Source organism: Sphaeramia orbicularis, chromosome 17 (assembly GCF_902148855.1).
Source record: "Sphaeramia orbicularis chromosome 17, fSphaOr1.1, whole genome shotgun sequence".
Taxonomy (NCBI): Eukaryota; Metazoa; Chordata; class Actinopteri; order Kurtiformes; family Apogonidae; genus Sphaeramia; species Sphaeramia orbicularis.
In genome coordinates, this window is record NC_043973.1 from 41,866,094 (window position 1) to 41,921,787 (window position 55,694).

The 55,694-nt window shown below is 38.7% G+C and overlaps 5 protein-coding genes across 7 annotated transcripts; 3 read left to right on the forward strand and 2 right to left on the reverse strand.

Annotated features, from left to right (window-relative positions):
* Window positions 1-9,060: 9,060 nt before the first annotated feature.
* Window positions 9,061-27,783, reverse strand: acin1a (apoptotic chromatin condensation inducer 1a). Its single transcript, XM_030159628.1, has 19 exons — window positions 27,617-27,783; window positions 24,985-25,050; window positions 24,695-24,806; window positions 24,535-24,590; window positions 21,850-23,735; window positions 20,592-21,459; window positions 19,541-19,681; window positions 19,315-19,403; window positions 15,513-15,570; window positions 13,645-13,684; window positions 13,223-13,365; window positions 12,939-13,082; window positions 12,349-12,544; window positions 12,007-12,152; window positions 11,618-11,725; window positions 11,391-11,498; window positions 11,005-11,305; window positions 10,827-10,927; window positions 9,061-10,423 (listed from the first exon to the last, which is right to left on the reverse strand). The coding sequence occupies exons 1-19, from the start codon at window positions 27,752-27,754 to the stop codon at window positions 10,067-10,069; spliced, it is 5,058 nt and encodes a 1,685-aa protein (XP_030015488.1). The 5' UTR covers window positions 27,755-27,783; the 3' UTR covers window positions 9,061-10,066.
* A 3,289-nt stretch (window positions 27,784-31,072) lies between these two features.
* On the forward strand, window positions 31,073-33,133 carry c17h14orf119 (chromosome 17 C14orf119 homolog). Its single transcript, XM_030161378.1, has 2 exons — window positions 31,073-31,700; window positions 32,405-33,133. The coding sequence occupies exons 1-2, from the start codon at window positions 31,332-31,334 to the stop codon at window positions 32,576-32,578; spliced, it is 543 nt and encodes a 180-aa protein (XP_030017238.1). The 5' UTR covers window positions 31,073-31,331; the 3' UTR covers window positions 32,579-33,133.
* Window positions 33,134-35,532: 2,399 nt separating this feature from the next.
* On the forward strand, window positions 35,533-40,275 carry dhrs1 (dehydrogenase/reductase (SDR family) member 1). 3 transcript variants are annotated; one of them, XM_030161279.1, is made up of 9 exons: window positions 35,533-35,710; window positions 36,468-36,616; window positions 36,699-36,842; window positions 36,961-37,040; window positions 37,332-37,464; window positions 37,585-37,728; window positions 37,821-37,890; window positions 39,511-39,591; window positions 39,674-40,275. In XM_030161279.1, the coding sequence occupies exons 2-9, from the start codon at window positions 36,473-36,475 to the stop codon at window positions 39,808-39,810; spliced, it is 933 nt and encodes a 310-aa protein (XP_030017139.1). In that variant the 5' UTR covers window positions 35,533-35,710; window positions 36,468-36,472; the 3' UTR covers window positions 39,811-40,275. The 3 variants fall into 3 exon arrangements, with proteins under 3 accessions (XP_030017139.1, XP_030017141.1, XP_030017140.1); XM_030161281.1 differs by having other exon boundaries at window positions 36,473-36,616; XM_030161280.1 differs by having other exon boundaries at window positions 35,533-35,694.
* A 3,080-nt stretch (window positions 40,276-43,355) lies between these two features.
* Window positions 43,356-49,050, forward strand: homeza (homeobox and leucine zipper encoding a). Its single transcript, XM_030160258.1, has 3 exons — window positions 43,356-43,787; window positions 44,429-44,522; window positions 44,918-49,050. Exon 3 carries the CDS (start codon window positions 44,942-44,944, stop codon window positions 46,865-46,867), a length of 1,926 nt encoding a protein of 641 aa, XP_030016118.1. The 5' UTR covers window positions 43,356-43,787; window positions 44,429-44,522; window positions 44,918-44,941; the 3' UTR covers window positions 46,868-49,050.
* Window positions 49,051-49,214: 164 nt separating this feature from the next.
* Window positions 49,215-55,414, reverse strand: LOC115437687 (RING finger protein 212B-like). The gene is made up of 12 exons (XM_030160996.1): window positions 55,315-55,414; window positions 54,904-54,956; window positions 54,749-54,823; window positions 52,055-52,161; window positions 51,858-51,960; window positions 51,752-51,780; window positions 51,622-51,662; window positions 51,491-51,515; window positions 51,313-51,376; window positions 49,692-49,749; window positions 49,529-49,559; window positions 49,215-49,432 (listed from the first exon to the last, which is right to left on the reverse strand). The coding sequence occupies exons 1-12, from the start codon at window positions 55,412-55,414 to the stop codon at window positions 49,357-49,359; spliced, it is 762 nt and encodes a 253-aa protein (XP_030016856.1). The 3' UTR covers window positions 49,215-49,356.
* Between the last annotated feature and the right edge of the window lie 280 nt (window positions 55,415-55,694).

Consider the following 55,694-nt stretch of genomic DNA (forward strand, 5'->3'; position numbering starts at 1 on the left):
TGTAAAACCGTTGCAGCACAGCAGGAAAACATATCTTAGCTATACAAGAGGAAGGGAATGTGTGTTTTTTTTTACTTCCATACTGATAAAGACCTGATATGAGGGTTGCGTGATGACACACCTCATCCAAAGAGGCAGTATTCTTTTTATTAAGATCTAAAATATGGGTTCAGTGTGTTCAACGCATGTCCTCACAGATGTAGGAATATGCAACTACAATGTCTCTGCATGGTCACATGATCTGAAGCATGTTTCGCTCGATTACAGATGACTTTATTTGTGCATTACTCAGGGAATGTGTGCACTCCCTTCGACTATAAGCCAATAAAAGCCCAAACAGTGGGCTTAGGCGTCTCCCTGCACCCTCTTAATGATTGCACTAATGAACAACAACTGACATACAAGCCTAAAACTGCCTGTAAAGATGATTGACTGAAAGGGAAGGAGTGTGGGTGGGGGTCAGCGACTCTATGATATGTTATGATTACAGCAACAGAGCTTTATGTAATTAAAATGATGAGGTATTTTCCTATTGTGCTGAAAAGATTTAGGGCGCCCATTTGTCTCCACTTAGCTGCAGTGTTTTGAAGAGCTGGGGAGAGAAGAAGTCACGAGGCTTCTTTTTTTTTTTTTTTTCTGAGGGGGGTTTGCAGGCAGAAGGAGGAGTAAGGAGGAGAGTTAAGTCACATTTGGAGGCCAGAGATGGAGCAGAATTCCATGAGCAACATCTGGAATTCCAACTGCATCTTAAAGACCAGACACACAGCGGGACACAGCGGTGAAGGGGGATGGGGGATGGGTTTGGATCTGTTTGATTAGAGTTTCTAAGACCACAACAAAATACTGTACATTTCTGTGTCGGTTTTCATGCACTGAGATCACAGTTTATATACAGGACTAGACACAGGACATATAAAGACATATAAAGGCTTTTCGGTTTAACCCATAAAGACCCAGTTCTACTTTTGTGTCAGTTCCCAAATGAATTTTTCCTCTTTATTTAACCTTTCTTAAGCGATTTATTATAATATTAGCTTCTATATTTTGCATTTTTCACAAATTTTCTATATCTAATTTAGATGGTCATTAAACTCAGAGTAAATTCAAAGATTATTTTATCAAAACAGAGAAAACTGAAGAAAAAGTGAGTTTTTCCAGCAAATCTATCATTAACTGAACATAAAACAAGTGTCTCCATCCACTGTCACTGATCAAACTCCATGGGTTTTACCGGTGAATCAATGTTGTACAAGATGATGGTGTTTCCACGTTCATTTTGGAGCCACCGAATGTCCAAACAGGTCATATCTGATGACCAAGAAAAGACGACAAACTGCGTTTTACACCCATTATTTACACATAGTGATAAAATTAGTGGCTCAAAACGTATTAAACATTCTACACCAGTAGATGGTTTTGGTCACCAATGGTGGTTTGGGTCTTTACGGGTTAAGTAGGAACCTACGTTTGCAAGCGAGAGTTTGTGTCCCATTTTAAGTAAAGCAAAAGAAAAATCATTTCCCTTGGGCAGAGTTCTACAGAAAGTTGCACTTAATAAACTAAACATGGTGACATGACAATAAAATGTATTGTAGCAGCCATTGGCATGTTCTTAAATAATATATCAACTATAAAAAGTAACAAAGTAAGTGTGCTTTAACTGCTGTGGTTTGGATTGTATGAGCCCAAAACAAATCAACAACTCTAAACTAATTCAGTACTATTCTCCTGATTTGATAATAGCTGAGAATCAAAGACTAATAATAGAATAAAGTTCCATGTCTTGTATCATACAGGGTACTTACTCTTTATCCAAATAAAAATTCCAGACTTTTTCAAAACTGCTATTATTTTCCCTAAGACCTTGAGTTTATGTACTTTTATACTTGTGTGCCTATGTTTTTGGTTGAGATTGTACCAGTTGTGTGTTGTAGAAAAGTTCATTTTAATAAATGTATGAATGAATGAATGTATAATTCACAGTAAATTATGTTTTACTGACAGAAACGTTTTCAAAACATATGAAAATCACAAAAGTGCATGGATATCACGCAAACAACCTCTACATGAATCATTCCAGTACCGAACGGTTAGTGAAATCATATTAAGTTTTTTATACTTTCCTCATGTATTTCTTATCTTACGTGCCTTGGAGCATACTCTAAAATTCAACTATGAGAATCTTTTTTCCATACTTTATTAAGACTGTCACACAAAATTCCAGACTTTTCAAGGTCTGGAAAACAGCGTTTCGAAATTCCTTACTTGCACAAGCACCCTTGATCATTAACAGTCACCAGTTCCAATGATGCAAGTCAGTGCAATAAAACAAAAAAAACTGTCCAACACAGACGGTAAAACCTGAGTATTTATTTTACTTTTGTTCGTCACCGAGATGCACAAACAAGTCCGACACTGAATCAGGAGGTCAGTGTTTGTTGTTTTCTCTCCTCTCCAGCTGATTCTGCAGAGCACAAAAAAGAATCGCCTCAGCAGAATTCTTCCCCGCACTCTCTTTTCTCGTCTTGGTGTGTAACCGGAGAGTTTTTCTTCAGTCTGTAAAATGACTCACTTCTTTTGCACAAAGCCCAACAAAAGCACACACCACAATAACCAAGCCTCTTTCCAGCCATTTCCACTCCTCTGGCTCTCACATTTCACCTAGATAAATGAAAAGGTCATTTCTGGACCTATTCTCTACTACTCTGGATCACAAAGAGCATCATTCATTGCCTCCACTTTGCCAAGTAGTTCACATCATATCCACTAATCTCACCACGTCATCTCTCTGCCAACTTTACACTCTACTAACAAACGTCATTAAGAAGCTCTTTTATGCTGCTGTCCTTCTCTTCTCTGGACATTTCCTGTGCCTGTTTCAGCTGGCATGTATTTAGCCCGCAGGCTGATGAATGGAAACTTCCCAATAGGGGAAATCCTGCTCTGGCCTATTGTGTCTCATAATAGCCACCCAGAACATCTTAATCGCAGGACTAACCTCAGAGAGAAGACTGAGTAACTTTCCCATTAAAGGAGAATGAATGATGCAAATGGTCGGCGTTGCTTTCTGCCTGGTAACGAGGATGTGGGGGTATTTCATACGGAAACTGGAAAGTGGCTATATAGGTTACACGTGGTTTTCATTTGCATCAGTTAAGACTCTGCCACATCCTGCACCATCCAGCACTAATACAACAAACAGAACAGGGAGGGTTTGCCATCCTCTGCAGAGTTTCTGACACTTTTGAAGGACTGACTGTACTTCAGGATTCATACATAGTTTTCAAAGTCATATTCAAGCACTTTTAAGGGTGATTCTCAAATTTTTCCAGCACAGCACCTTATTGCTGGAGTAAAATACATATCTACAGGAATACATATACTCATGATTGTTTTTTTCACTTTTTATCACAATGATGTACATTGTATTATGCTATAAACATCTAAAATGATGTTTCATAATAGCAAAAAGTTTAGAAATTAAAGGAGAACACAAAGTTTTATCCAAAAAAAGGGAAGCCACATGGTGTTCTTCAGGCACACTGGTCTAAAATTACCATTAGAGTAAAAACAGTATAAACAGCTCTGAAGTTCTGCAAAAGTTTCCAATCTATTGGATTGTAGAGCTATGAACTGAATTTATTCATGAGTGGTGTTTTGGTTGGACATCTGCATCTGTACAAAACTTTACCAATATTTACTAAAGCTCAAAAAACAGAAGCGCGTAATGTCAGTTTTTCCATTAAATCGAAAATGTGATGATTTGTTTATGACATAAGAAGTCATTCCATAAACATGGCCACAAACGTAGGTATCGTGTTGCTTCATAGATATATTCATTATTATTATATTTTACCCCTCTATCTCGTACTAAATTGAAAAATGATTCAGTTTCCTGGTGTGTCCACACATACTGCACCATGTTTCTTTTAAAGCTCTTCTTCTTCGCTTGTTGTAACATCCGTCAACATCTGTTTTTTTTTTTTTTTGTTTGTTTTTTCCACGTGACTCTAGTTACAGAAAAAGGTCTTTCCATTGCAGTTTTGCATGATATACCATTTGTGCTACGCCTGAAAAACCACCTCTTGCCAGCGCAAAAACTTTTAATTGAAAAATGAGTTTTGGCAAAATTGTCGTTTTTCCATTAGGTAGATTTTCATGAGCAAGTTATATTCACGCAATTTGAGGGTCAATGAAAAAGTGACTTCTGACGACGGTTTGGTGGATGTATGTGACCACTAGAGGGAGTAGTGAGTCACTCTGCCAGTCTCCCATGGTTAGGAAGAAAGTGACCAGATGGGATGAGAACCATTAAGAAACAACTTTTAAAGTCAGAGAATATGACAAAGTGATAAAGCTAGAAGTACTGTTGTCGTTTTCTCCACTGGACACAGCACTAAATGAAAAGAATGGAGTTTGATGCTAAAATGGCAATGTTTCCTCTACACGGGTGATATTGATCGTGAGAGTTCTAAAGATTTAAAGTTATTATGTGATGTTTATTATATTTGAAAGACAACACAAACCGTACAGAAAACAGGTGATTTGTTTCTTGTTATTTGTTTACTGCAGCCGTTTTGTCTAAAAACAGAGCTAAGCTAACAGAGCTAAAATGTCAACTATCAGGTAAAGCAGCTCATGAAGATCAGAAGACTGTTATTTTGTCAAAATAAGCATCTATGAGTTTTTAGCTTGAAGAAGAGTAATACAGATGTGTGTAAACAATGAGCCTTTTACATTATTCAGTGAGTGACGCAGTCTGTGGATACATGGTGTTGATTCGTTGATGGTTTTGCTAATTGTTAATTCTCATTGTGAACAATTTATTGTGAATTTCATCTTCAGAATAAGGGCAAAAACCTATGCATAGAAACACTGTCACTGACTGATAGTTGCATAAATATTTGGATTTACAACTTAAGTAAAAGTATTAGGAGCAAAATGTAATGAAAGTCTGAAAAGCAGAAGTGGTAATTGAGCAGTAAACGTTTTATTACTATATCTGATGCATAAGGATTGATATTGCTACTGCATTAATTTGTATGTTGCGTTTGTTGTACTTTTTAAACTGTTGGATGTTTAATCCACACATCTATGAGATCCTATGTTTGTAGAGTCACTTTACTCTGAACTACAAACCACTTGTGTCTAAAAGCCAACTTTTCATGAGCTCAGGCTTGTTTTCAGCTTTGTAATGAGGCATTTTGTGGCAAATTTAAGAAGATTTTTAAAGAATCTATTTAGCTTAAAGTGAAGATGTTTTTGAAAACCATAAAGAAACATGGAAAGGGATGAAAATCTGCAATGGGAAAAGTAACCAAACTGTTTGAAAGGTACTTGATTGTAGGGAATAAATTTTCAACTGGAGAGAATGTAAATATTAGTCAGTTTTTAATTTTTCCCAGCAGGAAAAAACACGTCTAACATAAAGCATTAACAACGGGTGTTTTCCATTTATGTGTCTCATAAGCTGCACCTGTTAACCAGCATGTACCAAACTATTCCCCAGAAAGTGGCTCATATAACTGGAAAGATAAGCTCCACCCTCTTTGCCAAATATGTTTACTTCCTGTCTACAACACTCCCCCAACATAATAGGTCAAGGCTTCAAAATGGGTGGCGTCACAGTGGCTTCATCCACTATTTACATCGTTTATGGTAAGGACATGTCAAATATTGTACTGTCAATAAGTTTCAGAGGTTGTATCTGTGCTTTTCTTATGTTAAATCAGAAAATACATTGAAATCTACACTGAACTGCTGCAATCTCTCACACAACTTTTATTTGTCCTGTACTCCGCCAGCCAAAGAGGGATCAATACCTAATACTTTTTTTCCGTTATGCCTGCATCTTAATATTCCATTTAGCTGCACATGGAGCTATGCATGGAAAATAACTTTTCCCCATTAGTTTAACATAATTTCTCGAGTGCCCCAGATGTCTCAGTCTCAGTTTTCAGTCTTTTTCATCATGTATTTCAGCAACTTTGGTTCACTGTTTTCTTATCCATGCGTTTTTGTCAGCTCTGCAGCCTCTGCGCTTAACCTGCTATAAGTTTAAAGCTCCACGGCCACTTTTGCTGTACTCAAACCCAATGCCTGAACGTTAAACTGGGTGTGGTGTGGTGGGAGCAGTCTTTAAAAGTCTCAGGGAGGTAGTGTGTGGGTGATAAAAAATACAGGTGCAAGGAAGTCGAACAATCAACATTTTGCCTTCCTTGGCTTACTTCTTACAAATGTCTCATATGGCTTGGTTTCCCACACCACCGTCACAGGAGATGCTGATTCAGGCTCTGCTTCCCAAAGCTGATCCAAGTCCATTTTAACCTGACAGCCACATCCACAAGGAAACCCCACCGCTCCTCTCGGGGGCTCTGTCAGAATAATAGGCACATTTCACCTCAATGTATATAGTATCTATCTGAACCCAAATCACAAGAGAGAAGAAACAAAACTGGACTATATAAATATTCTTCCCACTCACCCTTCCCACATCTCTTTCAGTCTGTTAATGAACTATCACACAATCTCATGCTTGGTTTTTCTCTTTCTCTCAGCGCCTCTTCCATCGCAGAAGGCCACATCTGGTTTCCATAAGCACATACATGTCATCACAAAGAATATGGGGGATGGGGGGGGTTAGAAGAGGAGGGGGAAGGGTGTGTGCATATAGAGTATCAAGGGGAGCTTGAACTTCAAGAGGTGGTTAAGAGTTACTGTCAAGATATTGCCGCCTTTCATCGTATCTCAGGGTTCTTGTCTTGTGTGTTTTCATGGCACAGGTCCGATTCCCTCTAGTCAAGAATGAAAGGAAATCTGTGAGTGTGTGGCAGAGAGAAACCGTGGATAAATAGAATACACACGAAGAAAGAAAAATCCTAAGTCAGACAAGAGCAGGAGGAAAGGCAGTGAGACATGCAGAGATCAGAAAGGCCACATCAGAGATCGCCTTTGAAAGTGGAGCTTAGTGGGCTGCGTTCCTAACAGCGCTGGACACAAAGACCTATGTGGTTCCACTGAGGAGGGGAGGAGGTGGGAGACTGCTTACTGAGCGAAAACATATTGTTTTTACTGCCCACTCATCAGCATAAGACTGGCTTTGCTCAGCTGACTGGCAGGTCAAGGAGACCTCATGAGGCCTGAACCGTTGACCCGAGCCCTACAGCAAGACGCAGGTGGTCCATTGTGGTCCACCAGCCGTCAACTGTGGTTCTGTAAAAGCCCCAAGACTGTAGAGACGTTGTTTTGAGTCATCTCGACATGTGTAGGCACAGTGCTGTACATCTGTTCAGATGGGGATTTACTAGGTCCAAGGATCTTTACCAACTCTGGCATTCCGCTGAGCTGGGTGGGTCCACAGCTGAGCGTCCTTAACTTGGAGAACTCTGCTCCTCCAGGGTTAAAGCTGCAGAAGGAGGGTGGACTCAGGCCTGAAAATGCCAGCTGCATGACCAGAGGTTTGGTCTTTAACAAGGTATTACAAAACAAACTGACATGTCTATTAATTTCCCTAAATTACATACCCCCAAACATCTCATTTATGTTAATCTCTCTAACCACTATGAAAAAGATTATATAACTGAACTAGAAATACACAGCCAAGGTAAAGTCTCTAATAACCCTTAGACAATCTTTGAAAAACAGCATCAAATCTTCTTTCTACTCTTCTTCGCAGCAATTCTTTACAGGTTTTCTTTTGTTTTCTGCACTCACAAATCTAAAAACATTTCGCCGTTTGTTCCATCATTCTGGTACTTTATATTTCACATACACTCCCCTTAACATCTTGTACAGGGCATCATCACTTTGCCCCAAAGTTCAACTCATCTCCAAAGGCTCTGGCTGTTTCACCCTAATCACCATCAATCATCAGGTACCAACTCCCTGCCAGATTAACAATTACACATGAAACAAAAAGTCTCTGATCAGCGCCTAGGCCACTCCACTTTGAAATGTGATTTGAGCACCGCCAGAGAGATGCCAGGGTGAAGGATTCACTGGTCCTCGCAGAGTCCAGACGCAGAGTTGCATCAGGCCAGAAAAATGTTATGCTCAGCGACCATAGGGCTGTAATTACATAGGAGCACTGCTGAGCTCTGCAGGATGAACGTCAAGACCGGGGAGATGGAACAAGGGAACAGAAGAGGGAAGAGGACAAACGCATGATTTACAGCAGACTGAAAGAAGGGATGGGTGACTTACTTACTAACATAGACAGATAATAACAAAGGTGAACACCCTATAAAACCAGCTGATATTTAGATGAATAAAACCCATTTGTGATCACCCTGACATTGAATGGAAGAAAATGTGCATCTTTAAATCAACTGTAGAAGCTGGTAGATGTATACTCCGTAATGAAGTCCTATGTTTTTTTTGCAGTTTAACTCCTCAGCATCAAGTCCTTTGCCTGCTGTCTGATGGCATAGATGAGTCAGTGTGGTGTGACTGACACCTTGTGGATTCACAGTGCAACCACAGTTTAGTTTCTCCTCCCTTGTAGCTTGGTGCCAGCGATAGAGTTTTAGCACTATCCAAAATCGTTCTGGAACTGGAGGTAGAGACAGCTCTGGTTTGGTTGGTTTAAAAGAATCACACTCATCTAGAGCAGCGCCAAGTGGAGGATGAAGCAAGTGCACAATAGTGTTGGGGAGACGGCGTTTCAGCGCATCATTTATAGCAGTGCAAGCAAATCATAATATTGAAATGAGTACTAAAATGTTCTCAAAAGAAAAATGCAGTATATGTTTAAGTAAAACTTTCCATTTTCCGTCTGTACTTGCAGCTTGAAGGTTACAGCTTTTCTTCCAGAGCAAGAGGGACTTTGAAAACAGTAACAGAGAAAAAGATGACTAATAATCGCTCAATGGCAGGATTATTCCAACTAAGTGCATCCTGTGAACCAGACAAACAACAGCTTCAAGTCAACCTCTACCAGTGTTTCCCTGTCACATTTTCCGAAACACTTGAACACACAAAGATTTGTCAGTCGGAAAGAACAGCGGAGAAACTTCTCTACAAACTGAACTGGGAAAACGCAAAAGGAACTTCACAATAATGTAAGATTCAATTTTTTATTATTTGTACATTCACCACTGATAGGCGTACTTAAAGAAGAAAATTAAAAAACAAAAACAAACCTTTGTACTAAAATGATAAAATAATAACGATTAAAAAACAATATTAAAACCATTGGTGAGAGAACTCATAATGCAACCTCCCCTCTTGGGCCTGTATTGACACTACAGGGTAAGAGAACCAGAGGAAGAGGAGGAAAAGGGAAGGAGGAAGAGGAGAATTGATGGTAAGGACATAATCATAAATTGTGTCATGTGTGACATAGACTCCCTCCTGCAGAGAATGATTCATCTCTAAACTGAACAAAGGGAGAGATACACTGCATTGCCTTGGTAGTTACTCAACACCTGTCCAAAAATACTCCAAAGCTGCCTCATTTATAGACTTGGATTTTGATTAATCTTATGTCTGTACAAAATGCCAAACACACCTACTCCAATATTTTCAGATTTCTGCACGCCCCGGAAGGAGGCAGGAGTGTTCTCTTTAGGCAGGACCAGCAAGGACAGCCTGGGACTACATGCAGCAGCTATAGGATTCCTCATCCAGACTGCAGAGCCGTTAACACTGAGGCGACGACAATTGATTGCAAATCATAATCAGCACCTACACTTGAGGGCAACAACAGGGAACATCAGGAGACAATTAAAATTACCCAGGGTGCCATACTGCTATGCCGTCAAGATAAAAACTGAAAAAAAGAGATGCAAACGTATAAGGATAATATATCAAACCTTGAGACATATGCAAACAGAGCACTCTGGGAAACAACACTGCAAAAAAAAAAAAAAAAAAAAAAAAAAAAAAATCATGGTCCCCTGTAAGCATGACAGTGTAGGTGTAGATGTGCTTTAAAAAAACATGACAATTTTAGAGATGGTGCGACATCAGTTGGTCCTCTGTTTAGTCTTTGTTGTAACAAAGTACATGTAGTGAAAAGGCAAATGGAAGGGTGGCCTCTTGGACAGTTCCATCACGCGTTTGGCCGTTAACGCCGCCGTTCTCGTGGGTCACTGCGGCTGCGTGAGCGCCTGCCGCCGCCTGTCCCACTGCCCCCTGGTCTACGGTAGCCATCCCTGCGTTTGTCGTTCTCCCTCTCCCTCTCCCTTTCCCTTTCCCTGTCTCTGTCCCTGTCTCTGCCTCGGTCTCTGTCCCTCTCTCTCTCTCTGTCTCTGTCCTTGTCTTTCTCACCCTCACTCCGGTCTCCTGCAGCGCTGCCACCAACTTTTATCCTCTCCTTGCGTTCCTCTTCCCTTTTTTTCTCCTCCTCCTTTTCTTCTTGCTCCTTCCTCCACTTCTCACGTTCCTTCCTTCTTTCTGCTCTGGCAGATTCCCGCTGAACAAACTAGAAAAAAGAAGACAAAAAAAAGTGTCAGAAAGAAAACACTGCCATACACATACAAAGTATAATTAAGGACAATGTTGACTACATTAGACTGAGGTAGATTTGGAGTTAAAAAAAAAAATCTTGGTGTCACAATTAAGAATAAGAAACTCAACGTCATAATTTAGAGAAATTCCTTTGAGCACATGTTCAATTAAAAGACAACTTGTGATGTAATAGAAATATCAGTTTAAGGTTCTACAAAGTAAATGGGTTAAAATACACAGTCTAAAGAAATGGACAATTGCATCAAAGTATAATTTTTTACCTTAATTAAAACTTTTGACTAATAATCATAAAAAAAATAATCAATCAGACCAATCATCAGCAGATCAATTTAACACGGAACAGTTTTGTATCTCACCTGTTCCTCTGTAAGAGGAAGCCAGTAAATACAAGGAGCTGCTTTAGTTTTTCGAAACAGGTCATCAAGCAGTTTTGCAGGGAGATCCTCCGCTGTTTTCTCTGCAAAAATAAAAACCATTTTAATCAAAATCCTATTTTATCAAACTCCTGCCCTACCTTGACCCTGCACGACTTACCCTTCTTTTCAGTTTTCTTCTCCTTGCTCTTTCCCCTCTCTTTGCGTCGTCTCTCTCTGGATCGCGACCGCCTGGGACCTCCTTCCCTCTCCTCTCCAGGTTTCCCAAACTCTCTGACCTTGTCACGGTCCCACTCCCGCTCTGCTCGAGCCCTTTCCCTGCGCTCCATCTCACGTTCACGCTCCGCCCATTGGTCTCGCTCCGGTAGGAGTGAGGGCAGGCCCGATGTTCGACCACGACCAGGCCCCTGGTCCTCTGCTCCAGGTCTGTCTCCTGAACCCAAGCCTTTATGGAAGTCCAGCTACAAGGCAGAGACAATGCCAGGTTATAAATGGCAAAACATTGTGGAGAGAAGAAACACAGCAGCTGGAGCTGTAAGGTCTTACCTCATCCTGCTGGCAGAAATCTACACTAAGGACTTTAGGGTTGCTCTGAGGCCATTTCACTCCATGAAGGGCTGCCCGAGTAGCGACCGCCTCTTCAGAGCTGGAATACTAAACACAGACACAAGAAGATGACTGCACGACACAGAGAAAATATTTTCACAGACCATCTGATTCAGAGTTGCAGCCCACATTGTTTTGGAGAAAAACAAATGCTTGACATAACTCACAGTGACATAGCAGTGAGACTTGATTTTGTCGATCCAGAAGCCCTCCTCCACCAGTGTGCCAGTTCTGCTGAGTAGTTCCTTGAGCTGCCCCAGAGTGAATGGCCGAACCTGAACAACATATTACAGCTATTCAGAGGACTGCTTCACACAAAACCAGTAAAAACTGAGCAGAAACCATGCATACAAACATGCATGAAGAAAAAGGATTACATATATGGGGATTTAAATACATATACAAAACATAAAAGAGGTCAGTCTATAGGTGGTTTAAAGACAAGAGATGCCATGTGTTATTATTATTAATTATATTGCAGCAGTGCTGTACTATGGATAATGGACTAGATGCTCGAATAAATGATATTACAACTATTACAACCGTGCTTTCTCACCAGATTGCAGACGTGAACAATAGTCGAGACTTTCCCCCGAGGCGGTGAAGGCTGCCGTGCTGTGCGCACAGGGTCATCAATGGTGATGGAAACGCCAGTCTTCTGCTGGCTGATGGAGCGACGAATGAGAGTGTCGCTGGGAGTCACTAAGATAAAGCAGCAAAAAATCCACACTCTTACTTTGGCAAACAAGAGTTAAAAACTTTATTCAATTTTCTTTAAAGTGTCCAAACAAAATTAGACTTATGATTTGTAGTTTATTACTGAAGTCCTCAGACTGCATCTAAAGATGACTTCACATTATATCTTTGTCTGTTGATGGTTAAGTCCATGCTCTCTTACCAGTGTTGATTTCTACATCATGGCTGGTATGTGATGGTGACTGCGTTTCGATGGCTGTAGGATATGAGGTGTCCATCTTCTCCTCATGAGGCCTTGTCTTCTCTCCGTCTCCTTGTAAATCGTCTTCCTCCAGCTCCTCTCGTCTGCTCCTCTTTGCCTCTTTCTGTCCATTCTCCTGGCTCTCCGAGTGCACCACCTTGAAAAAGAGAAACACACCAAAAGATTAAGTTGACAACCAACTTAAACTTAAGTTAGGAGTAACTTAAATAAAATATTTGTAAACCACCAGCCCACAGAACCCAGAAAACACCCAAACCCTCTGAAAACCTGGACATGAACTGAAAATGGACTTTCATGAATGCAAGAAATATTTGATGTCAAACACCGGGTTTTTTCAGTGACAGGGAGAGAAATAACATTTTGTCAATTTTAATGAAGTCAGTTAAGATTTTTGTATGAAAGTTGTATCAGGCACAAGTTATGGTTCAGTGCAGAGTATTATTATCACTATATATATATTTTTTAAATACTATTATTAGGTCTCAACTTTCAAGAAGCCTGGAATGGCTCCTTAGGAGCTGTGTACCAACCTGCGTTACAGTGCGTCGGATCTGGAGATCTTGGTCAGAGCGCTCCCTGTCTTCATCTTCAGCCCCAGAAAGGACAGCCTCCTCTGGGTGAAGGTCCACTACTGCCTCCTGGCCTAGACATGGTCGGATGTCTGGGATCAGGGACTGAGGGCAAAGAAAACAGATACATAAATGAACTTCAGTGCATTTACCACACAAGGACATGTGCTTCAGTGAATCAACTGTACTATTACCTACACAGTTAATATGAAAATGTCAAATCAGTCTTATTGTACTGCAAATACCTTAAGTGAATCTGTGGTGATGCTAATGGAAGGTTTCTTGGCAGTGACCGCTGTACTGGAGCCCCATCTCCTCTTGCGACCTGCTGCGGATCCCGACTCTGGTTCACCCTCTACACTACCAGCACTTGGAGACGATTTGCTGCCTGATAGGACAATAAACAAACACTCTCTAAATCCTCACGTAAACTCAAGCATTCAGTGCAACAGAATGTGTTACATCACAAACCAATGTCCACAAGCCACACCAAGCCATGATCACTCAGAATATTTAAGATGCAAAGGCTTAAAAGTTCCCAAATTCTAGGGACATGCATATTTATTTATCCATAAAGGTATAAATTACAAGGCTTCTATGATGAAAGATGACACCAAAACAGTCATGGCCAAGGGTAAAAGGAAAACAAGTGGGAGGGTGTACTCACTGCTAAGAGAGATCTTACGAGCCGAGAAGGCCTTAGGTGTCTGAAACAGAAGATAAAAAAACAACCCAAGGTAGGGGGGAAAGGTGAGTCAGACATCATGAGTGGAGACAAATGGACAAGAACAGGTTGGAGGGAAGATGATACTAATGAATAATAGAAATTGCTGTTGTATGATGTGTGGTGTCAACACTTTGCCTTTATAACTGTAAAAAAACTACTATATTCTTGAGAATTATCTGCTTTAGAAGCACAAATAGTAGTTGCAGTCTATCAAACTAAAAAAAGGATCTGACACAATAATCAATTTAGAAACCAAGTCAAATCTTTGTGTCTGAATACTCATCAACTCCAGCTATTTAAATAATTCCCCAAAAACAAACACTAAAAAGGCAAAATATCTGGAAACTAAGCATTTTAACATAACTATAGGCTATGAAGTGTACAGAATATAGTAGTGAGTAGACGTCTACTTATTCCCTGGTACCACTGACACCTGATCCTTACTGGTTTGGACATGGCCCAATCTCGACTGCAAGTACTGTATCTAGGCAACAAAGGTCCAATCAAAGGTGGCTGAGATGTTTGGGTGGAAATCTTAAAGGCGGTTGACTGCAGGATGGATTCAATAGTTCATTGAGGTAGGGGCCGGGAAATGCTTTTGGTCAAAGCAGTCATCCTCAGATGTGTGGGCATTAAAGTCTTTAAAAGCTGCCGTGGGCACTTGCAACAGAACGTGATGAGTCCTCAAATTAGATGGAGATCAGATGATAAGTTCTGCCAGTCACTGAGCAAGAAATCTGAATGTTAGTGTTCGTTTGTGATGGCTGTTGCTGCAAGATACTGACACAGCAATTTCCTCTTTAACTCAAAATCTGTTGAGTCCACTGGAGTCCATATTAAAGGTGTGTGGCAAAAAGAGAATTCTCTTAAAATCCCAGATTGGCATTTCATAGCAAAAGTCAAATCCCATCCATGAGATTAATAAAATCCAAAAAGTCCTTTGTCAAGCATGTTAATGTTCAACCCGCAAACACAAGGGTAGGGTCCATAGTGCGCAATGATTTTGTGACCATTATTGAGGTACGACAAATCTTAATGTCTTTGAGTGAAATTCTTGGTTCTTGACAGCGTTTCACAGAAGTCTTTAACTAGACTTCATATCTTGAGGTCTTGCTTGTTTCTTCTTTATCGATTTTAGGGCTGGATCACACGATAAGTAAAAAACTAAACAAGGTGGGCCACTGGCTAGCCAACACCTTCTCTGAATCTTCTTTTCTGGGCTGCAGCTGTTGCCAGCCATATCCATGACAATGAGGCAGCCCTTGTTGCTAGTGATGTCCCTCTGCAGTGCAGCCATGGGGGCATATCTGTTGTCAACTCTGGATTCTTGGGGATAGTGGAACAGGTGCAGCAGTAGCAGTAGTAGCAGCAGTAGTAGTAGTACTGGCAGAGGTAGTACGCAGGTACCAATATGGGCAATGGAAGAGGCATGAGCACCTTTTAACAAAGCAATCATTTGGGGTTTAAACATCAGCCACAGTGAGAAAACACCCTTGCTGTTGCTGCCTATGACAGTACCAACAAAGGTTGTACAAACAGCCAAATCAATTTAGTTACTGTAAAAATACATTCTACCATTTGTGAGAAGAGCTCATCAAGCCATCTATAACATTTTTGTACATGTAAAGTAGATTTCCAACAATGAAACATAAAAGAAATTAGGTTACATCCAGGTTATTAAAAGCTATGTACACCTCACGTTGACTGAACTACAATGTGCATTATGGCTCACATAGGTATATCCCTTTAAGTTCTCAGCTACATGTAGCTTTGAGAACCAAGATGCTTCATGGTTCTAACTGCCTTACCTCCTCACTGGCCTCTGTAAGCTTCTCTGGCTCTGCCATGACAGTTTCCTTCAGCTGCCTGCAGAGTGTGACAATACACAGCCACTGATTAGCAAGCAATAAGATTTAACATATGATAGCAATCAATCTTAAAATTCTGTGCTCAAACAAGATACTGATGACAAGACAGCTACAGATATTATTACAATATTTAGCAAAGACTTCAAAGAAACGTGAGACAAATTTGTTGGAGTCACTGATAGTCAAGATATTCAAATATATTTTACGGAATTTTTTTTTTTTTCTTCAGGTCGGGTGGATTGAAATTGTAAGGAAACTCTAAAATGTGGCTGCCTTATTCATGTGACTTAAAATTAAACTTTATTCATAACATAATTAAAAATACTGTATATATTATAACAAAAGTACATAAGCCCACTATGCCCTAAAATCACAACATTTCACTAAGGGCAGAAGCTAGAGTTTATCATAAATTTCTGATTGTTTCATACATTTGTATGAATTATTCAATTACAAAAGTGTGATGAGGGCTTGACTTCAAAACAGAACTGCTATGTTTTTAATAAAGACGATGTCTTTTTTTCCCCTTGGCAAAAAGGGGGTGGGGGTAAATAATAACAAATGAATGAATGAAAATAACATTAGCAGCAGGAATAAGCAAAATTGTTATTCTACAAATCATGATGAACCTACGATTTTGCAACATGTAAAGTGGTAAACAATGAAATAAAGACTATGGTCCGTTCCGTCCAATGAAAACTGTATTTTACAATTACAAAGTTCACCTAAGTTGATTAAAAATAAATAATTTAAGTTAGAAGGCCTGAGGAGCAGAACTCAGAATCCACTGATACAGACTCGACCAGGTGATGTTCGATCAGGAGTTAACGCCTTCCCACTGTTGAAGCCACAGTCACGTTGTCATTTCATGAAGGTGTTGTTCTGAATTCTCTCAATGTGAGGAAAATAATGAATCACTGAGGAGTCGATGAAGACACATCGACCGCAGTCCACTTCCACACCTGCTGAGCCCGTCAGGACTTACCTACAGCACTACACATTACCTGACGGACGGACGGACGCGCGTCTCACGGGCTCAATTCAACCTCATGCACGTTCACGTGAATGCGTCCGCTCGTTCCGACTGAAATTAACTTGGGGGAACTTGGGAGACACAGTGTGCTCGGTTAAAACGCAGCATGCAGGTTGAGGCTGCTGCTAAAACGACTGCGACGCAGCTAGCCGCCTCTCCTCCTCCTCCTCCTGTCACCACAGACTACTCCACTCTCTGAGCTCCCATGAGCCGAAGCCTGCGACGGACAAAGCCTCGCCCGCTCTTCAATAAAACGGTCCTTTGGAGACACACACGCCGGCATCAGCGGCTACGAGCATCGACGCTGCACGGCCATGTTGCAACGGATGAAAAAACGATCATGTATAAGGACCCGCATCTCCAGAGCCACACCGGTTTCAAGGCAGCCTCCACAACGCCTGATGGCAATTTCATAAACGCCTCTATTCATCACCGCTACAACGAATTCACAATGTAAAAAACATCAGGTTGCATTAAACTATAGGAGGAATTATAGGATTAAATTATAGGAGAATTAGCAATTCCCTTAAAATGTAAACGCAAATGACAACATGAAATAACATAATTACCAGCGCTGTCAGAAATATTCACATCCATGAAAAGTATGGAATGTACCCCTTTCAAGCATGTTTGCATACTGTGTTCACATTCCTAATAAACATCTTTACAAAAAGAAATATTCAGATCCTTCAAAGCACTAACACCACAGACCACACTACACAAAACCACAAAATAATCCACAAGTAAACGTTTAAAAACCCACCACAGAGGCAGCCAGTGAGAAATCCGTCATGAGGAAATGGTTTAAAGTAGAACCACCCCACCATTAATGAATGGATTGGAACTGTCTATGAGATTTATGTTATGGAGAAGATATCTTTTCCTCTCAAAGTTGAAAAAGACAAATTTTATAAGATTTAGGTACGTAAAACCAATCAGATCTGATTTCATTTGACTGTACTTGTGCTTTGTGTGAACCTATCCTCTTTTTTAATGTGATGTTTTGATTGTGAGAAGTGATGCGCTCCCCTGTTCTGTTTTGTTGTGTTATTGCTTCAACTGGAAAATCTGTGGTCTGTAAAAGGAAATCCTGGAAGGGCAGTATGGATATAATCACTCAAACTTTCTGTATCCAGCCTTTTTTACATTCTTGAATGACTAAGGCTGTAATTATTGTATGTGATGGACATTTGCCTTTCCAAATAAAAAGATAATTACAAAAAAAAAAAACAAACCTGCCACAGCATCATCAGAAAAATATATTACAATGATTAAAAATGAATATGCAGTAATCTTGTCCCTGTCAGTGTTTTACTGTTATAAATGTAATTACTGTTGTATTAATGTATATATTTTCCTACTTGGCATATTACACTCATCTTAACTACTTAATGTACTTAAGTACAGTAATTTAACCTACAGCAATACATCATATCCCATAAGATAATTATATGTTTGTATATGGCATTGCTGTCCTGTGATAACTGTGTATCTGTAAAGAAAACATATAGTTTGCTGGAAAACAGCCCTATCTACAGCTTTGTGACGGTGTATATTCCATCATTTTCAGGATGCAATATCTGTAGATACCTGGTTTGACAGGTAATTAAACTGTCTAACAAATCTAGTGATAAAAAGCACAATATTAACATTCATAGAATATTTACCTCTGAGATGTAGCTGATAAAACTGAACAAACGTCTCAGCTGGAGGCCAAAATCTGTCACATTTAGATTTACCTAATGTGCCTGTAAGCTTTGATAAGCCATGAACAGCTTTGGTGAATATTAAAAAAACAAAAAACAAGGACCAACCACTGCACATTTGAAGTGTTTTTTCTCCTTTAGTTGAATTTCCATGAGTGTAATCTGTAAACTGACCCCTAACACCCTTCAAATCTGTGACTAAATCATGAAAAATATGGGTTTTACTGTTTTCATCAAAATTGCCTGTTTATTTCCAGCACATCGGAAAACTCAAGTTTCCCACCATTTCTTGAGCTTTTAAATGATTTAATTTCCAGATAATTATTTGGCATTTCCATGGAATGGAAGTGTGATCACTCTGATTTTGTCCTGTGTGGATTGCTATTCCTGTCATGTTATGATGAAGCAGCTCCTCCACTGCTTTCATCACCAGTATTTCTTTTCAACAGCCTTGTTTTATACCTCTTTCTTTGGCAACCTCCATGAGGTGAAGATGGCTAGAATTTACTACACAGAAGCAGTCCCTCCATGTAGAGAAAAAGTTAAGTATTTAAGTTTAGTGTAGTTGAGAACAAGCAACACCCCACAAGCCGTAATACAACTAACATCTGACACTTCTCACTCAAAACAAATGATACTTAATAATGATGGCTTGTTCTTTCAAAGAGGACTAGAATAAGACTTGTGTATATACAGTTGTGTGCTTTGCTATGGGAAGAGGCCAATCAGAAAAGGATGATACAAGAAACACAATAAATACAAAGACATCTAAAAAAAGAAATCACTACAGATCAGAAATTATGTATATTGCAGTTACAGAACGATACCGTTTTACACCTGGAGAGTACTGATCTGTTACATGTTTAGTTATAGTTCAGGGAAGAATGCATTCAGTGGACCTTGACTATAACAATGTAAAACTATACAGCTGTTAGAACACAAATACATCAACATGTATGTCTATATGACTAGGATTTTACAGAACATAAACTGAAAGCCAGACCTTTGTTTGTCCTGCTTTTCTTCCTCATCTTTGCTGTCCTCTCTCTTCCGTTGCGTCCTGTCTCTGGAAGGTGCTTCACTTAGCTGCTCCTGGGGATTCAAAAGTCCAGGAAATGGATTAAAATTAATAACGATATAATGTACAGTGAATAGTCAAGTATGTCTGTAGATGTAGTTTTATGTAAATTGGATGGTCATACAGAAATATGTTGATATATGCAGCCGACCTTTGTGTGACTAAGTCCATCAGCAGCAGCAGACATCTCTCTTTTGCATGGTGAGGATTTCTGGGATTCCTCTGAACCCTCAGTCTGAGCCTTTCCTGCCATCCTGTGCGGAGGTGAGGAGTCTCTTTCAGGTTTCTCTTCCTAAAAAAACAGTGGGGCAGCACACCAGACACAGAACAGAGGATGTAAACCATGTGCTTTGATTTAAATGGTATAATACAACTAAGACAGAGCACAGTGTAGACACCTGTCGCAGAGCCTTTGCATGTGAATGGCTCAGAGAAGGGATGTTTTCTGATGTTTATGAAGCTAAAATTCCATTAGCAATGAAAATCTAATTAAATTAACTTTACTTGAGCAGCTTTAGTCATTGTCATTCAAGTAATTCTTTCAAATCAAGAGACACCCTGAATCCCACTGAATTCAATGGTGTGTAAACAACTGGCTTATCTCTTTCTTTATTTCTGTTTTCCACAAAAAGCTGTCACTGTGAGAGCTGAGCACTAACCACACCCCAAAAACCACATATACTGTGACAGACACTGGTTAGTGTTTATCTGTATACAGCACATAAATCTGAATATAAAGTTCAAAGTATAGTAACACACCTGACCGTAATCTGAGTAAAAGAACAGTTTGTTGACTAAAAAAAAAAAACAGCACTGTATTCACTGAGTTCAAACTTCAATGATAGAAACCTGTCACCAGTTACAAAAATGTAATGTATAAATGTGACATTCTTCTTATATTGAAAATTTAAGGATGTTAAAAGTTAGCATACCACCATTATCCAAAGAGTTTCCTCAAACACATTCTAATTTTTTATATGTAATTTCATGTCACTGGTTTCCATTGAATTTAATGTAATTTAATACACATCATGGTTTCTGCATGTTTCAGCAAATTAAACTGAAGGTGTTTTAAGGCTCTTAACAATGACTAAAGATGTCAAAAGCAAGCAAGTATCAAGTGTATTTTTGAAAGTTGACAGGGCTATAGAAATCCTGAAATGCACACTAGGAAGCGTGAAGAAGTGAAAATTTAGACTTACTCTTCTAACTCTAGGGGTGGCGTGGGTTTTCTCTTGAGAAGATGATGATGAGTCAGAGGACCGAGATGATGACGAGCCAGAGTCCGATTCTGATGAAGAGGAATCATTAGATGACGCTCTTCGTTTTGCTCGTTTCTCTTCTTTCTCTGCATCTCTTCCCCGTCGCTGTTCAGCATCCACTCGGTCTGAAAGACCTCTTCCTTCATCCACTTCTGTTGCTCTATTGAGGGATACCTTGTCAGCCTCTTCTGTCTTGTCTGAATCTGCCTTTTCTTTGTCCTCCATTTTGTTTTTAGTGTGAACAGCTGCCTCCTCTTCAGACTGCAGTCCAGCAGCACCTTTCTGTTTTGTCTCATCTCCCTGACCAGTGTTTCCTTCATGCTGTTGATCCTCTGTATTGGTAGGCGAGGAGAGAGATGGGACCTGAGGCTGGGGACTATCAGAGAAAGTACGAGGCCTCTTGATGACCATGGAAGTTGAAGATGACTGAGGCTGCAAAGGGGAGTCTCTAAAGAACCGAAACTTCTTGAATGAGGACTGTGGTGACATGGGTGAACTGGATTCTGCAGCCTGGGCTTCACTCCGGGACACAGGGGCATGGACTTCGCAGCCTTCCTGCTCTCCTGCCTCTGTTGATGACTTTCTACCTGTTCCTGGGGAAAGGGAGGGGGGAGTGGGAAGGGTGTTGAGACCAATCTCACGGCCACGTTTGGATGGAGGGAGGTGACTCTCCCTCTCCTTTTCAGCCATTCTAGCTTTCTCCTCTTCCATGGCCCTCTCTTTCTCTAATCTTTCAGTTTCAAGAGCCTTTTGCCGTTCTAACTCCAGGACCCTTTCTTTCTCCCTCTCCTGTCTTTCCTTTTCAAGCCTTTCCTTCTCTTGTCTCTGCCTTTCAAGTCTCTCTTTCTCCTGTCTCTCCTTTTCAAGCCTCTCTTTCTCTTGTCTCTCCTTTTCAAGCCTCTCTTTCTCCTGTCTCTCCTTTTCAAGCCTCTCTTTCTCCAGTCTCTCCTTTTCAAGCTTCTCCTTCTCCTGTCTCTCCTTTTCAAGCTTCTCCTTCTCCAGTCTCTCTTTCTCCAGTCTCTCCTTCTCAAGCCTCTCTTTGTCCAGTCTCTCTTTCTCCAGTCTCTCCTTCTCAAGCCTCTCCTTCTCCAGTCTCTCCTTCTCCAGCCTCTCCTTCTCCAGCCTCTCCTTCTCCAGTCTCTCCTTCTCCAGTCTCTCCTTCTCCAGTCTCTCCTTCTCCAGCCTCTCCTTCTCCAGCCTCTCCTTCTCCAGTCTCTCCTTTTCAAGCTTCTCCTTCTCTAGTCTCTCCTTCTCTAGCCTCTCCTTTTCTAGCTTCTCCTTCTCAAGCCTCTCCTTTTCCTGTTTCTCTCTTTCTTTTTTCTCCTTTTCAGCTCTCTCCTTCTCCATGCGCTCCTGTTCCTCCCTCTCTTTCTCCTTCCTCTCTTGTTCCAAGACTTTTTCCCTCTCAATTCTTTCTTGCTCCAAAGCTTTCTCTCTCTCAAGTCTCTCTTTTTCCTTCCTCTCAAGTTCTAATCTCTGTTGCTCCAAGGCTCGCTCCCTCTCAAGCTCTAAAGCCTTCTCTCTTTCGATTCTCTCTTGCTCTAAGGCTCTCTCCCTCTCAATTCTTTCTTGCTCCAAAGCTCGTTCTCTCTCTATCCTCTCCATTTCCAGAGCTTTCTCTCTTTCTAGAGCTTTCTCTCTCTCTATTCTCTCCCTCTCCAGCCTTTCTCTTTCTAAGCGTTCCTGCTCCAGAGCCTTTTCCCTCTCAATCCGCTCCTTCTCCTTTCGTTCAGCTTCCAAAGCTCTTTCCCTCTCTAACTTTTCCTGTTCAAGAGCCCTCTCTCTCTCCTGCCGTTCTTGATCCAGAGCTTTGAGTCTCTCGAGCTCCATTGCCCTCTCCCTTTCTTCCCTCTCTCGCTGTTCCCTCTCTTCTCGTTCTCGCTCCAGGGTTCTTTGTCTGTCGAGTTCCTTCAGCCTCTCCAGCTCGAGGGCCCTCTCTCGTTCTTCTCTCTCTCTGGCCAAAGCCTGCTCCCTCTCCAGCCTCTCTCTTTCTAGAGCAAGTTCTCTCTCTCTCTGCAAAGCCTTTTCTCTTTCTAAGGCCTGCTCCTGTTCAAATCTCTCCCTTTCTAAAGCTCTCTGCCTTTCCTCTCTCTCCAGTGCAAGAGCTCGTTCCCGCTCTGCCTCCATTGCTCGTTCTTGCTCAAGTTTCCTCTGTTTCTCCTGCCTTTCTAGCTCAAGAGCCTTTTCTCTTTCTATCTCAGCCTCCCTCTCTCTGCCCCTGTCTTCTTTAGCAGCAGCCTTAAGGACACTCACAGGTACTTGCACATGGGCTGAATGTGCTCCTGCGGCACCCTGGTTGGTGCCTAGATTCATCGGAAATTGAGTATGGCCTGTAGTCATGGCTGTGCGAGAAACAGCAGATACTAAACCCTCTGGAGGCCCTCTGCCAGGAATTGATGCAGCTGAGGCTGAAGTGTTATCCTGCCTATCACCATCATGGCCATGCCACCCTGCTCCAGAGAAAGCACCTTCCGACTCCATTTTAAGCGCCAGAAGCGTCAGAGGACCAGGCTTGCGCTCAGCGTGCCCACCGTGTGGTTCTGGGCTGCTACTACGACTGCCACTGCTTGAGGATCCAGAGCTGGAAGAACTGGGTGAGCGTCTAGCTGGGGCTACATCAGGACTAGGGGGACTCTGCTTAGGGGTGTCAGGTAGAGGAAATGATAATTCTGGTGGTGGAGAGGGAGGAGGGGTTGGCTGGCGTAGCTGAGGAGACAAAAGGGAAGGGATGTGTTGCTGCTGGGGTTGACAAGATGCTCCAGACCTCTCCCTGGCTACAGGCCCTCTAGCTGGCTCTCTGGGGATCCGCCTCTGGATACTGCCCTCCCAGTCATCATCGTCACCGTCCTCCTCTGCGTCCTCACTATCCTCATCATCACTGTCACAAACAGCTTCGCTGGATGCTGGGCCCCTCTCTAATCGGTGCTCAGCAACACGCATTGTCAAGGAGCCAGAGGCAGGAGGACCAGACATGTCAATATCCTGGTTCCTGTTACTCATCCCCTCATTCACTGCACCTGACATTGCAACTCCACCAGAAGGGCCTGGTGGCCTGTGCTGGTCAGTCAGTGCCGGTGTAACATCCTGGTGGTAAAACAAGCAAAACCAAGACTTAGTTTGTCATAGCACTATATGTCTGCTCAAAAACAATTCTTATCAGTGAATTCCTTGTAACATGGCATCATGCAAAAACACTGCATTGTGTCATAACCTGGGCAAATGTATGGAATTTTCACTTAATTATGTAACAACAAACAACTTTGCAATAATCTGCTACAGTAATACACTGTTTTGTAATAAGCAGGTTGAATGCAAAAAACTGCCCTACATTTAAAATAAATCCTGATACAATGTGATCATTACAAAATTAAGGAGTTGCAGTTTTTATGATAAAAGTGTAAAAATAAGGCACACTGTTTAACAGCCTACCAGAAAGATGTCTTTATCTGTATCCATGCTATACTTACAACAATTAATATAAATTAATTTGTTCATCCAGGGATTCCCAAAAAAGACAAACAAAAGGCTTCAACTAATTCAACATTAAGTTGAAATAGCTGCTGAAAAACTGAAACCCTTGCATTCTGTAACAACCATCACAATAAGTGATACATTTCGCAAAATGTAATACAAGACCAAATGTACTGCATTTTGCATTCAAGCTGTTTATTCTACATTAGAATACATGATTGATTTTATGTTACAAAATGTACATACATTACATTTTGCAAAGTAACATAACAGACAAGTTTTACATTAAGTATTGTTCTAGTTCTTTCAATTGAGCAAGATCTTTTACAGCATGCAGTATGTCCGGACAAAAAATAAAGAGAAAATCTACAGTATGATCCCCATTACAGAAGATAACAAAATGATGTCTGACCTGGGCTTGTGGAGGGCATGAGGTGCTGTTATTAACTTCTGTATGATCCTCTTGTTCTGTTAGAAAAACGTAAAATTAGACAGTCATCAAAATGATATCAAGACCAAGCACACACACTGTAACTCAGCTAGCTGCAATGTGGGATTTAAACTAAACTCACCATTAGTATCATATGCTTCGCGAGCTTCTCTCTCCAACCGCTGCCTCAGGAGCTCCTGTTGTTTCGCCAGGTACTGCTTTATGAAGCTGTTCTGGCTCATTTCCTCACCAATCTAAATACAAAAAAGAAACTACTGAAAACACCTGCCAACCCCTTAAGGAGACATACGTATTCCAGATATTTACATTATTTTCTAAAGCACATTTTGTTATCAATTCCTCAAAGATAATTCCATAAGTGAAAAAGTTTATTTTTTCCAATGAACACAAATGCACCTTTGAGACACAAACCTGAGAGTTTGGCTGAAGTCCAATGTGAGCGGTGGAGGTCCTCTGCAGATTCTCCAGCATGAGAGCCTGTTATTGAGACAAGAAACAAGCAGGTGTACTTTTAAAGTCTTTAAAGGTAAATATTAAGAACATTGACAACAGCATAGTTTATGTATAAATACAATAGAAGGTGATTACACTTGCAATATCTCTATTCCTCATTCACTATTTTAGGTCCCTGTGTGTCATGAAATATCATCCTCACTGCCTGCTCACTTCCTAATTTTAGGATTGAAGAATTTTGCAAGTGAATAAGTTTGCTGCAGTTTGAAAAGGATAGATAATTGAGACCTATTTTCGGTGGTGGATATAATAACAGTAGTTTATGAGATTAAAAAGCAGATACCTGATTTATAACCCCTTGGAAGCAAAACAACTTGGTATATGGTCTATTTTGACTTTATGAGAAACAGTTGAAGTTTTAAGTCAAAGTAATGAATAAATAAAGAGTTCTGAGCCACCGAACATTAATCTTAAAAGTAGCCTAATTAATAAATAAATGTAGAGCTAACTGATTTAGATAGATACTAGACACTTTTCAGTTAGCTGAGGGAGCCAACTGTAAAATATCAAGGAAATTTTTCCACACAATTATTTTATTTTTAAGCTAATTGTTCCCCTCAAACTATACAATTTCACTCAAGACTTTACAACTGGGTGCTATGAGTTCTGCTGACACAAGATAGAAGGTAAAATATCTTATCAGTGTCAATTAACTTGTCAAACAAAACGGTCATAACATGCAAACACCATCAAGTAACAGTGATATACATGCCTAGTCAATCAGAACAAAATGAACCATGCTCTTCATAGTCAAAAAACAGGGTGCAAGAAAAAGCCACAGGACAAAAACGGACTTAAATTAAACACAGTCACTTTAGGATTCAGCACCAGAGATGCACCATGCTTATCTGCAGCTGCACTCAGTGTCAATCATGGAGAAGCTTATGACTGTGCTGTACATATTCTTAGTTTTTACCACATGTGTATATAAACACAAAAAACAACACTTTCTTATGAGTTCCATACATGCGTATCACGACTAATACTGACACCATCAGTAGGCAAACTACGGTTAAATTTTATGTGTATATTTCTTGTTGCTTAAGAAAATAAAAAGATACATTATCATTGAAGTAATGCTTAGTAATCAAACCATCACCAACGTCAAAGAAACGAACCATGCTATCGCAAAATTCAACTCAATGCAACTTTTACTCATAGACCAACACCATACAATAAACAGGTGGTAAGCCTATCAGTCAAAAGTAGAGAAACGTAGAATAACGTTCCAGCTTCAATAATCTAATGTTCTCCCTTCAATACATTCAAACCTGTCTCAAACTAGGGCTTAGAAGAAGCCAGACCTGTGATCATTAACTTCATGCCAATATGTGTAACTAATGTTGTATGTTATTATAATTACTTGTCGTCCTGTGTTTTCTTATTGTACCATGGACATTCATTGTTTTGCTGTGCTGAGTTTGATGGTGTGTTGTTTTTCTTCTGTCTTATTATTGTTTACTCTGACCTGTCAGGGACTACAGATGTGAAGCAAACTTCGGCTAATTCTGGCATATTTACACAGATGTGTTCATCAATACGCACTATCAAATAAGTAAACCTATGAAAACTATAAAAACACGCGTTAATAGAAAACTATAAAAACACGCGTTAATATATGATGTATCCGCTCGCCAATGATTTATGAACCTGCCTTTAATTTCTTTGATTTAAACTGTACAAGATTACGCAATTTTTGTTTTGCATTAGACTTTTCTTCAAACGAGATTAAGCTGTAGAGTCAACTTTATTGTTGGGTTTTATTTATGTAACCTCAGAGCAAAGTGTCTGAATCTCCACGGGGTTGAGACAAACACAATACACTGTAAAATAAATGTAAACACCTGCTCTGTTGGCTCAGTTCGGCGGGTAAATAGTAACCGGACTAAAAAAAGAGATGAATGCTGGAGCAGCGGAATAGATATGGTTGAATGGCGTGTCGCAATGTAAACAAACAGACTCATTTGAGGCATATGTACAATCATAGGCCAGGGGCAAGATTTTAGAAAAACTATTCTCCTGAGCACGTTCAGCACTGTACATTCTGTTGGGTGAATGTTAGATATCCGATAAGCATACTTTAGCTAACAAATAACGTGCGTAACAGACCTACAACAGAAACTCGTGCATTGGAACAGGACATGGTACAGACAGCGCTAAAGCGGTAAGATCGACAGCGGCAAACCAGGCGCTAAGGCCACCGCTAAACTCAAAGCGTTAGCTGACGGAGCTAACAAGCTAACAGGACAACATCAGTCCGACACACACTTTGAGAATAGCCACTAAGTTGACTCAACTCCGGCTCTGGGTACAGGGGGGGTGTTTCCGCTTGGGGGAAATACCACTCGGCGACAAGGCGGTGCAAATAAGCATGTTTTCAACCCGCAAGTGCCCGTTAACCGTGGTAACTCCACTACGCCGCTCGGTAGTAACGATACTCAGTTGTCGGCCCTCGAGAGAGCATCAGCCCGTCTCACCGTTCATGTTAGCCCGCAGCAGCGGTAGCCGCTCATTCCGCCACAAAACTCACCCCCTTGAGTCTTTTAATGAGCGCATTCTTCTGTCCGCTTTTTGAAAGTCCTCGCTCCTCAAGGGCAGCTTTTAAATCTGCTACTCGAAGGGACTGGAGCGGTCTCCCGTCCAGCGTAACGTCTTCGAGATCCGCCATTTTCCGTTCCTCTAGTCAGTTCCCAGCGCGAGCGAGCAACGCCTTCCCTCGACCGTCACCGACGACGACTTCCCCCTGGTCGAATTGGAAGAATATACCGCAAATACTTAGCTTTTGTACACTCACAACAAACATAATACATCCAAATGACTTTTAATTGTGTTAATGCTCCATACATATGACAAAAACAAATATGTTAATATTTTATTGCAGTAACGACTCGCTTTGCGTAATATATGCGCAATATTGACTTTCTCCAAAATACAGTGAACTAATAGGCTGGGCTGCGCATACTGGACACTGAGAAATCTGACAAGTCGATAAGATGCACACAATGTACCTGCAAAACAAAACCGATAATAATAATTTTTTAAAAGTCATAAAGAAATAAACGCATAGAAATTGGGACATAAATTACTAAATAAACAGAAACATTGTTTGTGAAAGAAGCTGAGGTTATAAAAAAGTAAAATGCAGTCATTGCTGTTTCAGAATAAATTTACTGAATTTAAACATCTAATAGTCTATGTAGTATTATAGAGTACATAATCTGTGCTTTAATTTAGTATTTATTGTTCAGTGTTAACCCTTGCAGACCTAAAACTATTTATATGGTAACGTCTCTACATTTAACCTTCCCTACATGATTTATCGCCTCTTAAAATACCATTCTCTGCATTTTGCATTTTCCAGCAAAAATCAGGTGTTTCCTATATTTAATTTGCTGATCATGTATAGTAGATGTTCATAAAAGCTCAGAGTAAATTCAAAGATTATATCAGAACAGACAAAACTGACTTTTCCTGCCAACTATATTAATAACTGCAATTAAAAATAAGTGTTTACAACCACTTTCATTTGTTAAACTACATGGGTTTTAGTGCATCTGCATCTTGCATTTTTCAGCCAAGATGCCTGAATTTAATTTACTGACCATGTACAGTCCATGTTCAGAGAAGCTCAGGATAAATTCAAAAGTTATTATATCAGAACAGACAAAACAGAAAAAAATGTGACATTTTCCATTAATTATATCATTACCTAAACATAAAAATAAGTGCACACAACCACTGTCACTTGTCCAACTCCATGGGTTTTATTGGTGAATCAATTTAGCAGAAGATGGCGGTGTTTCCACATTCACTACAGAGCCTCTGAACATCCAAATGGGTCATACTGTATCTGATGATGATGAACAGCTGAGAAACTACATTTTACCTTAATCATTTGAGTGTATTAATTGAATTAATGGTTCATAAGTTATTTGACATTTAAAATCACTAGATGCTGTTAGTCACCAGCAGTTGTTTAGGTTTTTGATGGTTAAATAACAATCATTATATTTGTAGTTTCATTTAGGCCAACTGATAACTCAATGGACTGGTCACAAAATCATAGAGGTTATTTCTTTGTTTTATTTGTCAATAGTATTGTAATTTTCTCAGCTGATATGATTATTGGTTTACATTTTTTAATACTGTTACAATACTATCAAATATAACTGGTGTTAAAGGTTGACATAAAAATTTGTACCATTTTCAGCCATTTTTCTCAGCTCTCTTTCAGAGTAACTAATCGGTAATAATAAGCTATTATTTATTAGTACATTTTTATTTCTGTAAAGTAAGTAATAATTCAAAAATATAATATACACTGTTAGAATGTAATAGAGTAGAGGTGTAAAGTTGCAGAATATTGAAACACTTTTAAATGTAAGTATTAAAAATGAAGCAAGTAAATATATTTAGCTTCAATTCACCTAAAGCAGGGAGAGGCTGAAAGAAGACAGGAAAAGTAGATGATGCAGAGCCTGGAGTAAAGTGAGAGAAATTAGAAGAGATGGTGGTCTGGATGTCATTGGATAATCTGTAATTAATTTGGAGCTGAAAAACGTGTTTTCAAAAAACAGTCAAAAACTGACATTCTCAAAGATAATATTTGGACCAATAGGGCTGAACACCACATTATACTGAATATGGAACCATAGTATATACAGGGGGTGATTATTGTGAATGATAAGAAACAGTTGAGCATCTTTTAGTGTAACTTCAGACATATAAAAGTATATTTTGATATAATAAATGTTCTACAAAATTACAGAAGGAGAGAGTACTACCACATTCTGTTGAAATATTGTCGTAGTTTGATTTAGAGAAGGGGTGTCAAACATGCGGCCCGGGGGCCAAATGCAGCCCACCAAAGGGTCCAGTTTGGTCCCTGGGATGTTTTTGCCAAGTGCAAAAATTCCAGTCTTGAATTGAATTAAGCAAAAAAAAAAAAAAAGCTTGAATTAAGGAAAAAATCTTGAATTAAGCAAAAAAAACCAAAACAAAACAAAAAAAAATTCAATTAAGTAAAAAAATTCAATTAAGCCCAAAAAAAAAATCTTCAATTAAGTAAAAAAAATCTTGAATTAAGCCAAAAAAAAAAAAGTCAAATTTAGCAAAAAATCTTGAATTTAACAACAAAATCTTCAACCAACTAAAAAAAAATCTTGAAATAAGCCAAAAAAAAAATCTTCAATTAAGTTAAAAAAAAAAAAAATCTTGAATTAAGCTGAATAAAATCTTCAATTAAGTAAAAAAAAAAAAATCTTGAATTAAGCCAAAAAAAAAATCTACAATTAAGTAAAAAAAAAATCTTAAATTAAGACAAAAAAAAATCTAGAATTAACTTAAATTTTTTTCTTTGTTTTAGTGCAAAAAATAACATTAAATTATGAAAATATTTACATTTATAAACTATCCTGTAACACTAAAATGTGAATAACCTGAACAAATATGAACAACCTGAAAAGTTTAAAGAAAATTAAGCACAATTTTAACAATTTTTCTGCCTGTTCCTCACTGTTTAGTGTCTTTGTAGATCTGATCCATAATGCACATGTAGAAATGATAAGTTGAGGCAGAATATTGTTAAAAATTGCACTCAATTTTCTTATGTTTTTAATTTAAATTTAATTCTTTTCAGGGTTTGGTTTTTTTTTTTTGGATAGTTTATAAAAGTAAGTATTTTCATTATTTATATTCATTATTATTTTTTTTTTTTTTTTTTTTTTACACTAAAACAAAGACAAAAATTTGGAGTTGTCATCATTTATGGATTATTATGTTATTATTTTTCTGGTTCGGCCCACTTCAGATCAAATTTAGCTGAATATGGCCCCTGAACTAAAATGACTTTGACACCCCTGATTTAGAGGATATGGTGATTTATTTGTTTTTTCCTTTATTTTATTGAAATAAGTTGCATTGATGCACACTCCTGACCAGCTGGTGGCGGTAGTGAGCTACAGCCTTATTTGCCGACGAAGAAGAAGAGGAGGAAGAAGAAAAAAAAGAAGAAGAAGAAAATATTTGCTAACAAGATTAGTACGTCTATGTTTCTTACATCTCCGTTCTGTTTTGCCGAAAATTGAGCCAGCAACTGTTAAAATGCAATAACGCAACAACTTAGTCTCCGTAGAACACAATGCCATGTTGAAATTGAGCAAAATTTAACTTGATAGAACGTTAGTGGCTGTGATTCGGCCGTAACTTAAAGCGGAGGTTGGTAAGAAACGAAGCAGTTTATCAGGATGTCGTGGTTCAGTCACGTCTGTCAAGGCTCAGACCCGCAGCAGCAGACTCCTGGTCCGGCAGGGGGGTCACTGACACCCCCAGACTGGACCGCCTGCTCCTCTCCCTACTCAGAAGATTTCCCCTCGCCGCCCCAGACCGCAACCGGTCCTCCCAGCCTGGAGAACCTGTCGTGCGTCTCAACGAATGCGGGTCAGTTCCGCGAACCGGACCCCATCTCTTATGTGACCCTCCAGGAGCAGCGGTGCGTCCTGAGCTGGTTCCAGGGTTGGACCCCCGTGCAGAGGGAGCGGTTCCTGCAGGACCTGTTGGGAAAAGCCGTGCCCGGGAAAGTGTGCACCCTCTTGGATTCGCTCAGTACTCTTCAGGTGCTTAGAAAAGCTTTGAATGGATCATCTTTTCTGATATTTCTTTGTGTAGAAAAGACCTGGGGTGTCAGACTCATTTTAGTTCAGGGGCCACATACAGCCCAGTATGATCTCAAGTGGGCTGGACTAGTAAAATAATAACATAACCTTTAGATAATGACACCTCCAAACTGTTCTCTGTTTTTTAGAGTAAAAAAAAAAAAAAAAGACATTTACTCGATGAAAATGTTTACATCTACAAACTAGTCTTTAAAAGATGTGAATAACTTTAACAACCATGTACACCCTGGACTTTAAAGAAAGTAAGTGCAATTTTTACAATATTATGCCTCAACGTATAATTTATACATGTGTATTTAGATCAGGTATGCAAAGGAACAAAACCTTTTGTAACGGGGTAATATTGTTAAGATTTTGGAGTTTGGAACTTAAATGAGTTTGACACCCTTCACTGTTAACATCATCAGTGGGTACAATTTTTACACTTAACAATTTCATCCCGCTGGTTGGATTGGAACCTTTAGCAGGCCATGTGTGTGACACCCCTGGCCTAAACCATAGCTAGTGTTCATTGTGTCCATATTTAAAACTCATACATTAAACATTACAGAAAGCTATATGTGTAGATATTTAATGCATGTGTATGTGACAAAAAAACATACTTATATTACCCAGAACATTTACCAGTGTCTATTTTCCCTAAGGTAAAAGACAGACTGCCCAACATCTTTGAATGCCAGCTGCGTCTGTGGACTCAGTGGTTCGAGTCTTGGGGAGAAGAGGAGAGGAATCATTTCCTGCACATGTTGGAAGAGCGAGACCCAGTTTTCGTCGCCCACTTTTACAGGAGTGTAGCAGGAACAGCAGGAAGAGACTGATCTGTAAACGCCTTGTATCATTAAAGCAGATGGTTCTTGATATGGACAGTGGAAAAATGAGAAAGGTGTGATGTAAAGTGTGTAAGTGCATCAGGATGAATTGCTGCGGGGAAGCTATTTCATTTTGGAAACAGAAATGCCTGAATAACAGAAACTGTTTCTCTTCAGTTTTCTATACTGGTTTGCTGCAAAATGGTGCACACACACTGCCTTTACGAGACCACAACTACTTTGTAACCAGCCGTGTATCAGCATGATTAGGCAAAAACTACTGCACCCATTTTCAAGAAATGACAAACCCAAAAACGTTTGGGACAGATTTTACAACATGTGACTAAATTCCAGAACTGTTGGACCTTGGCGGTGCTCTTTCAGAGCCCCCCTTCTAGTTTATAATGCTTTCATCATGAAGCTTTGCCATTCCATTTGATGACCAAATGGTTAAACTTGAATTAACTGATCAACATCTGATTGTATAATGATGAAACCTGGAGGCTTGGTTTACTTTTACTGGACCCTGTCTTCATTTAAAAAAAAAAAAAAAAAAGAATAAAAACAAGGATGAAAACTTGTTGTGTTATTTCTTTTTTATTTGTATAGTTTAAAATGTCTGTTTAAAGTAAGTAATTACAACTGAGGGCCTGTTCTCATTCACTAACACAGCCTTCCCCAAATTTGGGATTGCAATCAAAGAATGGGTGATGGAGCTCTTTTTTTATTTGTTGCCAACTGTCATAATATGCATGGATAAGTTCAAGACCTCCAAACAGTGATCTTAAGACATTTCATAAGACGCCTGCCACACCAATAAGCAATTTTTTAATGTGCTGGATGATCAACTGGAGGCAAATGAGAATCTGGCCAGAAATTAAGATTTGTTCTTGTTATTCCAGGTTTGGTTTGGGTATGTCTCAGCTTCACCTGAGGATCATCACAGAGCTGACCAAAATGGGAACTCCAACCCAATACTCAAAGTGAAATGAAAGCTTATTGTTTTATGATTTCAAGGTTCAAGTACAAGTACAAAAATCTCAAGTACAAAGAAGAATCCTGCCTCTGAGCATGAGATCAGCTTATACCATTATTATGATTCAGTTCTAAGATTTTTTAGAAATGTTCCTCTTGTGCAAGTTCTAGCACCATAAGCATCCATTCTGAGCTGAGGACTTCATAAAAGATTTTAATATTGTTTATTTGTTTCTGTCTAAACAAGGGTTTCCAAATGGAACACTGTTATTTCATTTGGCTAGTTTTTCTTCATCCATGTTTCTCAGTGTTTGATGATATTTTATAAAATTTGTGTCTTCCTGTCCTTACATATCATTGCCCCTTTGGTTTTCCACAGAGCTGCATTAGTATCTGGAGGAAAAGTAAAATAAACACTGTACTCTAAGACTGCAGACATTGAGCCAACAGATTTAATACTTAGTGATAATTTCAATATCTATTTTTGCAAATATAATCATCATGTGGCAGAGTCCCAGCCTTACCGGTAGGATCAGATGAGCAAGTTGTTTGACTGGTTTCTTGGTATTTTCGGATTTCAAACTGTAGCCAAATGCTGCTCCCTGACGTCACTCCATGTGTTTTGTAGTTAATTACAAACACAAAATTTAAGCTGCAGGACAACTTGGCTTCAAGTCCATAAATCTGTAGGTTGTAAAACCTGAACAACTAGTTTTGGATTTATAGGTTCACTGTTTGTTTGAGTTTTAGCAGACACACTGAGCTGCACAATCACATGTGGATACTTCAGAAAGCTGGTGGTGAAACTAATACTAACTGTTTTTGATTTACTGAATTTATTGTTCGCAACTATTTTTGCTTGGTTAAATTAAACAAAAAAACAAACAAACAAAGGAGAGTAAAAGTCAAAATATAAGCAGGACTCAAACTGAGATGGCTCAGGATCCCATCCTTAACAGAGGAAAACAATCGTGTTCCTCTGTTGAGCAAACCATTGTTTTATCTTCTAATTTGTTCAGTCTAGCTCAATAGACAAAGATAAACACTGTATTCTCTTTAAATGGGATGACTTGCAAAAACATGGTTACCAAAACTATGCAGAAATACCAAAATTGTGCAGCATACCTATTAGCCACAATGTTGAATCACACATTTTATTTTTCAAGTTCCGGTATCAGTAATTATTTTACATTATTTTTTGTATGTTTATGACTTCAGTTCTTCCTATTTGTCTCAGAAAAATTACACTTTCAAGTAAGTGATATGTTTTACCATTTGCTATGACAGGGTGAAAAAAAGTTAATTAAAAAAAAAAGAAATAAATATTTTGTAGCTACTGCAATTAAGGTGTTGAATTGTTAATTGCCTGTAATGGAACCCAAGGTCTCCAGTTTCTTACTGTACTGTTTATGTCACTGATTTTAATTTTTGTGTAAATTATGTTCCCGTCTCTTGTAAGTATGTCCTGTTTCTTTGTGTGGAGGATAATAGTTCAACCTAACCTTAACTAACCTTCCATTGCCTCACATGACCTGAATTCACCTTTGTGTTTTGTTACGTGCATACCTTTTTCTGATTATTTTCTTTATTATTATCTTTATATTTCTGTCTACAATATTTTAAAATTCCAAAGGCCTAATCACAACTAACACTGCGGTGCTTGAATAAAAAAAAGACATAATACTGTGAACTGTAATCAGCTTTTCCCCCCAATATTGTCAGTGTATTTTAATCCACTGCTAGGCTATCATTTTTAAGTGGATTTACAGCGCCATCATGTGTAAACTACATGACATCTCATCTCATGGGTAAGTTAACTAAATTCGATCTATCTTTACACCATCGATCATCGTTTTTTTCTTTTTCGATAGAAGTTCTAAAAATAAATATCTACTTAATTTCAAGGAAAGCGGAACTATCTAAAAATAGTAATAATAAACGTATATAAGAAACTTCTCGCGTCTTCTCGCGATATTACTGCAGTTCATGGAGCGTCGCTGTTAACTGTCGCATTTCTCATTGTCACGGACTCACGCGTCTCTTCTGTAGAATTAGGTTGTGGTTGTGCGATCCGTGGCTTTTACACCGAAAGGTTTCCTCATCGGATTCTGTGGAGGAACTGTTTCCCGGGACCGGACGAACCAGAATAAGTAAGACTCTAACGAGGTGAAGATACGGTATTTTGTCTTTATTTTAATGCTGTCTGTTTACGACTTATTTCGTTTTCAATGACCCAGTTAGTTCTATAAAGACTACAATGACTGATCAACCCACAAAATAGGTAAAAAGATTTAAGTTTGTTAACGTCTTTACAGTGCAAGACTTGTTGTATAGCACTATTCTAGTGTTGCATAAGATTTTATCAAACTTGTTATGAAGTCAGTTTTAATGTTATGTGTTTATGACATCTACATTACTCCAGGTGCAAGTTAAAGTTTCAGTACTTTAAACAGATATGTTGTTAAAGTTTTCAAATTACATTAAAAGTTAAACATGTTAATGTTACTGTACAGAAGGCTGTATGGATTTAGGTGATATAAAAATATAAAGCATATTTACTACATATATTGAAATGAATATAGTAGCTACATTTTGCAGTTTTATGCATTTAAAAAAATCAATTTCTTTATTGTCTGTTGCATTTTTGCGTTCGGTTAGATTATTACTTTTACTATATCCTTCTGTTTTCATACCTACATACCAGAATGTTCATATTATGAAAACTACACTTGTTTCTGCGTCTGAAAAGTTTTTGTCATGTTATACTGTCTATTTAAAGTAATGATCCATCTGTTTTTACTAAAATGAAGGGACATAACAATCCAATAAATGCATGAATCAACAATATACTGCCTAACATCTTCATATGGTTGTGTTTGATGTGCATCTTTGTGTTCTGGTTCGTGTGGTATTGTGGGATCAGAGGACATGCCGCTGTCTGGGTGGGTGTGTATAGTAACAGGGGCCTCCAGAGGCATCGGCAGAGGAATTGCCCTGCAACTCTCTGAGGCCGGAGCAACTGTCTACATTACAGGCCGCCAGGAGAAGACTCTGAATCAAACAGCTGCTGAGGTGAAAGTCTGAGCCTGCAATTAATTACATAACTAGTAGGTGGAAGGACAAAGTTCAGCTGGTATCTCTGCTCTCATTGTAGGTGAAAGCCAGAGGTGGGGACTGCTTGCCTGTTATCTGTGATTCCACAAATGATAAAGACATCGAGAAGCTCTTTGAACGGATTAAACGTGAACAGAATGGCCGGCTGGATATCCTGGTCAACAACGCCTATGCTGGAGTACAGGTTGGTACTATTACACAAACACCACATATTAAATACTTCAGATAGTGTTAGACTGTCTGACTGAACTTGAATGGCACAAAAGAGCATCAATAGCTTCATCAGTTGGTGTGTTTTCCAGGCTATTTTTGAAAATATGGGGAAGAAGTTTTGGGAAACTGATCCTTGTATTTGGGATTCAATCAACAACACAGGCCTCAGGTAAGCGTTTATGATAAGTCACATATGCTGAGTCACGTTGTATGAATTTATGAAATAAACTGCGTCATTTCCTCCTGACTAGTGACATGTTTCCAGGAGTCAGCTGACACTAAAATAGCTTTGTCATTTTTGGTTCTGAGCCAACTAGGGCCACTTGACTAACAGCAAAACCCATTATCACATGGGGGAAGAAGATATGAAGCATACTGTTACACATTAACTGTCATTTGTAATTGATTAAGTCTAAGGTGCATTTAAACTAAGTGCATTTGTTGTTTTTTTATTCAATAGGGGACACTATTTCTTCTCTGTTTATGCATCCCGTTTAATGGTGGCTCAAGGTCGTGGATTGATTGTGAACATTTCATCAATGGGAGGGCTGCGCTACCTCTTTAATGTGCCTTATGGTGTCGGGAAAGCAGCAGTAAGTTCTTGTTAAGTCCTAACACATGTGCGTGTACTGCGTAATTGCATCTATATTCTGTGTGTCCGTGCATTTGGTCTATGTAATAAAAACCTGTTTTGTTTTGTGGTTTGTTTCTAGTGTGACAGGATGGCAGCAGACATGGCTGTGGAGTTAAAAAGCAGGGGTGTGGCTTCTGTCAGCCTCTGGCCGGGAGCCGTTCAGACAGAGCTCATAACGCAGTTTGTCCTCGAGAAAGACACTCCACAGGGCGTAAATTCAAAGGTACGCTCTTCTCTGACAACAAATGATACATGTTTTATTCATGTCAAGAATTTTCAGCAGTTTTCTAAATGCTCTGATGTTCTCTTCCTCAGTATAAAGAGATGTTCGAAAGAGGAGAAACCACTGAACTCAGTGGGAGGTGCATTGTCGGCCTCGCTAAAGGTAGAATTGTCCTCAGGAAGGTGTTCATCCAGAGATTTCCCTACTTTTATAAAGCTTGGGGATAGAACATGAGAAAAATGAAGTAAAATCAATGAGGAGCCAGTGAATAGAACTAAATGACGCAGTTGATCCTCATATTGAGTTGTGCTTCTAACAGGGTTCCCACAAGGTCTTAAAAAGTCTTGAATTTCCAAATCTGCATTTAATACCTTAAACAAGTCTTTAAAAGGTATTTAATTTCATATGGTAGGTCTTAAGTTATGTTGCCATAAACTTGTTCACTTTATTGTGATTATATACGTCTGGGAAATGTCCAAGCTGCAAAGAAAGTAACGTTAGTCTACTCAGTTCCACCTGTTCCAACCCAATGATTTATACTGAATTAAGAACCAGTTATCGCTAACTTTGCAGCCCCCAGTGAGAAATGACTCAGAATGGTGGGAATCAAGGCACTGGAGTAAATAAATACATTTTCCTAAATTTTGTAAGTTGAATTTTTGCCAGTATGACCATGAAAAAGGTTGTGAAATGGGCATTAAATTCTGTTCTAAGTAGTCTTAAAAAGGTCTTAAATTTATACAAACCTGTAGGACCCCTGTTTTAAGCTTTTAGGATTTATCTGCTCTAGCTTTGTCAAATTTGATTAAATTCCCTTGTATGATATTAATAGCAGTCCAAAATAATGTGATGTATGTGCCCAGATCTTCCACAAACTTGGGGAAAACGTTATATGGCAAATACAGGTTGGATACTGTTGAAAGTAACATGAAAAAATTCAAATAACTTCCTCTGAATAATTTAAAACCCAGACAGCACCTAAGCTGTCTAAAGACCCTATAGTATTGACCTTATATTACTCGTGTTTTCATAAGTATATTAGAAAATAGGAACATCTCCAAAATGAGTCCTTAAGTTTACAAATAAGTTTTTAAGCTTGCTTGTAATTCACACTCATTAGGTAGCTGATACCCTTCGTCTTTCTAGGTCGTGACATAAAGAGATAAAACATAGCTGGTAACAGCAGGTATATGTGGTCTACGTTTTTTTGTTTTGTTTTTTTAATCGCTCATTTATGCAGTAAAGTCTCATTGAGATACAGGATGAATACTTGAAAGCAACATGAGGATGATGATTGAAGTGAAAAAGAAACTGGAACGTTAAGAAGAGTAAAAGTAAAAGTAAGAAAAAGGCAAAGACCATACCAGAAATATCCATAAGATAAACCACTCCACAGAGGGTGCATACAAAAACAGCAATGTGATACTTTTTAACAGTCCATAAAATACCTCTAACATATTTAAAGGAGGGAGCGTTTCAAGTGAAATTATGTTTTTCAGTTCATTCATTAATCAAAAAAATGACTTTTGTTGAGCTGAAAAATTTAAACAGCTATTTTAACAGAAAACTTTTACTTTGACCTACTTTTGACCCACTGTTTAGTACAGCCATGTGTAATGTAGTGTAGAGTGACCCTGGTTAATGTACTTCAACCAGTCTTTCCAAGTTTGCTTCAACTTATTTTTAACATTTTAAGTAAAACACAGCTAATAAATTTGAGTAAAGAACTTAAAATTACAACGACCTAACAGAAGTTTGTTTTTTTCTGTCTTTGTCTAAAAGATAAGAGTCTCATGTCTCTGACTGGAAAAGTGCTGATGACTTGTGACCTGTCGAGGCGCTACGGCATAAAGGATGTTGATGGTAAATTTGCAGTAGAGAGCGCATGCTTATCCGTACCACCATGTACTATTACTTCATTCTAACATCTGGTCTGTTTTTCCAGGGCGAAGTGTAGTGGATTACACTTCCATAAAATTCCTCCTGACCCAGGTCCCGTATCTGTCCTGGCTCTCGGTCGTTGTCCCTTCATTCCTTCGGCTCCCACGTTTTGTGCTGACCCTGGCCAGCGGCCGCTTCTGAACATTTCCACTAACAACATCAATTTATTTTTGAGTATCACTACAGTAAACTGACTCATATCACCTAAATGTATAAAGCTTGGTCTAAGTTTTTGGATCAGGAACTACCTACTAAAGTGAAAGTGAAACAACAGTAACAGAAATTTATTTTGTGATTTCATGTTTTTTACTTGAAAATTCAATGAATGTGGTTCTATGAAGTTTGTCATTTTATACATGAAGGATGCATATTACTAGCATAGTTTATGTAATAAATGTTAATACTTAACCTCAGTTAAAAGCCACACAATGTGAAAGTGGGAATATTATCACATTGTGTAAAAATAGGAACTATCTATTGTATATTAAATGTATTTTATTGAAGTGAAGGTAATGTAGGAAAAATTCTTATATTTCTACTGTATGTAACCTATATATACACCCCAATTATATTTGACCAGCTAAGAAATAAAGAAGGTGCAACTCACTCCCGTTTATCCTTTTCATTCATTTTTATGAAATAAAGTGATAGTAGAGAGTATGATCCTTAATCCTGTACAGTTTCAGTACATTTATGCATACATCCTGTCTACACTATTTGACTAATAGACTCCAAAAAAGTATTTGTCTTAATGTGATGTTCTAAAATATTAAAGCTGTCTTGAAGGTGATAAGAGCTGAGTATGAAGGACACACTATCGCTTGTTTACAGTACAGACAAATCTAACAGGCTGAAAGAACAGATGCTGAATGCGTGACCTATTTATTAGATACAGCAGATCTGAAGCTCTTAGACACATAACATTTTGATTCAGTTCATAATGTTTGTTCCCAGAGTCTTGGAGAAGTTAGACTTAGAGGAAGTTAGAGAGGTCACTGGAGGAAAATCTGCTGTAGTGTTACAGGAAGTCCTCAGATCTTTTATTTAAATGAAGCAGAAGATCTCAACATGTGCAAACAGGGCAACCACATCCTATCAAGTCAAATGTAGTGGAGTTACATTTGATATGATGTCTTATAACTAATAATGTTGATCAAAAACAAGTACATTGTGTCTCCTCAGACTGGTTTAACTCTACTTGGCCTTTTCTCTGCCTGCCACTGTAAAAAAGAAAAAAAAAAAAAAGAATGGAATTTGCACTAACAGTGTCTATTTTGACTTCATCTTGTGACAGACACCGTTTCACAACATTTCAACTACATGGAGAGCATAAGAAATAAGTCAGAAAAATAAATACATAATAAATAAATAACACAAAATTAATAAAACCAATCAATAAAATGAAAAATGGACCAAAAAAGTGCAGAGATGGTCAACAATATGAATGAAACAAAACAAAATGAACAAAAATTGTGCAAAAAATGGGAGAAAAAAATCAGTAAAATGAAAAACAGCCAAAAATGGCAAAAAATAGTCAACAATGTGCACACAATTGGCGAAAAACAAAAGGAAGCAAAAAAAAAAAGCCAGGAAATGATTTAGAAGAGAATTCAACAAAAAATTTTGATAAAAACTGAAAATGAATAAAAATTACTAAAACGATGAACACAGTGAATGAACAGAAAGTGAAAATAATTAACAAAATAAACATTACATTAATAACATTGTGTTGGTTTTAAACTATCAGATGTAATGCCCATTTAACCCTTTCATGCATGAATTATGAGAACCTTAATGGGTCAAAACGCAGTAATGTCCCATCAGAGAGCAACATTTAATTGATCACCATTCCAACATTTATTTCAATATGAAGTAGCTCCTTGTTTTGGATAATCCCTTATGGTCTAACTAAAGCAAAAATGAATTTAAAAGTAAAAATGTGGGTCAAATTGTCTCTAAAATGTCCCTTCAGAAAGATTTTGAATACCGTTTTTTGACTCAATCAAGATATTTTTCCTGAGTGTTTTTATTCCTCTTTAGGCTTAAAAAAAACAAAACAAAAAAAACAATGCGATTGAAATTTTTTTTATTAACCTATTTTTCATGGAGTTGCAAAAATATCCACTCAGCTGGACACCATGCATTTAATTTTTGAACCAAAGAAACACGTATTTATTGATACACTGTGTGTAAAGTATGAAATAAATTTTTTTAATGCTGCTAATCTGGTGTTTTGTCACATTTAAACATACTCTAATATTAGTTATTATTCACTTTATGGAGATAATATGCCAAAAAAAGCTTTTTGATTAAGAAAAATGGTTAATTACAGTCTATTAACAATAACAAACAATTGATTTACACTCAAACATGTTAGTGCAGATCAGATTTATCAAGAACAGCAAAGTTACAGTAATGGTTTGAATGTCAGTGTATTATGGGATGGTGCGTAAATGTCCACTGTGCTGGCTGATATGGAACTAAAACTACAAAATCCATGAATATACAAGAGAACAGCTGTAGATGAAATGCCCACTGGAGTGACCACTGTGCATGAAAGGGTTAAAATATTTGTTAATCAAATATAAGAAGCTATGTTATGTTGATGAATTGATTAATATAATTGTATTAACTATTACTATTTTAGTCTTTATTACTAAGAGTTACATAGTTAATTTTTGTTTTTGTTTGTTGTTGTGAAGATTTCCTGTATATTATCTTAATTGTTTATTACACTGGGTTACAAAAAAATGTTTTTTGCAAGTTGTCTAGGTTTTTTCAACTGAATTAGGACCATTTTGCACCGCTAAATCCAAAAATGACATCTGTTTTTCTCAATCAGGTCAGGTTTTTTTGCTAATTTGATTTTGAAAAATTTGATCTTCTCACAAAATTGATTACATTTTTGTGACTTTATCACTTGATTTTTTATATAGTTCTCACCCAAAATAGGTTTTAAGAGAAAAAAATCATTTTCTAACAGGATTCCTGTTAGGTACAATGGTGTATTCACCGCAGATGTAGCAGAATACGTAAGGCTTATTTTTGCAAGATCTTCTAGTCGAAGCCATTTCATTCACCTGTAATATTAAAAAAAACATTAATCATAAATTGGCAAAAGTAAAATCTTCAAAACTTGTTTATTGCAAGAAATATGAAAGAATTTTGTATCATATGATGTGAAAATGCCCATAAATGTAAGCAAAAATGTTAAAAAGACAATATGTAGCATAGTTCAGAAAGTTGACCTGATTGAGCAAAATCAATGTGATTTTTGGATTCAGCACACCAAAATGATCCTAAATCAGCTCAAAAAACTTAAACAATAAATTTGTTGTTGACCAGTGTTATTTGTTTGTCTTGAATTCATGCATTCCCTGATGTGGGACCTGGTCACCCTGATTTGTCCTTTTACTTCTTCAGCAGTATGTGTACTTTTAACACTTCTGACAAAAGATAAAGTACTTTCATTCTCCCACAACAGATAGTAAACTAAGACCACGATAACACACTGTTCAGATCCGTATGTTTGTCCCTGTTTTGAGGAGGCGGGTCCTGGGCTTGGACTTGTTAAAACTACTGGAACGCATTCATTATACAAGCGCCTCCTCCGTCCAATCCGGGGCCTGCTCCGCCAGACGGCCACGCCCCCAGCCCGGGCCGTCATCGTGGGAGAGTCTGTGGGGCCTTGTGGGCTTCCTGGTCCTCAGCTCCGCCTAGCCTCGATCTGGCCGGACAGGGGAAACACTTCTCAGTTGAAGAACAAAAGCAACAACGGACTGGCCGGAGCGGACGAAGTAACGGCACTCACATTCAGACCCCAATCTCCCGGACTGGATCTCCGGGGTCTTCCAGGGCAGGAATCGGCCCAACACTGAACTCTTCCGACGGGCGACAAACTTGGTCGCGTCGCATCTTTGTATTTCGACCGTAATCCGTCGAGATACTTGATAAATAAGACAAGGGTCAAACAGACAGACGGACGGTATTGTTTCCCTGCTCTTCCCCCAAACTTCGGCCGTTAAAAGCGGACCGGAATAAGGGGGTTTTGTGGATTTCTTTTGTTCCCGTCTGGCTCTCGCGGATCCCGGGGATAAAGGCTTGTTTGGACATTTTCGGTAAGTTTATTTTTACGTTTCAGTGAAGCGTGTCTGACGGCGGAGTGCGCCTGTGCAGAGAGAAGCGTTTTTACTTAGTACGCCATAAGGGGGGGGGAGACGCTGGTCTGCTATTGTCACCGGCCACCGAGAGCAACTTTTCAGCCTTTTGTTATTCTTTACACCAAACACAGTCACATTGTTGAAGCCCTTGTAGTGCATTTAAGGACAAAAAACGAGCTGAAAAGGCCGGTGGATTATCCCTAAACCGCTCCTTTCGCTGTGTCCGACATGACTAACACTATGTTTTCCCGTTCTTGGCTAATGTTTTTGTACACTTGAACATTTCTTGCGTGACTCAAGCGACTTAAATCATCAGCCGTGGCGTAATCTCCAACTAAATGTTTCCTCAGCTGTCCCAAATAGGAAAGTCCAGCTCAAAACAGAGAGTGTTGGTATTTTCACCAAAACTACCCTGGAATCAGATGACTCCACTGTGACAGTAACAGGGTGAATTGAAGTTTAACAGGGTTTCCATATGTTTAACACCTGTTGCTGAAGAGAAATAAGATGATGCATGTTTGTTTTACTGTGGTGTTGAAGAGGCGGTGTGTCTAGACTCACACTTAAAGCATCAATTTTATTTTTTTTTCTTTCCACAGGTTTCTCTTGTGGTGTCTGCCTTTGTGACGAGGCTTCGCTCATCTTTTTCAGCACTGAGAACTTGGAAGTGGAACAAAGCCAGACTGGGAAGGGGTGAGAAACTAGACCGTGATGGGTTTCTTATGAATCCCTCTTCCCCACGCCCCCACCCCCTACTCACACATAACAAAAGTCAGCCGCCACCACCACCACGACCACGCTCTGGGGGAGGGGAGCTCAGTCTGGACAGAGGGGTATACGACTAGTTTTACTGGGAGTTCAGAATAAGGAGTGAAAAGTTGAGGGGGAGGAGAGGGAGGAGGGGATGGGGAAACAGCTGTCGGATAATTCACTTTCAAAATGGACGAGAACAAAAACGAAAAGTTGTGGAAACGTCAGAGACTGTGCACTTCCTGTTCGGTTCAATGACCTTATCAGTGAAATTACAGCAAGTCTGAGATAAATAAAAACATCAACAACTAAATGTGTTTTTTTTCTTTCTTTTGTAGGTGAAAGCTTCTTTGATATACCAGATGGCAACCTACAACGAACACAACGGCAGAGCTGAAAAACACGAGGATCTGGAGGACTCCATTAAAAGCAACGAGACGGAACTCGAGCGAACACATGAAGCTAAGCGAACCCCAAAGGATTTGCATCGCTCTACCAACTCTGCTGACAGCAACGCAGGTGGTGTGGCTAGTTTCACCACTAACCACAATTCAGTCGTGTGCCTGCCTCTGGTTTCAGAGGGACTGAAACTAGTATGGACACAATCAGACCAGACCCGTGAACTCGACGGTATCCCAGAACTGGTTCAAGCCTTTAATTTATTCCCGTACCCGTCGTCCCGTGAGGTTAACACCCTGGCCAGGGTTTGTGCCTTGCCTCTAGACAAAGTTAAGGTGTGGTTTATGGTCCAGAGAATTAAATATGGCATCAGCTGGTCCTCAGAGGAGATTGAGGAGACTAGGCGGAAGCTGTCCGTGCCTGACCTTTATAATGACTCGCCTGAAATATACGAGGACAGGCCAGGATTAAAGAGCAAGGGCAAAAGCTGTGATGACGCTATGAGTGAGGCTAGTGATGAAGTAGAGGGTTCGTTCTCTAGTTTCAATATTCCTAAAAAGAAACCAAAGTGTGAGTCACCGGATTCCTATAAACCAGCCAAACCCTCTACTCCGTGTTTCAGTTCCACTCTCCCTCCCCCTCAGGATTCATACTATTACCGCTCACCAGTGGATAAGCAAGAAAGCACTGCAACCGATGTGTCCCTTGACCTTTCGGAGTCACCTTCCCAACAGCTCCGTCACAGCCGCTACAAAAAGTCCAAAGTTCAACTCGCTGCCCTTCGCAAGAGCTTCCTGAGGGAGAATTGGCCTGCGGAGGCTGAGCTTAGACGTCTGCAGGAAGAAACTGGGCTGAGCCGCAACGACATCCGTAAATGGTTCAGCGACAGCCGCTACCAGCTTAGGGTTGGCCGAGGAAGCCTGGCAGCAGCCCAGACCTATTCTCACCACGGTGTTGTTGGCGACAAACCTGATCCACTAACTCAACCTCTTCCACTTATCTCTCAAAAGACTCGACAAAACGGCGTCAAGGGCAGTGAAATGAAGAATTCACATTTCTTTCAGACGTTCCTGTCAAACAGCTTGGAAGCATATGGTGAAAGAGTTCTTGAAGCAGAAGGGTATGATGACGCAGAAGAGCTTTCTGGAGATGGGGATAGTTTCAAAGACGAGGAGCAAAGTGACGAACCATTGCAACTGACCAAGCCCTGCAAGACTGAGCCAGATGTTTCAAGTGTTGTAAAATGCTCTCCTGACTCCTCCCCCTCTGACAGCCCAATACCGACAGTCTCGCCCGTTAAACGACTTCCAAACAGCGTTACCACATCAAAGAAGTCAATCCACTCAGCCAAAACCAGCCCCTTGCAAACACAGTCAGGAGCCTCCTCGTCCACATCGCCTGCCCTCACTTCTGGTGGGCGACCACGGAAGACCAAGCAGCAGCTGGACGTGTTAAAGCAGCATTTCTTGCGCTGCCAGTGGCCCAAGAGTGAAGAGTACACAGAACTAGTAAAACTTACAGGTTTACCCCGGGCCGACGTCATTCAGTGGTTTGGAGATACGCGCTATGCTGTTAAAAACGGCCAGCTGCGGTGGGTGAAGGGGGTCCGAGATCAGTTTTTGGCAGAACTTGCCGCCCAGCAAAGCGGCAGTGGTTTATCAAACGGATCTGGGGTTGGTCGTAAACGCAGATCTCAAGCCAATGGAACAAGCACAGATTCCCCTGATATCCAGCCACTGCTCACTTATTACAATTCAACAGGCGCACTACATGAAAAAGACCTTGACTCTCTTTGCAAGAAATCCAAAATGAGCTACCAGCAAGTGCGCGATTGGTTTGCAGCTCAGGATGCAGTGGAGCCTGACAAAAAACCTATTGTCACTGATTAGGACACTGGAACCAGTCTTGGACATTATAAAACCCTGTGCAGCGCTCCACACATCCTTTCCGTCAGTATGTACATTTAACTTGGGTTAAAATTGCTTTAATTGTAGCAGGTTTCTAAAATATGGTCTTCCCAGAACAAGCCTAGTGTGAGGTTTGTGGTTTTTATATATACTGCATTTCCTGCTTATTCTAATATATTTGGACTTGAATTATATTTGTGCTGCCTGTGTTGTTGTAAATATGACGGTAACTTTTACACTGGTTTGCTATATTTTTGAGAATATTATTTTTCTTTAGATTATCAGTACCATGGATTTTTTTTTTAGTATGTTTATTATAGCAGAATAATTTAAATGGTTGTACTTTTTTTTTTTTTTGGTACCTGTCTGTAGCAGATAAGTGACTGCTCTGGAAGAATATGTGTTGACTAATTTAGTTACTGATCACTGTGTGTATTCATTCCCTTACAACCAGTAATTCGTTGTCATGAAAAAGCACACTGGACATGTACACTTTAGACTGACATCCTGTACTTTGGTTTTAGAGCCTGCTGCCGTTATGCTGATTAAAACAGATTCTTTAAAACATCTGAATTTCTAACTAAATATTGTCATTTTTGATCATTAACACTGAAAACCCATGCATCTTAAAACACCATGACACAACAAACTGTTATCTTGACATTTTACTTAACACATTCCCTGTTTCTGTCCTTGAAATCATTTCACTTCATCATATTCATTGACTGTACCTTTAACAGTGGTAAGAAGGCAGAAGTCACATTAGCATTATACAGATGTCATGAATGCGAACTTAAAACTTTGCATTCATTAATTCAGTCTGTACTTGTGTTGAAAGGTGTCCAGTTCCACAGTATCCTCTCCTCACTTTATCATATCAATCGTGAATGACCTCTCACGCTTCAGATCATATAGTAGATACCTGATGCTGCTAGCAGAAATGCCACACAGGCCTTTCCATTTCAGAAGTACTTTGGCTGAGTCATCTGACCTAAGTCTAGTCTTATTCCTGCCCATTTCTCTGCATCCAACATGTTGATGATGGCTGTAGTCGGGGTCAGCACGTTCATGAAAACGATAAAACGTCATGAAATTTTAAAATCAAACTTTTAGAGATTAAAAAACTCCCATATTTTGGAGAAAACTGACATTTAGAGGTTTAAATGTGTCTGGTTTTTCCCTATCCTGATGCAAAAACTGACTAAATCAATTCAAATCTGATATTTTATCGCTCTTTCTATTTGAGAAAACCTGATGAGTCTGTAATGTAAAAAAAAAAAAGAATTGATCTTGTGTTTTCCCTAAGTTTGTGGAGGGTTTCAGTACTGGGATAACTTAATCCTGTTGTTTTTTTGGACTAAAACAGTATATTTTAGCTTAATTTTGGATCTGTATTACCACAGTCCCATAGTTTACTAGCTTCATTGCTTTTCTCAATATTTGATGTGAAAATAATTAACATTTAGATAGTGACGAAGTTCACCATTTAGATTTAATACTGTAATTTAGCTCTAATTATGTTACACTCATGGTAATTTAGTTATTGGTTCTTGAAAAGTCAGGGAAATTTTTTGAAATTTTGTTTGTGTAAATGCGTGGGAATCCTGCATGGATACAGTGCATCAAATCCAATATTTCACTGACGCGAGTAGACATTAAATTAAGCTACTTGATAAGATATAAATAGAAGGAGGAAATCCGTCTGTCCTCAGCTCGAGAAAATAAAAGAAAATGAATTAACACATTGGAGTTTGTATTTATCTCTTCTCAAGTATGTATATGTTGAGTTTTAAAGTTAGAATTCATGACTGATTGTGAATGAAAGAACAGACATTTCAGATCCAGGTACGGAGTGCATGTAGTTCATTTATTCCATGTTATGTAAGAGGAAAAAGGTCCTCCCTCCACACTTCTGCTGACGTACAGGAAGGAATAAGTTCATGAAAATGTCTGGACAAAGGTTGGATGACCAGCATGTTGACAAAACAGTGGGTAGTGCTACATTTTTCATTCTATTAGTCATTAGAAACATTAAGTGTAGCGCTGTGCTCCTCTTTTCCTGATGTTTTTTTTTTTTTTTTTTTTAATCTTTTTTCCCGTTGCAGTTTTTTTTTTCTCGTTTGCACAACTGTCACTGGAAACCAGTAAAAGATTTGCTTTTGTAATTGTGTGGAAGCTGCTTTTTCTGTAATGAAACCAACTGAACAGTACTAACAGATGTCTTGTTTTATTGGGTCAAACTCATGAGTTGCAGTGAAAATCGTCACAAGAGGTTAATAATTAAGAAAACATAAAATAAAAGCTTAATAATAAAAGCTTTGGCCAAAAACAATAGCTCACCATAAATCTTTCTATGATTGTACGGTAGTTTAATTCTTAAAAAAGATGTAGGAATATGACATTTATGCTGGTACAAAACATTCAGAGGTGAATTTTATCTGTAGAAATACTGATAATGGATGCGAATTCAATCAAGGTCTAGGTGACTGTATTGATAATCCCTGCATGAACTGGAACTGGAAAACCTGAGGAGTCTGACCCTGAGTTCTGAGGATAATAGGAATTTGGTGTTAATATCCTCAATTCAGAAATAATTGTTAGGGAACATTCCACGGCAGGAGTTATTTGTTAAGCTTTTCTTACCTGACAGGGGTACTAAAGGATGGGGGTGTTCCTGTTTTGATTGAGAAACACAATAAATGTTTTAGCAAATTACATGACATTTCATTTTCCTTAGTTGAATAAGCATATTCCATTAAGTTTAATTATTAAAATTATGATATTAGTCATTGTTAAATACACTTACTGTGTACATGTTCATGAAGAGAACTATGGCTGGAGATGGAAGCTACTGATCCAGGAGTCTGAAAAAACAGGGCATTTTTAATAGTTGGGAATAAATAAGTAGTAAATACATTTCTAACAACTTTTCAGTGGGTCAAGGACTATTAGTCAGTTGCAAAGCAAAAGTTTCCTCAAACTGATGGTCATGAGTGAGTGAAAAGTGTTTAGAGCTCCTGCTACCATCTTTTTGTTTTTTTAGATTACGGAATTCATTATTCATCTAAAAAGTTCGACACCAGCAACTCTTTTACCATTTTTTCAAAACTTCCAACCACATCTCCCTCTTATTATCAGTGAATGGTGTTTCCTCAGCTGCTGTGTCTCTCCCTGTTTCCCTGATTATCCAGACGATGGAAACTCCCCACCTACTGAACAAATTCCATGTGATGGGACAGACGTCATGTGGTTGATGAAAACTACAGGAAAGTATTCTCGCCACCTTAACTGTAAACATTATGGTGAAATTAGACTTAAAACTCAGCACGTTTATCTGAGCAAAAAAGAAAAATTCTGTTCCAACATCATAATACATCCTACGGCCTATATATATTCATTATATTTACTGTACATATACCGTTAATTTGTGTTGGAAGAAGTACTGAGATCTTTTACTCAACTAAAAATGCCAATACCACAAAGTACAAATAATGTGTCATAAATTAAAGTGCATGATAGTAAAAGTAGAGAAGTGTAAGCATCAAAACTTTACTAAAATAAAAGTACTGGTTTAGTCCCACTGATAATAAGATGTTATTAGACTGTTAATACTGAAGCATCAGAGTCAGAGCAACTTATGGATCTAACTTCAGCCACTTTACATCCACTTTTTATATCCAAAGATAGACAGATAGATAAATGATACACCTAACTTTCCCAAACCTAGGGTTGAGACCCAAAATAGGTCACAGAGCTGTTTTTCATTGGGTCGAAGTAAATTACATGAGTATAAAGTGTAAAAATAGAACGACGACGTCAAAAAGTATAAAAGGTGAAGACAAAAAATGTTGCTTATGATGCAACAAGACAAAACGAGTCCTAAAAAATGTGAAGGGATGAAAACAACGGAAAAGACAATAGAAGAAGAAAGCAACATACAAGCCAACAGGAGAAACACAATGTAGAAGAAATGAAATAAAAATGACATAAAATATGCAACAAGACAAAGACATAAAAGACGGAAAAAAAGGAAAACACAAGCTGCAAAAGAAGATGATAAAACAAACAGACGTGATGTAAAAAGATGAAAACAACTTAAAAGATAAAATGTGAAAATGATGTAAAAGACAAACCAGAAAAAAAAGTATAAAGACGATCACATCATAGAGGACGAAACATGATAAAAAAAAATTATGCAAAAGACAAAACAAGATAAAAATTATGTGAAAAATGAAACAAGATGTAAAAGACAAAACATACTGATAACAACATAACTGGCAAAATAAGATGAAAACCATGTAAAAAAACAAAACAAAACCAGACACATAAGATTTAACAATATATAAATGAAATAAAAGTACAAAATGGCATAAAATGTATATACTGAAGTCAGTGCTCTTTGTCATCATCACAGTTGAGCTACTTACAGTGAAGGAGGAGAAACCTGGACCTCTTTCTCTTGCCCAGCCCTGAGACTCTGAACTTATTTGACTGGAACCATATGAAAATGAAAGGTCAGCTTGGTAGTGTTTGCATGTAATTAGAACTGCAAATTAAAGTCAAAACTAAACGAAATCTGAAGGAAGGCAACATTGTAGAATATACCTCATAGTTCTTACACGAGGGGTGACTGTAGAAAGTAAACATGCACATGATGAGAATATTAAATCACCAGGAACATTGGAAACAAAACTGAACATCAAAAACTGTTTTTTATCGCACATCTATGGTTTTACCTGGGGAGGTGATGGCCACAGGGAGTGACACCCTTTGAGCACTACACATGAGAGCAAACAATGATTTCTCAATTTTTTAGACCTGTTCCTACATAAAACTCTCTGTGTTGAAAATGAAACTGTCTTTTACCCATTGGTTGGAAATTGTCCTGGAGAAACCTGTAAAAAGCAGAAAATTCGCAGGACAAATGATGATGACAACTTCAACCTTTTCATTACCCATTGAGAACACTTACCCTTCTCTGTGAAAGTGGCTTTTTTAGTTCAGTGTTCTCTCTTGTTAGCTCCGAAAGCTGCTTTTTCAAGACGGCATTCTCTCTTTTCAGCTCGGTGAGTTGCCTTGTGTTAACAGAGGTGAAAAGAACAACATTGCAATCACAGGGAATAGACTATTTACACAGTTACAGAGGAGAAATAAAAACACAGACATCACCTGTAACAATGCTCAGTGACTTCCTTCAGACGCCTCTCCAGTTCAACAGCCTTGTGTTTAAAGTGAGCTGTGACTCTCTCCATCTGTGTCTGCTGAAAAAGTGCAATCTGAGGAGCAAGAAAACAGCACTTAGGAAAATAATCTTTGGTGTAAATACAGTAAATGACACCAAATCGGCTCTTATTTTCAATAGCAGATTGCTATAATCAAATCCAAGATCTCTCTGAACCAAATCCAATCATTCACTCATTAGTTATCACTATTCTTCTCATATGCTTTGGTCTGTTTCTCAGATCAGTTTTGATTCTGAAAAGCACAAGCAACAGTATAAAATCAACTGTCTCAAAAACTCTTAGTCTGAATTAGGGATGGGCATTTTAACTATGTTTTAAAGTCAAATAATCAAGACAATTTCATTGGTTGTAATGCCATTGATACGTATGTGTCCTACACCAAAACCAAAATAATAATTATTAAAAGAAAAACTAACCAACCAGAGTGGGTAAATCAAACACAAACAGTGCTATAAACAATAGTTTGCATCCTTGTGATGTAAAATGTACTGTAAATTGGATGACATGTCAAAAAAGCTGACTATTCCATTTTTATTAATCAGTTATTCGTGCAAAGTTGACTACTTTCAACAAAAAGCAAATACCTTAGAACAAGTGGTGCCAGGCACAACAAATCCCGCCCCTGACACATATTGTAGCTTATTTTGGCATCAATACAGCTGATGTCATCATGTCTATGCGTGTGTCAGCGCATGTCAGCGAATCAATTGCCTCTATATATGTGCCAAGTCTGAAGTAAATTGAAACGAAATTGATGTTTTTATAGACATTTGAAATTTGACCTATTATAAGTAAATGGGAGAAGAAAAAAGATTTTAAAAATACCTAAAAAACTGAAATTTGGACCTACATCTATTCTGGGTCACTGGTAATCTATAAACCAAACTTGGTATGAATTCACCCAATAGTTTTGCTGCTTCAGACATTTGAAATTTCACCCATTATAAGAAAATGGGGGGAAAAAAAGATTTTAAAAATTCATAAAAAATTTGAACTTTGACCTACTGCTCCCAAAATGTAATGAGATCTATTCTGGGTCACTGGCAATCTATAAACCAAACTTGGTCTTAATACACCCCATAGTTTTGCTGCTACAGACATTTGAATTTTCGCCCATTATAAGTAAATGGGGGAAAAAATACAAAATTTCATAAAAAATGCTGCTGGAGTGTTAACAAACAAACAAATAAACTGAACCCAAAACAATACCGGTGTCTCCCCTTCGGGGGGCAGGGTAATAATAATGATTCCTGTTTTCTGTGCTAACAAAAAATAAAAAATGTACAAGATAATTATTTTAGTCACTGGACAGAAAGCTTGTAAACTGCACAAGTGTGCACTGTGATACTGTAATGGTTTATAAAAATAGTTTCATTAACACATTTTTTTTTGCCAGATCACATAAGAAACAAGAAAAGCACTCGGAGAGCGCAGACCTCCGCAAAGACAGATCTGCCTCCCGTGTTTGTTTGTTAGCAAAATAACTCAAAAAGTTGTGGAGGGATTTTCAAGAAATTTTCAGGAAATGTTGATAATGGCACAAGAAAGAAATGATTAAATTTTGGTGGCGATTGGGCCGGGGGGGGGGGGGGGGGGGGGGGGTTCGCCCTCCACCCTCCTTGTGCCAGTATCATTTCCTGAAAATTTCATGAAAATCCCTCCATAACTTTTAGAGCTATTTTGCTAACAAACAAACATGCACGCATGCAAACACACAAAGCAAAGTGATCACAATACCTCCTGGCGGAGGTAAAAAATGTCTAAGCTGGCTCAATAACAAGTATGATCTCCATCAGCAACAATAACAGCCAGAGTCCACATGGACAAAGAGTAGTGTCTAATTTGGTCAGTTGACCCAGTCTTGGTTGATCAGTGGCAGTTGCGGTTGCGTTGAACCGTGGCTGGACATTCACAATGAGGGAACGATTGAGATTCAGCCTTCTGGTTCTCTCACCAGACTGAAGCAGAACAATGGTCATGTTCCTCTTGACTTGCGTCATTTGATTAACTTTTTTTTAACAGACAGATGCTGGTCAGAAAGCTCAGATGATGAGTTTGAAATTTCAGGTCAGATATCAAACTGAGCCCATGTCATATTAAATCCTTTTACTTCATGGTTAAAAGGCCTTATCCCAAGTTTAAGTACATTTGATTAAGGATTGCACTGCAGAATATACTAGATGTCTTTTATTGCTTGTGTCATGATGAACATGTTCGCTGTTCGATTGTCTTAGCCCAGGAGTTCAATGCATATGTAATTACATGTGTTTTTGTAAATGTGTCTTTATAAACTGACTTATATGACATACAAATGGAAATTTTCTGATGCATTAGATCAACCAATGAATATTAGAAGATGTAGAAAATGATGCTCTAACTCCTCAGAAAGCGTGCATGTACAGGACTGTTTACTACCCCCTGCAGTGCAAACATTAGTCATACTTTACAAGAGAAAATACTGAGTACACTGATGCACTTCGCCTGTTGTGCTTGCAAACAATGACAGAAGGATAATGGATTATGGATAATGGATAAGTTTCAAGAAATGCACAATCTTGCAATTGTCAGGGATGATGTGAGAAATGTAAGAAGAACTGTAACTGGGTGTTACGAGACATACCTGTGATAGCTGCTCCTGCTGCGACCGGAGGAGCTTTAGAGGGTCTTTGAAAAACACTTTTTCCTGTGGTTTCATCTAAGAAAGAGATTTAAAGCACATAGAGTTATTCTTGGTTAGTGGCATCATTCAGTAAGCTTCTGTAAATATTCACCAACCTCATCTCTGATTGGCAGATAACTGCAACTTGACCCACATACGTTACATTTCTCTGTGTGAGAAGGCAAAGACACAAGATATAGTTATATATAAATATTTACATATATACTTATTTAGTCATGAAAGTTGAGTATATAAAATAGGCTATGATTTGATGAAAAGTCACATTGCAATTATTTTAGATTACATTGTGATTTCAGTCTACTTACTTTTTTATTCCAACATACAGACTTAAATTAGCATAAAACAGAAAAACACCATTTTGTGGCCTTCATTTTACATTTTTTATACAGTACCTGTCTATTCAATGGCCAGAACCCAAACTATCACCAAATACTTCCACACACTTGATCTTTAAATAGCGGTCTTTTACAAATGTGCCACACTAATATAGAATCTATTTGTCTTACTGGATGTGATGCATTTTTCACAGCAGATATGGCCACAGCTGGACACCGCAAACTTTGTCCCATTTCTTGTGAAGCACTGGTTACAGTGGAACCAGTCCATTCTTAGTCTTGTGTATTTCTTTGCCTATAAAGACACAGGATTAACGCACAAACACGTAAAATTTAGTATTTATTGTTCCAGCATAACAACCCAACAAAGTGATGCTGTGATTGTGTGAGATCTGTATGTTTTTTCAAATGTTTTCATTAAATAAAAGTACTAGTACCACTCTGGGAAAAAAAAAAAAATCTACAAGTAATTGTTCTAAATGTGAAACCTTACTACTCACTTATAAAAGCATTATCTGCAAACTGTCCTTTACATTATTTAGTTCATATGG

What these genes read in the sequence shown, in the direction of transcription:
- homeza (XM_030160258.1), top strand. Translation starts at nt 44,942, where the DNA reads ATGGCAACCTACAACGAACACAACGGCAGAGCTGAAAAACACGAGGAT.
- c17h14orf119 (XM_030161378.1), top strand. Translation starts at nt 31,332, where the DNA reads ATGTCGTGGTTCAGTCACGTCTGTCAAGGCTCAGACCCGCAGCAGCAG. An exon ending in ATTCGCTCAGTACTCTTCAG is followed by an intron (nt 31,701 to 32,404) that starts GTGCTTAGAAAA and finishes ATTTTCCCTAAG; the next exon opens with GTAAAAGACAGACTGCCCAA.
- acin1a (XM_030159628.1), bottom strand. Translation starts at nt 27,754, where the DNA reads ATGGCGGATCTCGAAGACGTTACGCTGGACGGGAGACCGCTCCAGTCC. An exon ending in TCATTAAAAGACTCAAGGGG is followed by an intron (nt 25,051 to 27,616) that starts GTGAGTTTTGTG and finishes TCTCAATAACAG; the next exon opens with GCTCTCATGCTGGAGAATCT. An exon ending in TGATGTAGAAATCAACACTG is followed by an intron (nt 12,153 to 12,348) that starts GTAAGAGAGCAT and finishes GCTTTATCTTAG; the next exon opens with TGACTCCCAGCGACACTCTC.
- dhrs1 (XM_030161279.1), top strand. Translation starts at nt 36,473, where the DNA reads ATGCCGCTGTCTGGGTGGGTGTGTATAGTAACAGGGGCCTCCAGAGGC. An exon ending in TGAATCAAACAGCTGCTGAG is followed by an intron (nt 36,617 to 36,698) that starts GTGAAAGTCTGA and finishes CTCTCATTGTAG; the next exon opens with GTGAAAGCCAGAGGTGGGGA. An exon ending in CATTGTCGGCCTCGCTAAAG is followed by an intron (nt 37,891 to 39,510) that starts GTAGAATTGTCC and finishes TTTGTCTAAAAG; the next exon opens with ATAAGAGTCTCATGTCTCTG.
- LOC115437687 (XM_030160996.1), bottom strand. Translation starts at nt 55,414, where the DNA reads ATGGACTGGTTCCACTGTAACCAGTGCTTCACAAGAAATGGGACAAAG. An exon ending in ATCTGCCAATCAGAGATGAG is followed by an intron (nt 54,824 to 54,903) that starts GTTGGTGAATAT and finishes TCTCTTTCTTAG; the next exon opens with ATGAAACCACAGGAAAAAGT. An exon ending in CAGGTTTCTCCTCCTTCACT is followed by an intron (nt 49,750 to 51,312) that starts GTAAGTAGCTCA and finishes CTGTTTTTTCAG; the next exon opens with ACTCCTGGATCAGTAGCTTC.